Source organism: Aquarana catesbeiana, linkage group LG13 (assembly GCF_042186555.1).
Source record: "Aquarana catesbeiana isolate 2022-GZ linkage group LG13, ASM4218655v1, whole genome shotgun sequence".
NCBI lineage: Eukaryota > Metazoa > Chordata > Amphibia > Anura > Ranidae > Aquarana > Aquarana catesbeiana.
In genome coordinates, this window is record NC_133336.1 from 223491028 (window position 1) to 223563116 (window position 72089).

At 46.5% G+C, this 72089-nt stretch overlaps 1 protein-coding gene across 2 annotated transcripts; it reads right to left on the bottom strand.

The window, feature by feature from the left end:
* Positions 1 to 18278: 18278 nt before the first annotated feature.
* On the bottom strand, positions 18279 to 38074 carry CHRNB2 (cholinergic receptor nicotinic beta 2 subunit). 2 transcript variants are annotated; one of them, XM_073609234.1, is made up of 5 exons: positions 37925 to 38074; positions 33028 to 33072; positions 31424 to 31533; positions 25555 to 26527; positions 18279 to 19059 (listed from the first exon to the last, which is right to left on the bottom strand). In XM_073609234.1, exons 1-5 carry the CDS (start codon positions 37952 to 37954, stop codon positions 18889 to 18891), a joined length of 1329 nt encoding a protein of 442 aa, XP_073465335.1. In that variant the 5' UTR covers positions 37955 to 38074; the 3' UTR covers positions 18279 to 18888. The 2 variants fall into 2 exon arrangements, with proteins under 2 accessions (XP_073465335.1, XP_073465334.1); XM_073609233.1 differs by lacking the exon at positions 33028 to 33072 and having other exon boundaries at positions 37925 to 38065.
* Positions 38075 to 72089: the final 34015 nt, after the last annotated feature.

A 72089-nucleotide genomic window follows, 5' to 3' on the forward strand; every position in this document is an offset into this window, starting at 1 on the left:
TTGGCTTACCTGTTGGTAAAAGTGGGGTAACGGGGCTTTCAACCACTTTGAGACCACTACAGGGCGACCATTCTGCTCAGGATTGTGTGTGTGTGTGTGTGTATATCTATATATAGATAGATAGATAGATAGATAGATAGATAGATAGATAGATAGATAGATAGATATCTATATAGATATATATATAGATAGATATCTATCTATATCTATATCTATATCTATATATATATATATATATCTATATATATATATATATCTATATATATATATAGATATATATATATATATATATATATATATAGATATATATATATATACGCTTCTGTTGTGATTTTGTCGCAGCAGAAGCTGATCAGTGGGTGCCGACCATTGGATGTCCGCAGGAAGACTCAGGACTTGCCTAAACAATGCAGATCTCCATTCTGCAAAACGTGAACTAAAATCCATCACATCCCTTAGTAAAAAAACAAAAAAAACGGTATACAAAGTACACACAAACACTTGTTGGGCACACGGTTAACCCTTTGATCACCCCCTGATGTTTAACCACTTCCCAGCCAGTGTCATTATTACTAACCGCTGTATTGGTGTCACTGGTGTCCGCCGCAATATCGCTATAAGTTGCTGATTGCCGCCGTTGCCAATCAATATATACACTCATTGGGATTTTTTTTTTTTTTTTTTTACCAAAAAAATGGAGCAGTTTCAAGTTCAACATGTCAGGGGCTGCACTTGAGGCCCCCTGCATCAAGAAAATTAATGTAGCAGAATACATATTGGCCTAAATTCATGCAAAAACTGTGGTGTTTGTTTTTTATTTTTTGCGCTATAAACAAAAAAAAAAAAAAAAAAACGCAGAGGTGATCAAATACCACCAAAAGAAAGCTCTATTTGTGGGAAAAAAAATTCTATAAAGTAAATTTGGGTACAGTGTTGCACGACCGCGCAATTGTCTGTTACAAAAAACGCAGTGCCGTATAGCAAAAAAATAGCCTGGTCATGGGGGGTTATTAAATCTTCTGGAGGGTAGTTGGCTAACCACTTAAGTACCGTTGTCATAGCCAGAAGACGGCTGCCGTGTGGCTTTATTTCTGGGAGGGCGTCCATAGACATCCTAGAAAGCGCACATCGGGCTCTTGTTGGTTATCTGCAGTCTTTTCCTCACACTGTCTGTGAGGAAAGGCCTCCATGGGGCTCGGTGACCCGTGGACTGGGCAGCCTCCAGGGGGCTTAGTGACCTGGGAGCCACATTCTGCGTGTAGACGGTCTGTTCATTCCTATGGGATGAAGCTCTCATATGGTTTCTAGCAGCAGTCTTTGGAGGCTTTCACAGGTAAGTGACCAGCATAAAATGGTAAATGCTCGTATGGTCTTGCAGGATAATTTGTTGAAATTGAATTGTCTGGTGACGGGGTCTCTTTAAGACATTTCTTCTTTCCCAGAATTCCCTGTTGTCTAAGGTTGTCAGTGTTTGCATTTCTGGTAGCATCTAAGGCCTCATTCACATGGGGGTGTGTGATGGTGTGTGCGCAGGCCATGTTTACCTGCAGGCAGTTTCATGCAAGTCAATTGGGACACTGTCGCTGTTCTATGTGACATTGGTGCGGTTGCAAGGCCATGAGCGCAGGGAGTGTGCATTGAGGGGGGCTGTGCACTTGCATGGCTGTCCAATTAGTAGCAGTGTCTGTGTCCAAATTTACTTCAACAGGGATGTGCAGAACGCCTGTGCATCCTTTTTTTTTTTTTTTTTAATATTATTTTGGTAAACACGGCCCATGCATGGGGCATATTCTACAGAGTGATCCTATAGACAAGCCGGCATTCATGGAGACCAGTACATGAAAGGCTAATGCGTTTCAGAAGAGTTTCACAGCCATGACTAAGGCCTAGTGGCCAAAATATGTTAGCCTTCTCTGTATTTTATATACTGTTCTCCATTAATAAAGGCCAACATGTTTCGGCCACTAGGCCTTAGTTCATGGCTGGGTAACATGTCTGTCTGAAATGCGTTGTCCTGTGTGGATTTTCTGGTACTGTTCTCCATGAATAAAGGATATCTGTGGATTGTACAAAGTTGCCGACTTTACTATAGGATCGTTCATGCGTTGGGCTTACGGTGGCCATCAGCCTGGCCATCCAAGTGTTGGGAGGTTAGGCTGATGGCCACTTTAAGCCCATGTGTTGGGCTTACAGTGGTTATCCGCCTGACCATACGTGTGTTGAGCTTACGGTGGCCATCGGCCTGTTCTTCCAAGTGTTGGGAGATCATTTTGATGGCCACTGTAAGCCCCACACCAGTATGGTCAAGCTGATGGCCACTGCAAGCCCCCCCACCTGTATGGTCAGGCTGATGGCCACTGTAAGCCCCGCACCAGTATGGTCAGGCTGGGGGCCACTGTTAGCCCCACACCTCCCATGTGTTGGGCTTACGGTGGCCACCAGCCCGACCTCCCATGTGTTGGGCTTACGGTGGCCACCAGCCCGACCACAAACGCATGCTATTTCGCACATTGCGGAGTGGAGCTAGGAGTGCTGTCTGTTTGCCTCAGTATGCTATAGAGTCCTTTTAATGGGCCCCCACCATGGGACTGCTGCCATTTTTTTTTTTTTTAACCCGTCTCCTTTCTGCAGGGGGAAACTGGACGTCTCCCGAGTCTCCAAACACCACATGTTCACCCTGTTCCAAAAACTTTGCTCGGCGCGCGACCGCCAAGACCTCCTAGAGTTCACCACCTACAGCGACGTCAAGGCCGCCGCTTCCTCCTACCAGTTGGTCAAGGGACTGTTCTTCAGAGCCCTGCGAGACATGGGCTACGGGAACTGGATCAGCAAACCGCAAGAAGAGAAGAGTTTTAACTTGAGCGCGATGTAACGTCCCGGCAAAACCCGTTCTCGGTTTATTTTTATTTTTTGTTTGTTTTTTGTAATGGAATGTCACAAGTCTGCACTGAAACAAGGGGGGGGGGGGGAGGGGGTGATTGGATTCTGCCAGGCTCCCCTAGGGAAAAAAAAAACCAGCATCAACTTCCATATCCCCGACTGACCGCCCATCCCCCCCGAGTCTTAGTTTTTTGTTTTAATAACGTCTGTTAAATGTTTCTTCACGCACAAAGCCATTTTCATTAACTTGTTGTAATGTAGTTGTAGTTTGGATCGAATTGATTTGTTTGTGCGACAATTTTTTTTTTTTTTTCCTTTTAACTGACTTCTGCATCATCGATTTTGATCTTTGACCCCTGTCCATAAAAAAATAAAGCGGTTCTTGGGCTGCGAATCACACGGGGGTGCTTTGTGTTTTATTTTTCTGATTTTGCAGCTCTAGTACCCTGCTGCTGAGACAAGGCATTGACAGTCAGAGCTCATATAGATGGGATATGTTTTAAAGCTGAGCTCTAGGAATCCAGCTCCTTAGTAAAGAGTGAAGGCATGCTATGAGTTAAGTCTATTGAGGTGTAGGACACCTCTTGACTTACCTTGTAGTATTTACATCTGACAGGTTTATAGAGATATTGCTGTAGATCCGGGAGCCCCGCGCTGGACTTTCTGTCCTCGGCATCTTCCACCATAGTTGACATTGCTGCTATGCACCCCCCTCCCGCCCATTCACAGAGGTCTTTGTATTATGTCACTCACAAAATACAAAGGCTTCTCTGAATGGGCAGCAGCGGGGAGAGCGGTGGGTATAGTTGCTGTGTGTTTGCGAGCCCCAGGCTGGACTTTCTGGTCCAGCAGTAGCCTATGCCGCTGCTATGCTTTCTCGCCCAATCACAGAAGCCTTTGTATTATAATAAAATACAAAGACTTCTGTGAATAGGCAGCAGGTAAACCGTGGGTAGAATTGCTGTTTGTGTGTGGTTCCGGGAGCCCCGCGCTGGACTTTCTGGTCTCTGCATCATCCCAACAGTAGAGTCGATGCCACTGCTATGCATTCCCGTCCAATCACAGAAGCCTTTGTATTCTGTGAACTCATTCACAGAATACAAAGGCTCCTGTGAATTGGCAGCAGAGAGGAGCGGTGGGTATAGCTGCTCTGTGTCCTCCTTCTCTTGTCTTGCAGCCCCTAGGTAAGACCTGGCAGAGCCATAAACCTGTCAGGATAAGACCAGGAGGTGGCATGCACCTTGTTGGACTTGACTCCTAGTATGCCTGCAATTTACAAAGTGTCTCAATTCCTGAAATTTGGCTTTAAAATGATACTAAAGCCTGCTTTTATTTTTAAAAAAAAGTTATAATTGCCTGCTCTGTACAAAGCTACTGCACAGAGGTCACTTTCCACCTCCTCTGGCTGGCCCCCAAACCGGTGTGGTCACCTTTTACCCTCCCTCTTCCGGGTGCTTCCTTGGCAAGCAGGATGCGTTCCCAAGCTGGGCTGCGTGCATCCATAGAGCGTCACACTCATTTTGCCCCTTTCCTGTGAGCCTGGCCTGTCGTTTACACCCCCCACCCCCCAGGTGGCGAGCGATCACACAGGCTGGGCTTGTGGTAGTTCTGGTACAGTGCCCCACCCCCTGCCACTGGATGATGGTAATGAAGTCATCAGGTGTGGGAACCCCACACTACATATCTCATAGAGCCCATGCTGACGTGAGGCCATGTCAGGGTGACAACGCCATGGAGAATTAGTACTGCTGCATTCAGCGTTGTCCACCCTTTTTTTTACAGGAAGCCTGGTCTCCCTCATTTCAGGAGTGGGCGGGGCTACTTTTAAAAGCTTCAATCTCGTCTATCATTTTTTGTTTTCAAAATTGTTCCTGTGCACAGCCTAGGCAGGAGAAAAGGCCAGCCGCATAAAGTTCAAACACTGGCAACTTTATTATTCTGGACAATCTCCTCTATGATTTAAGCCCAGCGCTGTGGGTGGAAATCCTCAGCAAAGGAGGTCACAGGTGAGCACTAGTGTCTGGAACAATAAAGTTGCCAGCTTTTGTATGTTTCCAAAAGTGCAGGTGGCTTTTTCTCTTTTCTGGACTCTATAAATTGGAGGGCAAACACACTCCCCCCCCCCCCCCCCCTGGCACCCGATTCTTTTGTGTGTGAGAGACCTGATCATTTATTGTGTTAGTCACAGCCACATGCATGGCTGCTGTATACACATCATGTACACAGATCAGTGCAATTCAACCTGTGCTTTCTCCACGTTGTCTCATCTGACATTGAACCCAAAGAGAACCTGTCGGGGGGGGGGGGGGGGGGTTATTGGCTGCGAGGTGTCATTGGCTGCCAGGGGGGGGGGGTCGTGGGGCGGTCATTGGCTGCCAGGGGGGGTCGTGGGGTGTTTCTGGGGCAGTCATTTGCTGTGAGGTGTCATTGGTTGCCAGGGGGTTTTGTGTTGGATTATTGGTTTTCAGGTGGTCGTGAGGCTGCCATTGGCTGCCAGGCAGTTGTGGGGCAGTCATTGGCTGTCAGGAGGTTTGTGGGGTGGTCACGGTCATTGGCTGCCAGGCGGTCATGGGTTGGTCATTGGCTGCCAGCAGGTTCGTGGGGTGGTCACGGTCATTGGCTGCCAGGCAGTTGTGGGGTGGTCATTGGCTGCCAGGAGGGTCATGGGGCGGTCGCGGTCATTGGATGCCAGGCGGTCATGGGTTGGTCATTGGCTGCCAGGCAGTTGTCGGTTGGTCATTGGCTGCCAGGTGGTTGTGAGGTGGTCATTGGCTGCCAGGAGGGTTGTGGGGTGGTCGCGGTCATTGGCAGCCAGGCGGTCATGGGTTGGTTATTGGCAGCCAGGTGGTAGTGGGTTGGTCATTGGTTGCCAGGCGGTCGTGGGTTGGTCATGGGCAGCCATGCGGTCTTGGGTTGGTCGTTGGCTGCCAGGCGGTCGTGGATTGTTCGTTGGCAGCCAGGCGGTCTTGGGTTGGTCGTTGGCAGCCAGGCGGTCGTGAGTTGGTCATTGGCAGCCAGGCGGTCGTGGGTTGGTCGTTGGCAGCCAGGCGGTCGTGGGTTGGCCGTTGGCAGCCCAGGCGGTCGTGGGTTGGCCGTTGGCAGCCAGGCGGTCGTGGGTTGGTCGTTGGCAGCCAGGCGGTCGTGGGTTGGTCGTTGGCAGCCAGGCGGTCGTGGGTTGGTCGTTGGCAGCCAGGCGGTCGTGGGTTGGTCGTTGGCAGCCAGGCGGTCGTGGGTTGGTCGTTGGCAGCCAGGCGGTCGTGGGTTGGCCGTTGGCAGCCAGGCGGTCGTGGGTTGGCCGTTGGAAGCCATGCGGTCGTGGGTTGGTCGTTGGCTGCCAGGCGGTCGTGGTTTGGTCGTTGGCTGCCAGGTGGTCATTCAACAGTTTTATAAATGTCTCTGATCATTCGCAGCCCTTACCTCGTCACCCCGCTCCCTCATCTCCCTTCTCCATGTGGTCCTTGTAAAAAAAAAAATGAATAAATAAAAAAAAAAAATTTTATATAATTTTTTTTTTGTTTATTTTGGAAGAGACGAGGGCCCCGCTGTACTCTTCCTAATCCCGCTACGCCAGTCTCGACTCCATGAGTCTTTTAATGGTTTTACGATAATTGATAAAGGCGGCATTTAAGTAATCCCCCTTTTTTTAAAGGGACTGTCACAAAGCAAAATGCCTGTGTGGCAAGGCTCCGACGGAAGCAGCAGTCCTCTAAAAATACACAACAGTATAAGTCGGGGGTACAACTGCTTCCGTCACAGCCTGTTCACACAGAGTCTCGCTTTGTGAGCCTCTTTAAAGCAATAGAAAACCACAGGCCGAGCGTGCCTTAACCGTACCCAATCCCTGGCGGCAGAGTCCTCCTTTTAGCTACGGGCTCAAAAATGGCCGCTCCTTCTCCAACCTTCCCCTCCTTTCCTCTGGTGCCGGCTCATTGGTCTTTTTTTTTTCCGGGAGGCTCTTGGCAGATTCTGGTTTGCTGCAAGTCATGAGGCAGACTCGGCTTTTATGTTAGTGCAAGACTTTTTTTTTTTTTTTTTTTTTTTTATATATATATATAGTAGGGTTTTATTTTATTTCTTTTTAATTTTTGCATTTTTGATGTTTGTGGTTTAGAAATCCCTTTTTTATTTGTAGCCAGTGCATGTCTGACCGCTCCCCCCCTCCCCCACCCCCCCTGTAAATGCTGATTTCATTTCTGCTGTAGAAAACGTTATTTTAAGGTCAGACGACAGACAGACATCGACAGGCAGTGTGATTTAGATCTTTTTTTTTTTTTTTTAACATTCCATAATAAATTTTGAGAGATTTACATTTTGTCGTTTTTGAAAATCAGAAAAAAAATGTGTTATTTCTTCCTTTGGTTTTTCTAAAGAAACAAAAAAAAAATCACTTTAACGGTATCGCAGTTCAGCTGTCACAGCCGCTTTGCCTATCGACTTTAATCTCGTGTTGTAGACTATGGAGTGCATGACCATTTTTTTTTTTTTTTTTTTTTCCCCCTATGTTATATTTTTTTTTTTTTTTTCCCCTCTGGGGGGCGCCCTACCTGATTGTGGCTCTTTTAGTGACGACCCCAAACCTGCACTGTGTCTGATCTCTGTACAGTGTGTGACGATGAAGGTCTGTGCTGGTATATAAGTTAAAGTGACAGAATAAAGAAACTTTCATCTACTTCCAAGTCTTTTGTGGTCCTTTTTTTTTTTTTTTTTTTAAGCTCAAGTTTAATCTGCTTATGTTTTTGCCTTTTTCCAAGTTGCTCCCTCCCCCTCTCATCAACAGGCACATTTTAATTGGGGGGGGAGTGGAGCATTCCTAGGTAAGACTGCATTTGCAAGATCAGATCAGATCATGGCTGGTGGGAGGGGGCTGGCAGAGTGCTGTACAATGTCAGCGGTCCCCAACCTCCCCGGCACCAGGGCCGGCCGCTCGGAGAGTCGACCCCTACACAGACCGGGTGGTTTGTGTATGGTGGTTGCAGTGTGTCACCAGGGGGGTGGAGCCTGTCATCTGGGGGGCGTGGGGGTGTGCAGGTTGGGTCTCACCAGTGCTATTGGATCTTGTCCCTGGGTTTCTGCCCTTCCCTTCTGCATGACCATGAGAGGGAAGGATAGCGTGTGCCCTCTAGGGGTCAGAGGGTGAGAGTGCGGGTTGGGCGGTTGCAGCCTGGGTCTCACCAGGGCTATTAGATCCTGTCCCCAGCCCGGCTTTCTGCCCTTCCGCCCCTCCCCTTCTGCGTGACCACAAGGGGGAAGGGGGGCGTGTGCCCCTCTAGGGGTCAGAGGGTGGGAGTGCAGGTTGGAGGGTTTGCAGCCTGGGTCTCACCAGTGCTATTAGAGCCTGTCCCCGGTCTGGCTTTCCTCCCTCCCTCCCTTTCTCCTCCTTTGTGACCACAGAGAGGGAAGGGAGTAGTGGTGCTAGAGGGGGGAGCGTGTGCCCTCTGGTGGTCGAAGGGTGGCAGTGCAGGTTGGGGGTGCTATCAGATCCTGTCCCCGGCCTGGATTTCCACCCTCCCCTTCTGCATGACCATGAGAAGGAAGGGAGAAGGTGAGCGTGTGCCCTCTCGTGGTCGAAGGGTGGCAGTGCAGGTTGGAGGGTTTGTAGTCTGGTTCTCACCAGTGCTATCAGATCCCTGTCCCCGGCACGGCTTTCCTCCCTCCCCTTTCTCCTCCTTTGTGACCATGAGAGGGAGAGGAGGAGGAGTAGTGGTGCTGGGAGAAGGTTAGCCGGTGCCATCAGGTGGTCAAAAGGTGGCAGTGCAGGTTGGGGGTTTGCAGTCTGGGTCCCACCAGTGCTATTAGATCCTGTTCCCGGCCTGGCTTTCCTTCATCTTTCTTCTCCTCCCTCCCGACCATGAGAGGGAAAGGAGTGGTGCTAGGAGAAGGGGAGCGTGTGCCTTCTGGTGGTTGGAGGGTGGCAGGGGTTCTCACCAGTGCTATCAGATCCTGTCCCTGTCCCCTGGCCCAGTACTCCTCTCAAGAGCCTTCATGCCCTGATGCAGAGGCGGCAGGGACGAGGGGTGCCTCTCTGCAGGTTACACTTCCTCCTCCAGATGATATGAGATGCTTTTACGTGTTCTTCAAGTCCAGTTTTCAATGCAGAGACAAGTCTGAGCAACATACCAACTGCTCAGTTATCCGGATGAAACTGACTCCGTGGAATTTATGTGCACCACAGAGAGCTCCTTGGGGTGAGGGGCATATCTGATGCTCATCTGGCTTACTGCAAGACTAAAGTAGGCTGTAGATTTATGTGACTTTCTTTCCTGCTCGATTCTTCCATCAACACAGTCAGTGTTGATGGGGGAATCTCTCCCGTGGAGCTATTGTGCCCCCCAGATGAGGGGGGGGGGTTTCCAGCTGAGAGAACACTAATGGCAATAATTGCATCCTAAAAATTTGACATGCTCGTCGTACCAAAATCAGTAGACTTGGGTACAATCACCCTGCCCATGCATGGTTTGAATCTCAGCCGGTCCTACTGAACTGGCTGAGATTTGAACTATCTATGACAGGAAGTGTACCTGCTGCAAAGAAAATTCTGAGGCATACAGTGGGGAAGGGAAAGAAATTAAAGAGCAGCAAATGGGCTAGAGAGATGGAGTTCTGCCAGGAGAAAAGTATTGGGCTACCATTGCTGGGCACCATTTAAAAAAAAAAAAAAAACAAACAAATACCTGATGCCTGGCTTCAGTACTTTATCTCATCCATCTAACTCCAGGGGAACCTTTTGAAATAATTTTCAGGTCTTGGGAAACCCCTGCTAAAACCAATTCATTGCTGGGCCAGTGGGAAGAATGCCCCTTACACTGGAGGGCAATGGAAAGAATGCTCCTTACATTGGTGGCCAGTGGGATGAATGCTCCTTAGAATGCCAGCTGACAAGATATCTGGTGTCATCATGCCGATGGCTCTGCCAAGTGGTGTTGGCCTTGGAACTCTGCAGGCACCATCAAATGAGAGGATGATTGGCCACATCTCAAGGAACACTGTTTGAAAATGGCTGCTTTAAAGAGTTGTGTTAAGTGTATCACTCAAAAGTATTGGAGAAAGCCAAGCAGCCAACATTTTCCTGGCTGTGGACCATGAGTGTCCCTTGTTACCTTTAAAGTATTGAGAACAAAAACTGCCCAAAATCTCCTTCCAGTACACGATGTACGTAGGAAGGGTTCCAGCATGCTCAATTACCAAACCTTACTTGGTTCTGAACTTTTAAACATATTCAAGCACTTTCTGAAACCATTCAAAATGAATGCCAAGGATGTTGCCTGCATTGTTCTGATGTCCTCCATCCCTCTGGAGAACAGCATGGGACATGGAGCCTATACAAAAAGACCACTAAACTGCTGAAATTGTCATTAGGAAAGCCCATTCGAAGGATCAACGATGGAGCCGCTATTCCTTCTGCAGACTGCTGATTATGGGGCATACTGGTTTACATGCTGCACCCAAAGTTCTTGGTGCACTGGCCAAGCCCTCCATAGAAGCTTCTAGTAGGCTTACACTTAACTTGGCCCATGTCCTTAATGTCTCCAATTAGTGAATGAAGGGCTAAAAAGAATACTTGCCCTTTGTGTTAACGTAAACTTGTCCTTTGATCCATAATGTAGGACTATGTTATGGGGTTGCGCCAGAGGCGTAATAGAATTTTCAGGGCCCCGGTGCAAGAAACCATGAAGGGCCCCCACCAGGGGCGTTGCTAGGTCTACAAAAGATCTCGGGCTAGAGCCCATAGCAGTGAAGTAAAGAAAGCCATACGGTTGTGTCGGGCATACACATGTATATAATATACATGTGTGTGTATGTATGTATTTATATATAAAATATTGTTACATATCTGAGTGCGGATCCCCCTTACATCAGAGCCCCCCTCATTACATCAGGGTTCTCAGAGAGCCTCCCTACTTACATTAGGATCCCCAAAGCCCCCCTCATTACATCGGGGTCCCCAGAGAGCCCCCCCTTACATCATGGTCCCCAGAGAGCCCCTCCTTACATCAGGGTCCCCAGACAACCCCTTTCTTACACCAGGGTCCCCAGAAAGCCCCTTCCTTACATCAGGGTCCCCAGAAAGCCCCTTCCTTACATCAGGGTCCCCAGAGAGCCCCTTCCTTACATCAGGGTCCCCAGAGAGCCCCTCCTTACATCAGGGTCCCCAAAGAGCCCCTTCCTTACATCAGGGTCCCCAGAGAGCCCCTCCTTACATCAGTGTCCCCAGAGAGCCCCTCCTTACATCAGTGTCCCCAGAGAGCCCCTCCTTACATCAGTGTCCCCAGAGGGCCCCTCATTACATCAGGTTCCCCAGAAAAGCCCCCCTTACATCAGGGTTCCCAGAGAGCCCCCCTCACTTCAGGGTCCCCAGAGAGCCTCCCCCTTACATCAGGGTCCCCAGACAGCTCCTTCCTTACATCAGGGTCCCCAGACAGCTCCTTCCTTACATCAGGGTCCCCAGACAGCCCCTTCCATACACCAGGGTACCCAGAGAGCCCCCCCCCTTAATACAGGGTCCCCAGAGAACCCCCCCTTTAATACATCAGGGACCCCAGAGAACCCCCCCTTTACATCAGGGTCCCCAGAGAACCCCCCCCCCTTTACATCAGGGTCCCCAAACAGCTCCTCCTTATATCAGGGTCCCCGAGAGCCCTCCTTACATCAGGGTCCCCAGAGAGCCCCCCACCTAACATCAGGGTCCCCAGAAAGCCCTCCCCTTACATCAGGGTCCCCAGAGGGCCCCCCTTCAGGGTCCCTAGAGGGCCTCCCCCTTACATCAGGGTCCCCAGGGAGGCCCCCCCTTACTTCAGGGTCCCCAGACAGCCCCTTCCTTACATCAGGGGCCCCCCTTTACATCAGGGTCCCCAGAGAGCCCCCCTTACATCAGGGTCCCCAGGCAGCCCCTTTTTTACATCGGGATCCCCAGAGAGGCCCACCTCCTTACATCAGGGTCCCCAGAGAGCCCCCCCTTATTTCAGGGTCCCCAGAGAGCCCTTTCCTTACATCAGGGTCCCCAGAGAGCCCCCCTTACTTCAGAGTCCCCAGACAGCCCCTTCCTTACTTCAGGGTCCCCAGACAGCCACCCCCCTTCAAGCGGTTCCCCTGTACCTCGCTGGTTTCCGCTGTCTGTGCACCTCCAATCCCCAGCACATCTCTGTACCCCCCACCTGGGGGAAGGCGACGATCGGCATCTTTATTGTGTCCGCGGGCGGCAGGATCTCCCTGGGGCTTGTTGTTCTCTCTCCGAATGTATACAGTGGAGAGGGGAGGGGCCTCTGACCCGGCCATGTATTGGCAGGAGTGTAGAAGCGACTCACTGAAGAGTGAAGCCGATACAATTTCCACATGCTGTTATATATATATATATATATATATATATATATATGACACTTCATTTGTGCACATGGAGGTGCCATGTAGTGTACACGTCTGGTATGTATCCTGTATACAGCCACAGGGTCAAATAGGTGCCAGTCTATAAAAGCACCCAGCCAGCTTTCTTTAGATCAACTGTGCTGGTTTTGGCACCTTGGACCACATGTGGGCTTCTTGAGGCCTCCAAGCAACTGAAGAACCTTTAAGAGAATTCCCAGCTCAACCAACTGCCGTTCCACCCTGCTCCATATAGTGAATAACGGGAAAACCTCCACCAGAAGAGTGACACGTGTGTTATGTGTATATGTGGGCGGGGACACAATCCACTATAGGAAAAAAGACTCAGAATGATCCGATCTGCTTGGTGCCCCTCCGAATCCGGGAGCTGGCTTCCAACAAAACGAGCAAAGCCTCCGGTGATGTGTTTTCTCTACAACAGGGCTGTAAAAACTCAACTTCATTGCAGGCTGCATCAGCATTATGGTTGCCCTCAAAGGACCAGTTGTAAGACATATACACCATGGCACCCAGTGCCCCCCTTGATCAGAAGTCAAGAGTCCCCCCCCAGCCCTTCTCTGGTCCTCCTCCAGTCCCTGCACTTTCCCAGCTTCTTCCCAGCAACAACACAAGGTAAGAGAGTTGCAATGTGATTTAAGTGAGATTGGAGGGACTCTTGACAATTGATGTAAGGGGGAATGAGGTGCTCTTACAGCTACAGCCAGCCCTTTGAGAGCAACCATAATGCTGATGCGGTCTGCGATCAAATGGAGTTCGACACCCCCTGCCTTTGAGGAACCCATGAAATTTTCAGGTCTCAGGGGGAACCCCTGCTATAACTGATTCATTGGGGGTCTGTGGGAAGAATGCCCCCTAACATATTTAAAAAGATCATTGGTGTCATGCCATTGATAATGCCAAGTGGCGTTGGCCCTGGAACTATGCAAGCACCATCAATTACTCAGCTCCAGGAACCCCCATCAACCTCTGGAGGAACCCAAGATTTCCAGTGAAGTGATTTCACCAATCCAGCCATAGACAATCGGACTCCGCCAACAAACACCCTCTCCTCAAATTTACGGAGGCGATTGGTTGCTTTTCTTGATCTTTGCCCTCTACAGTGGGGAAAATAATGATTTGATGCCCTGCAGCTTTTGTAGGTTTGCCCACTTACAAAGAAATGAAGGGTCTATCATTTTTTTTAACATTGGTGTATTTTATAGAGACAGAATATCAACCAAAAATCCAGAAAAAACACATGATACGAATGTTATAAATTAAGTTGCAGTTCAGTGAGTAAAATAAGTATTTGATCCCCTACCAACCAACAATAATTCTGCCCCCCACAGACTGGTAGATTCTCATGTGGTACACAGATTGGTCCTGTCAATGTAAGAAGGTGCTCCTAATGATAACTCGTTATGTGTATAAAAGACACCTGTCCACAGAATCTTTCTTCCATTCACACCTCACCATCATGAGCAAGACCAAACAGCTGTCAGAGGACATCAGGGACAAGATTGCACAAGGCTGGAATGGGCTACAAGACCATCAGCAAGAAGCTTGGTGAGAAGGAGACAAGTGTTGGAGCTGTTATTTGCAAATGGAAGAAATACAAAATGGCCAATCGCCCTTGATCTGGAGCTCCAAGCAAGATTTCACCTCATGGGGTGAGGATGATCATGAGAAAAGTGAGGGATCAGCCCAGAACTACACAGGAGGAGCTTATGAATGATCTCAAGGCAATTGGGACCACCTTCACCAAACAAACCATTGGTATCACAATACGCCACCATGAATTGAAACCCTGCAGCACCCTGCAAGGTCCCCCTCCTCAGGAAGACAAATGTACAGTCCCATGTGAAGTTTGCCAATGAACAGCTAAATGATTCAAAGGATCCTACGAACCTTGTTAGAAGGCATAAATTGGGATAAAATCTTAGGAACAAAGAACACGGAGGAGAGATGGGTTTGCTTTAAGAGCATATAAAATAAGGGCATTAGCCAATGCATCCCATTGGGAAATAAATTTAAAAGAGCTAACAAAAGTCCTGGATGGCCTAACTCCAATTTAAAAATGCATATAAAAGCAAAGGAGAAGGCCTTCAAAAAATACAAGGCCGAGAGATCATCATCAGCATTCACACTTTATAAAGAATGCAACAAGAAATGTAAGGGTGCAATTAGGACGGCTAAGATAGAACATGAAAGACACATAGCGGAGGAGAGCAAAAAAAAATCCCAAAAAATTATTTAGGTATCTAAACAGTAAAAAAGGGAGGACAGACCATATTGGCCCCATAAAGAATGAGGAAGGACATCTGGTTACAAAGGATGGGGAGATGGCGAAGGTATTGAATTTATTCTTCTCCTCAGTTTTCACAAGTGAATCGAGGGGCTTCAGTAAACAAAACTGCAGTGTTAATCCTCATGACACAACACAGGAAGCACCTCCATGGTTAACAGAGGACAGAATTAAAATTAGACTTGGGAAACTTAAAGGGGTTGTAAAGGTAAAAATTTTTTCACCTTAATGCATTCTATGCATTAAGGTGAAAAAACTTCTGACAGAACCGCCGCCCCCAGGCCCCCCGTTTTACTTACCTGACGCCTCGAAAGTCAGCTTCGCGTTCCCGACATCTGTTCCTCCGCTCACCCTGGCCGCTGATTGGCTGCAGTGGATGGATTGAAAGCAGCGCAGCCATTGGCTCGCGCTGCTGTCAATCACATCCGATGACGCGGCGCGCCGGGGGGCGGGGCCGAGTGATACAGCGAGCGGCTATAGCCGCCGGCTGTATCACGGGAGCGCGCCCGCAAGCACTCACCACCGTGCGAGGGAGCTCGCATTAAGGTGGTGAATGCTTGCGGGGAGGAGCTGAAACAGCCGCCGAGGGACCCCAGAAGACGAGGTTCGGGGCCACTCTGTGCAGAACGAGCTGCACAGTGAAGGTAAGTATAACATGTTTGTTATTTTTAAAAAAAAAAAAAAACACCTTTACAAACGCTTTAACACTAATAAATCACCAGTACCAGATGGCTTGCACCCAAGGGTACTTCGGGAACTCAGTCAAGTAATTGCCAGACCATTGTTCCTAATTTTTACTGACAGTCTACTGACTGGAATGGTACCAGCTGATTGGAGAAAAGCCAATGTAGCACCGATATTTAAAAAGGGCCCAAAATACATCCCTGGGAATTACAGACCAGTTAGCCTAACATCAATAGTATGCAAGCTCTTGGAGGGGATAAGGGACTATATAGAAGATTCTAGTAAAGAGAACGGTATCATTAGCAGTAATCAGCATGGATTCATGAAGAATCGTTCTTGCCAAACCAATCTATTAACCTTCTATGAGGAGGTGAGTTGCCATCTAGATAAAGGAAGGCCCGTAGACGTGGTGTATCTGGATTTTGCAAAAAGCATTTGACACAGTTCTCCATAAACGTTTACTGTACAAAATAAGGTCCGTTGGCATGGACCATAGGGTGAGTACATGGATTGAAAACTGGCTACAAGGGCGAGTTCAGAGGGTGGTGATAAATGTGGAGAATGGTCAGAGGTGGGTAGTGGGGTCCCCCAGGGTTCTGTGCTGGGACCAATCCTGTTTATTCTGTTCATAAACGATCTGGAGGATGGGGGAAACAGTTCAATCTCTGTATTTGCGGACGATACTAAGCCAAGCAGGGCAATAACTTCTCCGCAGGATGTGGAAACCTTGCAAAAGATCTGAACAAAAATTAAGTGGGTGGGCAACTACATGGCAAATGCGGTTTAATGTAGAAAAATGCAAAATAATGCATTTGGGTGGCAAAAATCTGAATACAATCTATACACTGGGGGGAGAACCTCTGGGGGAATCTAGGATGGAAAAGGACCAGGGGGTCCTAGTAGATGATAGGCTCAGCAATGGCATGCAATGCCAAGCTGCTGCTAACAAAGCAAACAGAATATTGGCATTAAAAAGGGGATCAACTCCAGAGATAAAACGATAATTCTCCCGCTCTACAAGACTCTGGTCCGGCCGCACCTGGAGTATGCTGTCCAGTTCTGGGCACCAGTCCTCAGGAAGGATGTACTGGAAATGGAGCGAGAACAAAGAAGGGCAAAAAAGTTAATAAAGGGTCTGGAGGATCTTAGTTATGAGGAAAGGTTGCGAGCACTGAACTTATTCTCTCTGGAGAAGAGATGCTTGAGAGGGGATATGATTTCAATTTATAAATACCGTACTGGTGACCCCGCAATAGGGATAAAACTTTTTCACGGAAGGGAGTTTAACAAGAGTCGTGGTCACTTATTAAAATTAGAAGAAAAGAGGTTTAACCTTAAACTATGTAGAGGGTTCTTTACTGTAAGAGCGGCAAGGATGTGGAATTCCCTTCCACAGGCAGTGGACCCAGCGGGGGGCATTGATTGTTTCAAGAAACTATTAGATAAGCACCCGAACAACCGCAACATACAGGGATATACAATGTAATACTGACATATAATCACACACATAGGTTGGACTTGATGGACTTGGGTCTTTTTTCAACCTCACCTACTATGTTACATAGAGTTACATAGTAGGTGAGGTTGAAAAAAGACACAAGTCCGTCAAGTCCAACCTATGGAACTATGTAACTATGATTGGGAGAAAGATGAGACCAAAATTGAGCTCTTTGGCATTAATGCGACTCACCATGTTTGGAGGAAATAAAATGCTGACTATGACCCTAAGAACACCATCCCTGCAATCAAGCACGGGAGGTGGAAACATGATGACTATGACCCTAAGAACACCATCCCTACAGTCACACACGGAGGTGGAAACATGATGCTTTGGGGCGGTTTCTCTGCTAAAGGTACAGGCCGACTTTGCTGCATTGAAGGGCCAATGGACGGGGGCCATGTATTGTAAGATCTTGGATGAGAACCTTCTTCCATCAGCCAAAACACTGAAGATGGGTCATGGATGGGTCTTCCAGCATGACAATGACCCAAAACATACCGCCAAGGCAACAAAGGAGTGACTCAAGAAGAAGCACATTAAGGTCATGGAGTGACCTAGCCATTCTCCGGACTTTAACCCTTTAAAAAATTTAAGGAGGGAGCTGAAACTTCAAGTTGCCAAGAGACAGCCAAGAAACCTTAAGGATTTAGAGAAGATCTGTAAAGAAGAGTGGATCAAAATCCCTCCTGAGATGTGTGCAAACCTGGTCACCAACTACAAGAAACGTCTGACCTCTGTGATCGCCAACAAGGGTTTCTCCACCAACTACTAAGTCATGTTTTGCTTGGGGGATCAAATACTTATTTTTACTCACTGAACTGCAACTCCACTTATAACATTTGTGTTTTTTCTGGATTTTTGGTTGATCTTCTGTCTCTATCATATAAAATACACCTATGATAAAATAGATAGACCCTTCATCATTTCTTTGTAAAGTGGGCTAACTTACACAATCTGCAGGGGAGACAATCATTATTCCCCCCCCCCCCCACTGTATGCCGCATATACGATCCACCATCATACATTTGTACCCGTTTTATTGTTTTTGTAAATTTCGGTCAATGAGTAACAAAAGAAACGTCTCGTGACAAGTTTTTTTTTTTTTGATACAAATCTTTTTTTTTTTTTTTTATGAGAACCAGCAGTGAACAGTGTATGCCCGACCCCTGAGAGTTGGTGCTAGGAGAGACAGTAGGCGTCGATTCATAAAGGAGTGTAAGACAGTTAAATAGGGCACAGCGTTGTGCTTCTCGTCTAAAAAAAAAAAAAAAAAAAATTAATCTTAAAAATAAAATTTTACAGTCCTTGGAATACAGCTACAATTCGACCCCCCCAGTCCTGGCATTCCCGGTGGCATGACATGCCAAAATAATGAGGTTGGGCGGGATATATCGCGTGGGTGAGAGTTGGGCCAGCCTGCAAGCACACTTTTTTTTTATAGATATATATATTTTTTTTTTATGACCTTTTTATCTTAAAATACAATTGGTGCAAAAATATTCCTAATCGCAACCGTGAAGGTGGACACAAATAAAACTGGGGGGGGGGGAGGAGAGAAAAGGGGGGGGGCGGGGAATAGAAGCTCAAGTAAATAATAAAATCTGCATAATAAATCTTTTACAGGACACATTCCTATATAGTTCAGTGCATATTAATAAATACTTTGTGTTCACGGTCATAACACAAGTCGCCATTGGGTGAGGCCTGCGCTCTCTACACCGCCCAGAGGGGGGCGATATTTCGATGGAGATGGTAATTTGCGGCCCCCTGTTGTACGGATGGAGACCTCATGGCTTTGGATACAGCTATTCTGTCGTGCTTTTATTGCTTGGAGAAAAAAAAAAAAAAAAAGTGGTGATTTTCCCCCTTTTAAGATGACCTCTTGCACTTTCCGAAGCCGCCGCTTTTTGCCGTGAAGGAAAGTTGAAAACGCGCAAGGATCTGTTCTCAAGATCTTGGCAGGGTCTCGATCATTGCGTGGTGGCTTTTGGGTGGGTGGGTGGCGAGGATCTCTTGCCCAATCCCGGGTTCCGTAAAAGTTATCCCAATAGAGTTTTGGCTGGAAGGGCATCCATGTTTTTTCTTTCTTTCGTCCTACTAAAGTTTGGTAACGTTAAGGTTGCAGCATGGTGTGTGTGCATGGCCCCGCGCCAGCCAAGCCTTAGTTGGTGGTGGGGGCAGCGTGATTCAGTTGTAGTAAAGTGTTTGTGGTGTAGTTCTGGAAGAGGGGCTGCAGGAACATGCCGATCGTCCCAAAAACGCAGACGAATATGAAGATCCAGAGGAAAAGGCGGTCGATCACCATGGCAACATATTTCCAGTCCTCGCTTACCTGCAAGGTGCAAAAAAAAAAAAAAAAAGTCAGAAGTTGTAAACGAATTGTCCATTTTTATATTCCCCTGAAGTTTTGATCTGCATTATTTGTCACAAATGGCTATTTTTAGAATTACATTACTGCGTCAAAGCCGACCTCCAAGCCAAAACAGCAATAAGCTGCATTTTTATGGTTTGGAGTGGAGCGCTAACTCTAACCCTAAAGACGTAGCTCTAAACCTAAAATCCTAAGTTTGTCGCTAAAACCCCAAACTCTGGCCCTAAAACCCTGACTTTTGACTCTAAAGCGTCATATTTTGACCCTAAAACCCTAACTCTGATCCTAAAGCCCTAATTCTGACTCTAAAACCCTAACTCTAATCCTAAAGCCCTAATTCTGACTCTAAAACCCCAAACTCTGGCCCTAAAACCCTAGTTCTGACCTAAAGCCCCTTTCTCTGATCCTAAAGCCCCATACTCTGATTGTAAAACACTAACTCTGTCTCTAAAACTCTACCTCTGGTCCTAAAGCCCTAACTCTAAAACCCAAAACTCTGGGCCTAAAACCCTGGCTTTTGACTCTAAAGAGTCATATTTTGACCCTAAAGCCCTAACTCTGATTCTAAAACCCTAAAATGCCAACTCCAATTCTAAAACCCTAAAATGCTAACTCTGATTCTAAAGCCCTAATTCTGACTCTAAAACCCTAAATCTTGCCCTAAAACCCTAATTCTGACTCTAGAGCCCCAATTCTGATCCTAAAACCCTAATGCCCTGTACATACGGTCAGACTTTCCGACGGAAAATGTGCATTTGGAGCTTGTTGTCGGAAATTCTGACCGTGTGTGGGCTCCATCGGACATTTTCCATCGGATTTTCCGACACACAAAGTTTGAGAGCAGGCTATAAAAATTTTCCGACAACAAAATCCGTTGTTGGAAATTCCGATCGTGTGTACACAAATCCGACGCACAAAGTGCCACGCACGCTCAGAATAAATTAAGAGACGAAAGCTATTGGCTACTGCCCCATTTATAGTCACGATGTACGTGTTTTACGTCACCGCGTTTAGAACGATCGGATTTTCCGACAACTTTGTGTGACCGTGTGTATGCAAGACAAGTTTGAGCCAACATCCGTCGGAAAAAATCCATGGATTTTGTTGTCGGAATGTCCGATCAATGTCTGACCGTGTGTACGGGGCATAACGCTAATCCTAAAGCCCTAATTCGGACTCTAAAACCCCAAACTCTGGCCCTAAAACCCTAATTCTGACTCTAAAGCCCTAACTCTGACCCTAAAGCCTCATACTATGACCCTAAAATCTTAACTCGGTCTCTAAAACCTTAACTCTGACCCTAAAGCCCCATACTCAGATTGTAAGACCCTTACTCTGTCTTTAAAACCCTGACTCTGACCCTAGAGCTTCATATTTTGACCCTAAAGTCGTAACTCTGATCCTTAAACCCTGTCTCAAAAATAATAACTCTGATCCTAAAGCTCTAATTCTGATCCTAAAACCCCAAACTCTGGCTCTAAAACCCTAATTCTGACTCTAGAGCCCCAATTCTGATCCTAAAACCCTAACTCTAGTCCTAAAGCCCTAATTCGGACTCTAAAACCCCAAACTCTGGCCCTAAAACCCTGATTCTGACTCTAAAGCCCCAAACTCTGGCCCTAAAAGCCTAATTCGGACTCTAAAGCCCTAGCTCTAATCCTAAAGCCCTAATTCGGACTCTAAAACCCAAAACTCTGGCCCTAAAACCCTAATTCTGACTCTAGAGCCCCAATTCTGATCCTAAAACCCTAACTCTAATCCTAAAGTCCTAATTCGGACTCTAAAACCCCAAACTCTGGCCCTAAAACCCTGATTCTGACTCTAAAGCCCCAATTCTGATCCTAAAGCCCCTTTCTCTGATCCGAAAGCCTCATACTATGACTCTAAAAACCCTAACTCTGACCCTAAAGCCCCATACTCTGATTGTAAAACCTTAACTTTGTCTCTAAAACTCTACCTCTGGTCTTAAAGCCCTAACTCTAAAACCCAAAACTCTGACCCTAAAACCCTGGCTTTTGACTCTAAAGCGCCATATTTTGACTCTAAAGCCCTAACTCTGATTCTCAAACTCTAAAATGCTAACTCTCATCCTAAAGCCCTAATTCTGACTCTAAAACCCCAAATCAGGCCCTAAAACCCTAATTCTGACTCTAGAGCCCTAACTCCGACCCTAAAGCCTCGTACTGTGACCCTAAAATCCTAACTCGGTCTCTAAAACCCTAACTCTGGCCCTAAAGCCCCATACTCTGATTCTAAAACCCTAACTCTGTCTCTAAAACTCTACCTCTGGTCCTAAAGCCCTAACTCTAAAAACCCAAACTCTGGCCTAAAACCATAATTCTGATTATAGAGCACTAACGCTGATCCTAATGCCCCTTTTTCTGACCTTAACCACTTAAGGACCGAGCCTCGTTTTGAGATTTGGTGTTTACAAGTTAAAATCAGGTTTGTTTTTTTTTGCTAGAAAATTACTTAGAACCCCCAAACATTATATATATATATATATTTTTTTCAGACACACTAGAGAATAAAATGGAGGTCGTTGCAATTCTTCATGTCACACTGTATTTGCGCAGCCGTTTTACAAGCGCAAATTTTTTGTTAAAAATACACTTTTTTAAATAAAACAATAAGACAACAGTACATTTTTTTTTTATATTGTGAAAGATAATGTTACACCGAGTAAATTGATACCCAACATGTCAGGCTTGAAAACTGCGCCCGCTCGTGGAATGGCGACAAACTTTCACCCTTAAAAATCTCCATAGGCAACGTTTAAACATTTCTACAGGTTACCAATTTTGAGTTACAGAGGAGGTCTAGTGCTAGAATTATTGCTCTCGCTCTAACGATTGTGGCAATACCTCACATATGTGGTTTAAACACCATTTTCATATGCGGGCGCGACTTAACGTATGCGTTCACTTCTGTCTGCGAGCTCAGCGTGACGCAATTTTTTTTTTTCTTATTTATTTTACTTTTTATTTTTACACTGTCTTTTAATTAAAAAAAAATGGGTCACTTTTATTTCTATCACAAGGAATGCAAACATCCCTTGTAATTGAAAAAAAAGCATGACAGGACCTCCTAAATGTGCGATCTGGGGGGTCAAAAAGACCTCACATCTCATATTTACACTAAAATGCAATAAAAAAAAAAAAAAAAAAAAAAAGCAAAATGTCATTTTCTTTTACAAAAAAAAATAATTACCCCTTTAAGACTGGAGGATGGAAGTGGCGTTTCACATTGCTTCCGCCCTTCATGTTATGGAGCTGAGTGGGGGCCATTTTTCCCTCACTTGGCATCCAGCCTGTGAGGAAAAAGGACCTGATCGTTTCCGCCGCTACCGGTAAGCGGCAGGGATGAGGGAGCATGGGGGGGGGGGCTCTCCCGCCCCCGATAAAAATGATCTTGTGGCGAATCCGCCGCTGAGACCACTTTTATCTGAAAGCCGACAGCCCGCTGAAGAAGAGGATACCGGGGCTATGGCAGCTAACTGCTGCCATAACAAGAGTATTCCTCTTCAAACGGCCGACGTATAAAGACCACGGCGGGTGGTCTGCAAGTGGTTAAAGCCCCGAATTTGATCCTAAAGCCCTACTTCTGACCTAAAGCCCTAACTCTGATCCTAAGACCCCAAACTCTCAACCTAAAACTGTAATTCTGATTATAGAGCACCAACTCTGATCATAAAGCCCTAACTCTGACTCTAGAGCCCCAAATCTGGATCTAAAGCCCTAACTCTGATCCTAAAATCCCAACTCTGATCATAAAGCCCTAACTCTGATCATAAAGCCCTAACTCTGATCCTAAAACCCTAACTCTGGTCCTAAAGCCCTAACTCTGGTCCTAAAGCCCTAACTCTGGTCCTAAAGCCCTAACTCTGGTTCTAAAGCCCTAACTCTGGTTCTAAAGCCCTAACTCTGGTCCTAAAGCCCTAACTCTGGTCCTAAAGCCCTAACTCTGGTCATAAAACCCTAACTCTGGTCCTAAAGCCCTAACTCTGGTCCTAAAACCCTAACTCTGGTCCTAAAGCCCTAACTCTGGTTCTAAAGCCCTAATTCTGGTCCTAAAGCCCTAACTCTGGTCCTAAAGCCCTAACTCTGATCCTAAAGCTGGTCTTAAAGCCCTAACTTTGATCCTAAAACCCTAACTCTAATCCTAAAGCCCCAGTTCTGACTCTAAAACCCAAAATCTGTCCCTAAAACCCAAATTCTGTCTCTAGAACTCTAACTCTGACCCTAAAGCCCCATACTCTGATTGTAAAACCCTAATGCCCCGTACACACGGTCGTAATTTCCGACAGAAAAAGTTCGACGGGAGCTTTTCATCGTATATTCCGACCGTGTGTATGCCCCATCAGACTTTTTTACGTCAAAAATTCAGACGGACTTAGACAGAGAACATGTTCTATATTTTTCCGACGGAACAAATTCCTATCAGGAAAACCACTCGTCTGTATGCTGTTCCGACGTACAAAAATGACGCATGCTCTGAAGTAAGTACGAGACGTCGTACGTGTTGTCCCGTCGTCCGTGTTGTACGTCACCGCGTTCTTGACGGTCGGAATTTGGTGTGACTGTGTGTATGCAAGACAGCTTGAACTGGATTCCGTCAGAACGTTCAGAGTTTATTCCGACGGCAAAACCGGTTGTGTGTACAAGGCATAACTCTGTCTCTAGAATCCTAATTCCACGTACACACGACCGGACTTTCTGGCAGAAAAGCTCCGACGAAATCATTCCTTCGTACATTCCGATCGTGTGTGGGCTTCATCTGACTTTTTCTTTCTAAAATTCTGACGGAGGAAATAGAACATGTTTCAAATCTTTCCGACTGAATCAGTTCCTATCGGGAAAATCGTTCATCTGTATGCTATTCCGACGGACCAAAAACGACGCAAGGGCAGCTATTGGCTACTGGCTATTGAACTTCCTTTTTCTAGTCCCGTCATACGTTATCACGTTCTAAACAATCGGACTTTGGTGTGATCGTGTGTAGGCAAGTCCATTGCAGCAGAACTGAGTCGGAAAGACCGTTGGCGTATATTCTGGCGGAAAGTCCGGTCGTGTGTACGTGGCATAACTCTGATCCTAAAGTCCTAATTCTGATTTTAAAACCCTAACTCTAAAACCCCAAGCTCTGACCCTAAAACCCTGACTCTGACCCTAAAGCTTCATATTTTGACCCTAAAGCCCTAACTCTGATCCTAAAACCCCAAACTCTGACCCTAAAACATTAATTCTGACTCTAGAGCCCGATTTCTAAACCTAAAACCCTAAATCTAATCTGAAAGCCCTAATTATGACTCTAGAACCCTAAATCTGGCTCTAAAACCCTAACTCAGACCCTCTAACCCCAACTCCCTGTCAATCAGCTCCAGGTGTCTAATCTAATTCTGGTCCTAAAACTTCAAACTGTAATCCTAAAGCCCTAACTCTGACTCTAGAGCCCTACTTCTGATCCTCAAACCCTAACTCTAATCCTAAAGCCCCAATTCTGACTCTAGAGCCCTAACTCTGGCCCCAAAGCCCTAGCTCAGACCCTAAAACCTAAACTCAGACACAGAGATCCCCAACTCTGACCCTAAGTCTGCCACTAAAATTCTAGAACTGTAATTCTAAAGCCCTAACTTTGACCCTAAAACCGTAACTCTGACCCTAAAGCCATAACTCTCACCTTAAAACCCTAACTCTGATCCTTCAACCCCAACTTTCTGTTAGTCAGCTCCAGGTGTCTAATTTAGGGGCTGGTACGCATGTCTCAGGAAGGACATGATGATCAGCGACCTGAACTGAGCATGCAGTTTCTTCTGCTGTGAATATTAAGATATTTACAAAGCCTCTCCTTCTCCCCAAAAAAATCTCTGACCGTTGGGCTTTATAGTCACACCAAAAAAAAAAAAAATCTGGTTCTATGCTGTTGGAGAGCTATCCTTACTTGCGGTCTAGTAAAACATTGTCAGCAAGACAGGAAGTAAGGGTAAATCTCTTTATAATCTCCCAGATATCAGTAAAAACTTGCCAGGGGTTCTAATCTTTCCCCACTCCATCGGAAAAAAAAATTGGATTACCATACACAATAAAAAAGAGCATTACAGAAGCTGTTTGCTTTCAGGCTATCTGTGTTTAATCAAGATCACCCTATGATTGCTGGGTGGAGCCTTCAAAAGACCCCATACATCCTGTGGAAAATCCACTAGGGGGCAGTGACAGTGTACTTACAGGATCATCTTAAAGGGGGTAATCTGTCCCTAGTGGATTTTCCTTAGGTTTATAGAGATAATGCACTCTAGAGAAAGGAAACAAGAAGTCCAGGCCACAGCAGAGGACAAGGCTTGAGGGAGATTATCATGTTCATGTCATGGAACACAGTAACGTCCCCATTGCGGGGAATAAACCACTCCTCATTGCACCAAAATATAAAAAAACAGTGCCACCATAAGGATCTACTTACGCTCTGATCATCGTCCTCGCTTTTCATGTGATCAGCGATGAAGCGCACCCCTTCCACCGCCTCCTCCAGGCCACAGAGACACTGTCGCACTTTCCCCTGCCGATCCCTGAAGCCGTTGACCCCCTCGGGTACATCGGGGAGCTGCCCCCCGTATTTCTTCACCGTGGCCTGGTTGACATAGCAGGTGCAAGATTTGGCGCTGTCTCGGAGGAAGAAGCTCCCCGTGGCTCTCTCTTGGTTCTGCCTCTGTTTGCGCAGCCTCTGGCGGGCACAGTTCTGCCGGGGCTGCTTCATGAACAGCAAAGTGGGCAGTTTGTCTAAGAACACCACCTTGACCCACGGTGGCATGGTATGCGTAGTGGGGGATCGGTGGTGTACGTTTAACACACAGACGCTGGTCACGATGGAGAAGGTCACCAGAACCATGGTGAACATCAAGTACTTGCCGACTAGCGGCACATCCAGTGAGGTGGGTGGCACAATCTTGGAAATCAGCAGCAAGAAGACAGTGAGAGCCAGCAAGACAGAGATGCACAAAGTCATCTTCTCTCCGCAGTCCGAGGGCAGATAGAAGACGAGGATAGCCAGTGATGTGATCAGAATACACGGGATGATGAGATTGATGGTGTAGAACAGAGGTTTGCGTCGGATGATAAAGTCATAAGTAATATCTACATAGGAAGGGTCGTCTGGATTCTCATTCCTCCTCCCTGGGAGTGCGATAATATCCCATTCACCACTAGGTGTGAAGTCGTCTAGACTAGCCACATCACTCTTTAACACGAGGTCGATCTCAGTCCGGTCGTAAGTCCACGAGCGAAATTTCATGGTGCAATTCTGCTGGTCGAAAGGGAAGTGCTTGACTTCTATTTTGCAGGCGCTCTTGTAGATGGCTGGAGGCAACCAAAAGATGCTTCCATCATATGACACAACCGCGTTGGAGTAGAAGGACACCTCATACATGCCATCGGCACTGCAGAGAAAAAAAAGTTAGAGCAGTAGTTCTCAACCCTGTCCTCAAGTACCCCCCAACAGGCCATGTTTGCAGGTTTTCCTTTATCTTGCACAGGTGCTTTAAATTAGAGTCAATGGCTTGGTATTTTAGACAGCTATTTTATCTAAGAGAAATTAAAAAAACACTGGCCTGTTGGGGGTACTTGAGGACAGGGTTGAGAAGCACTGGGCTAGAGCAATAGTTGGTTACATGCAAAGAGCAATGAACAGTATGCCAACTCAGCCAACCAAAACTCCGATCATACTATCCTAAATTGCTTTCTCACGGAATTGCTCTTTCACGTTAAAACCATTCCAACTATTATTGTAATCCTTTCAAAAATTATTTAGCTTAATTCTAGACATTGTGAAGATCCTCATGTCAGGCAGAAGCATCATTATCCTGCTGGTATACCAAGGACAAATATTCATGGTCATACAGTTTGCATACCTTGGAGAAACATTTATGGTCATACAGCTGCCATACCATGGATAAACATTCATGGTCATACAACTGGCATACCATAGAGAAACATTTATGGTCATACAAGCTGGCATACCATGGGAAGACATTCGTGGTCATACAGATGGCATACCATGGAGAAACATCCATGGCCATACAGCTGACATACCATGGACAAACATTAATGGTCATACAACTGGCATACCATAGAGAAACATTCATGGTCACACAACTGGCATACCATGGAGAAACATTCATGGTCATACAAGCTGGTATACCATGGAGAAACATTCATGGTGATATAGCTAAGCTGGCATACCATAGAGAAACATTCATGGTCATACAGCTGTGATACCATGGAGAAACAATCATGGTCATACAACTGGCATACCATGGAGAAACATTCATGGTCATACAGCTGGCAAACCATGGGAAGACATTAGTGGTCATACAGATAGCATACCATGGAGAAACATCCATGGCCATACAGCTGACATACCATGGACAAACATTAATGGTCATACAACTGGCATACCATAGAGAAACATTCATGGTCACACAACTGGCATACCATGGAGAAACATTCATGGTCATACAAGCTGGTATACCAAGGAGAAACATTCATGGTGATATAGCTAAGCTGGCATACCATAGAGAAACATTCATGGTCATACAGGCTGGCATACCATGGAGAAACATTCATGGTCATACAGCTGGGATACCATGGAGAAACATTCATGGTCATACAACTGGCATACCATGGAGAAACATTCATGGTCATACAGGCTGGCATACCATGGAGAAACATTCATGGTCATACAAGCTGGTATACCATGGAGAAACATTCATGGTCATATAGCTAAGCTGGCATACCATAGAGAAACATTCAAAGTCATACAACTGGCATACCATGGACAAATATTAATGGTCAACTGGCATACTGTAGAGAAAGATTTATGATCATACAACTGGCATACAATGGATAAACATTCATGGTCATACAGCTGGCATACCATGGAGAAATATACATGGACATACAGCTGGCATACCATGGAGAAACATTTATGGTGATACAGCTGGCAAAACATGAGGAGACATTCATGGTCATACAGATTGCATACCACGGTAAAACATTCATGGCCATACAGCTGGCATACCATGGAGAAACATTCTTGGTCATACAACTGGAATACCATGGACAACCATTCATGGTCATACAGCTGGCATAACATGGGAAGACATTCATGGTCATACAGATGGCATACCATGGGGAAACATTCATGGTCATACAGCTGGCAAACCATGGGGAGACATTCATGGTCATACAGATGGCATACCATGGAGAAACATTCATGGTCATACAGCTGGCATACCATGGATAAACATTCATGGTCACACAGCTGGCATAACATGGGGAGACATTCATGGTCATACAGATGACATACCATGGAGAAACATTCATGGTCATACAGCTGGTAAACCATGGGGAGACATTCATGGTCATACAGATGGCTTACCATGGAGAAACATTCAAGGTCATACAGCTTGCACATCATGGACAAACATTTATTGTCATACAGCTGGCATATGATGGAGAAACATTCATCGTCATACAGTTGACATACCATGGAGAAATATTCATGATCATACAGCTGGCAAACCATGGGAAGACATTCGTGGTCATACAGATGGCATACCATGGAGACACATCCATTGCCATACAGCTGACATACCATGGAAAAACACTAATGGTCATACAACTGGCATACCATAGAGAAACATTCATGGTCATACAAGCTGGTATACCATGGAGAAACATTCATGGTGATATAGCTAAGCTGGCATACCATAGAGAAACATTCATGGTCATACAGCTGGGATACCATGGAGAAACATTCATGGTTATACAACTGGCATACCATGGAGAAACATTCATGGTCATACAGGCTGGCATACCATGGATAAACATTCATGGTAATAAAGCTGGCATACCATGGGCAAACATTCATGGTCATACAGCTGGCATACCATGGAGAAATATACATGGACATACAGCTGGCATACCATGGAGAAACATTTATGGTGATACAGCTGGCATAACATGAGGAGACATTCATGGTCATACAGATTGCATACCATGGTGAAACATTCATGGCCATACAGCTGGCATACCATGGAGAAACATTCTTGGTCATACAACTGGCATACCATGGTGAAACCTTCATGGTCATACAACTGGCATAACATGGGGAGACATTCATGGTCATACAGATGGCATACCATGGAGAAACATTCATGGTCATACAGCTGGCAAACCATGGGGAGACATTCATGGTCATACAGATGGCAACCATGGAGAAACATTCATGGTCATACAGCTGGCAAACCATGGACACATATTCATGGTCACACAGCTGGCATAACATGGGGAGACATTCATGGTCATACAGATGACATACCATGGAGAAACAATAATGGTCATACAGCTGGCAAACCATGGGGAGACATTCATAGTCATACAGATGGCATTATTTTAGGCAGGAAGAAGAAGGGCAGCCATTACCATGTGCTGACAGGTCGGACGGCCTTGGAGACAGAACAGTGGGCCGTGAGTGTGCGACTGCCACCTTGGTGGTGTTTCGAGCTGGTGAAGGAGCTTTGCAGGTACTACCCCCCCCGGTAGATGTTATCCCCGAGGCTCGCTTAAACTTAGTGATTTACTACCTTTGGCAAGATGATGTACAAGAAGCTTTTAACTTGATTAAAGACCTATAACCATCTACTCCGCAGGAGTATATCCTCAAGGGTGTTGTGAATGCCGCTCTTGGACAAGAACTGGGCTCGAGAGATCACCTCAAAACTGCTCAGCAATTCTTTCCACTCGGTGGCTAAGCCAGTGAATGTGATACAATACCAGGAAGACGGTGTATGGCCTCTTGCTTTTTTCTTCTGCGGCATTTTGATGATGTCTTGATCTATCTTAACTCTATTAAGAGTTATTTCTACAATGATGATACTTTCAACTTTAACTATGCCCAAGCCAAAGCTGCAGATGGAAACTACAAAGAGGCTGAGGAGGTGTTCTTATTAATTCAGAGCGAGAAGATAAAAAATGATTATGCTTACCTGAGCTGGCTTGCCCGATGTTATTGTCTTATGCTGCCTAGTGCTCGTCCTTGTCCTGCTATCTGACCGATCCGGATCTATGGTGAATCATCCACATGTGACCCGTAAGGGAAAGCGCATTTGACCCTCTATAATTAAAGGGTCCCTGCCCTAAGGTGAGAAGCCATCCTTTATATTGGTGGAGGGATCACATAAAGTCACTGAGATGCCAGCATGATGTCACATCACTCATGATCGATCGGATTGATTGATTCATGGACTTTATATTGCTGTTTTTTATTTTAGCGCTGCATCATCTGCTTTTTATTGTTTTATAGGGATTTGATTTTTGACCCTGGTGTTCAGCTGCTGTTATTTTCATTTACATATTTGCGCTGATTTGTTTTCTTTTCTATACAGATGGCACACCATGGACAAACATTTATGGTCATACAAGCTGGCATACCATGAACAAACATTTATCATCATACAGCTGGCATATGATGGAGAAACATTCATCGTCATACAGCTGACATATCATGGGCAAATATTAATGGTCATACAAGCTGGTATACCATGGAGAAACATTCATGGTCATATAGCTGGCATACCATGGAGAAACCTTCATGGTCATACATCTGGCATATCTTGCAGAAACATAAATATTCATGGTCATACAACGGGCATACCATGGACAAACATTTATGGTCATACAGCTGGCATACCATGAAGAAACATTCATGGTCATACAGCTGGCATACCATGGAGAAGCATTCATGGTCATATAGTTAGCATACCTTGGAGAAACATTCATGGTCATACAGCTGGCATACCTTGGAGAAACATCCATGGTCATACAGCTGGCATACCTTGGAGAAACATTCATGTTCATACAGCTGGCATACCATGGAGAAACATTCATGTTCATACAGCTGGCATACCATGGAGAAACATTCATGGACATACTGCTGGCATACCATGGGGAAGCATTCATGGTCATACAGTTGGCATACCTTGGATAAACATTCATGGTCATACAGCTGGCATACATTGGAGAAACATCCATGGTCATACAGCTGACATACCTTGGAAAAACATCCATGGTCATACAACTGGCATACCTTGGAGAAACATTCATGGTCATACAGCTGGCATACCATGTTGAAACATCCATGGTCATACAGCTAGCATAACCTGGAGAAACATTCATGGTCATACAGTTGGCATACCTTGGAGAAATGTCTATGGCCAGCTTAATGTATGACTCTACAGGGGCGGAAGCATGACTCTATGGGGGGGCGCACTTACTTGTTGTAGAGGACAACATCCGGTAACCAGATGTGCTTGGAGGGTAAACGCACTTTCTTCATGTTGTCAAACTCGGCAGGGTTCCACGTCAACCGGTAGTCCTCCCATTCCTGAAGTGAAAAAAAAACATCAGTTCAATATCACTGTCTTGAGGAACTTTGTCAAGTCTGTATGAACAGGGCAGTTATTATGGACCGCTGTTCTGGACATTTCAAACCTACTAAGCCATCTTAGATAATAGTCATTTTTTGGAGCATGTGTGGGCTTGGAAATTGGTATACACGATGATGGAAAAGAGACCTTCAGAAGGGCAATGTCAGTGTCAAGAGGATAAATTGAGCATCGCCAAGACCGTAGAGGTGTCCACCTTTTCTAAGGTAGCAATCTCAAGAGTCACTACTTACACGTCACAAAACACCTAATTGAAACCTCTGCTATGTGTGAACAATGAATGAGTTATGGAACATCAGCACCATAGTGAGTACAAAATTGTCTTCCAACCAACAGATTTTGGTTCCAACAGTACCATCATGATTTAGACCAGTGGTCCCTAAACTGCGGCCCAGGGGCGAGATGCGGCCCTTTGCTTGCCTTTATCTGGCCCCTGGGGTACTATTCCTCCTACTGACACCAATGATGGGGCACTATTCCTCGTATTGACACCAATGATGGGGCACTATTCCTTGCATTGACACCAATGGCGGGGCACTATTCCTCACAATGACACCAATGACGGGGCACTATTCCTCCCACTGGCACCAAAGATGGGGCACTATTCCTCGCAATGACACCAATGATGGGGCACTATTCCTCCCACTGACACCAAAGATGGGGCACTATTCCTCCCACTGACACCAATGATGGGGCACTATTCCTCCCACTGACACCAATGATGGGGCACTATTCCTCCCACTGACACCAATGATGGGGCACTATTCCTCCCACTGAACCCCTAAAGTTTGAAGGACAGTAAACTGGCCCCTGGTTTAGATTTTTGGCCACGTTTTTACTCCAGCCTGGGTACCCTCACTTTCTGTCTTAGTGACACCATAGTCACTGCTGTGAATTGAATCTCCTCTCTGGAGCCAAATGTCCATTTATCCTTTGGAGGAGAAGAAGCTGGTTAGAGGAATTTTAGATCTCGGAATAAGTCCTAATCCTCCACATCACAGACTTTCGCCGCCCACCCACCACTATTAAGATGAGTGATAACATGAAAACCTCTATCTTTTTAAACATTACGAAGTACAAAGGGGATTACAAATCCTCTTAAATCAGATTACTAAGGAATTGTCTGCGGCGCTGGAAAAAAGACCAGAGAGATAAAACGCATCGAGCGATGCTGCCTTCATCGCAGCGCTGGGAGAATTACCAGCCGCACAGAGGACGGTTCTCCTTGCAGCGTTGAAGGGCAATTATATAACCGATACAAAGCAAGAGACGGGTTGTCCTCAGGGAGCCGCAGCACAGGTGACTATCCTCGCTGCATCCTGCGGTCACCTTTTCTGGGACGCAGAGACGACCGTTAAAAACGGCGGGCATCTGCGGAGACGGCCAAAGGAAATGTTATAATAATTCATAATGATTTACAATGAGAGGTTTACCTGAGTCAGCCACACGTTGGTCGTCATTATCTGTTCCCGCTCGTGCTGGAAGGAAAAGGGAATCCGATTACGTAAATTCATCCACATCATTATATATATAAAAAAAAAAAAACATCAGGACCAACTAAGTATCACATTTCCCAGTATCTGGCTTTGGGGGCTTCATGGAGAAATGGGTACAGTCAGGGCCGGTGCCAGCACTAAGCAAACTAGGCAGCTAGGGGGCGCACTGCTGCCTAGGGCACCCGGCCACTGGTTTTCCTACTCTCTTCTCTCTGCAGCAAGCAACTAAGTTTCAGCATCTGCAGGCAGCCGCCACTCCGTTCGCACATAGTGTCAGAGGCGCATGAATGAATGGAGGCAAGCAAACATTCATTGATGGGCACTGGTAGGCTGTATTGATGGGCACTGGTGAGGCTGCATATGATGGGCGCTGGTGAGGCTGAATTTGGTGGACGCTTCATTAAAAAGGTGGAGTATACATGGGCAAGGCAAATGGGGTGGAGTCAGGGGTGGAGCCGGGGGGGCGTCAAAATTAGGTTTTGCCCAGGGTGTCAAAAATCCTTGCACCAGCCCTGGGTACAGTGACAGGTCTTATCCTTTTTAAATCAACCCATTCGTGACCAGAAGATTGGGATTCCCAAGAAAGTTAACCTGACAACTTATAAGTCATTTTGACTATGGGGGTTCGAGAACTACGTACATGCACAGGTGCACATTCCACTGTGCTGCAGTGTTAGGACAGCTCCACCCTCTTTAATTTTCTTGAACTTCCCAGTTACGTCCTCAGAGCTCGTAATTGGCAGCCACTCAGTGAAATGCCCAGGAGATCCTTTTACTGGTTTGAAAGGAGGTCATGGGGCTCATAGGCCATCCACAGCAAACTTTCTTTGCCCCAGATTTGTTAGAGTTGAAAGAAATCAATTGGCTCATCTTTACCAGTATATTACCATCACCCAAAGAGGGCCATAAAGCTTCTCCAACCAAGGTTGGCTTGAACCAGTTGGCTTATCTCTACCATTATATCACCAAAGGCCCAAAGAGGGCCAAGAAGTTTCTAATCAAGGATGGCTTGAACCAACTGGCTCCTCTCTACCAGTATATTGTCAAAGACCCAAAGAGGGCTTCTCCTACCAAAACTCGCTTGAACCAATTGTCTCACCTCTTTTAGTTTATCGTCAAAGGCCTGAAGAGGGCCAAGAAGCTTTTCCAATCAAGGTTGGATTGAAGCAATTACCTCAACTCTACCAGTATATCACCATCACTCAAAGAGGACCAAGAAGTTTCTCCAACTAAGACTGGCTTGAACCAGTTGGCTTATCTCTACCAGTAGATAACCATTGCCCAAAGGAGGACCAATAAGCTTCTCCAACCAAGGCTGGCTTGAACCAATTGGCTCATCTCTACCAGTATATCACCATCACCCAAAGAGGGACAAGAAGCTTCTCCAACCAAGGCTAGCTTGAACCAATTTACTCATCTCTACCAGTATATCCTCAAAGACCCAAAAAGGCTTCTCCAGCCAAGACTGGCTTTAACCAATTTTCTCACCTCTACCAGTATATTGTCAAAGGCCCAAGGATGGCCAAGAATCTTTTCCAATCAATGTTGACTTGAATCAATTGGCCCATCTCAAATACATCCAAGTAGCCTTTCTACCAAGGCTGGCTTGAACCAGTTGGCTTATCTCTACCAGTGTATCACTAAAGGCCCGAAGATAACCAAGAAGCATTTCCAATCAAGGTTGGCTTGAGCCAATTGGCTCATTTCTACCAGTATATTGCCAAAGGCCTGAAGAGGGCCAAGAAGCTTCTCCAACCTAGACTGACTTGACCTGATTTGCTAACCTCTACCAGTATATCCCCAAATGCGCAAAGACGGCCAAGAAGTTTTCCCACACTACTGGTAGTCTTGGAGCTGCTCAGCTTCTAAGCCCTGACCATCCCCTGTATTATGCGCTTAGTCTTTGGCTATATCTATTGTGTGTTTGCTGTCTGGCACTGAATATTTACTGCATTTTATGTGCGGCCCTTGGGTGATGTCGGGGGGCGCACTTGAGCTTCCCCAAATCAAGAAAGTTGACCACCACTGTTCTAAGGTATAATAACCATCTGGCAGGAATTCGAAGGAAATCTGCTGATCACATGGTGGTATGAGGCAAGGGGACATCCAGATTTTTGTTTTTGTTTTTGATGGAGCAAGGAGGGGTCAGAACATCTGTATAGTTTTTGTTGCTGCTCCTGTATTAGCTGGGGGATTTCCGCCCACTTTCCAGGCCTGGTGACACCATGGCACACCCTAATGTACGGGGTGTCACCGAAACAAGAGATGTCTTCCCAGAGGAGATGCAAGCAGCAAAAAAATCCTGTGGGAAAATACAGTGCTTTCAGCACTACATGGAAAGAGTAAAAGGGGCTTCATCCCAACTCCTCCCATATCATGTCCCCAACATGTTTTGTCCTGCCCACAGGGCTTAGTCATTGGGTCTAGCTGACCTCTATGACTAAGCTCTGTACATGTGGCAAAATGCATCAGTGATGTGTTTTGGGGCTGCGCCTAAAATCCATATGCTTTTCGACACCAGATATGAGATGGGAACCCATGGAAAAAGGGTGTCCTACTCATTCATAGGGTGCCAGAGTCTTTTATATGGTGCTCTCCACCTATATAGGGTGTCAGACTCCTTCATAACGTGCCAGAGTCTTTTATAGGGTGCCCTACTCCTTTATAGGGTGTCAGACTCTTTTATAATGTACCCTACTCTTATATAGGGTGACCTAGTACTTTTATAGGGTGCCCTACTCTTTTATAGGGTTCCAGGCTCTTTTATAGGATGCCCTCCTCCTTTTTATGGTGCCAGACTCTTTTATAGGGTGCTCTACTCCTTTATAGGGCGCCAGACTCTTTTATAGTGTACCCTACTCTTATATAGGGTGAACTAGTACTTTTATAGGATGCTCTCCTCCTTTTTATGGTGCCAGACTCTTTTATAGGGCGTTTTACTCCTTTAAAGGGTGCCCTATAAAAGAGTCTGGCACACCATAATGGATTAGGGCACCCTATAAAAGGAGTAAGTCTGGCATCCAATAAAGACTCTTTTATAGGGTTCCCTACTCCTTTATAGGGTGTCAGACTCCTTCATAGGGTGCCAGAGTCTTTTATAGGGTGACCTAGTACATTTATAGTGTGCCCTACTCTTTTGTAGGGTGTGAGGCTCTTTTATAGGATGCCCTCCTCCTTTGTAATGTGCCAGACACTTTTATAGGGTGCACTACTCCTTTATACGGTGCCAGACTCCTTTATAGGGTGCCAAACTCTTTTATAGGGTTCCAGACTCTTTTATAGGGTGCTCTACTTCTTTATAGGGTGCCGGACTCTTTTATAGGGTGCCCTAATGCTTTATAGAGTGCCCTACTTCGTTTTATGGTGCCAGACACTTTTACAGGGTGCTCTACTCCTTTATAGGGTGCCAGACTCCTTTACAGGGTGCCAGACTCCTTTATAGGGTGCCAAACTCCTCTATAGAGTTCCAGACTCTTTTATAGGGTGCTCTTCTTCTTTATAGGGTGTGAGACTCTTTTATAGGATGTTTTACTCCTTTAAAGGGTGCCCCATAAAAGAGTCTGGCACACTATAAAGGAGTAGGACACCCTTTAAAAGAGTCTGGCACATCATAATGAATTAGGGCACCCTATAAAGGAGTAAGCCACCCGATAAAGGGTCTGGCACCCAATAAAGACTCTTTTATTGGGTGCCCTACTCCTTTATAGAGTGTCAGATTATTTTATAGTGTTCCCTACTCTTACATAGGATGACCTAGTACTTTTATAGCGTGCCCTACTCCTTTATAGTGTTCCCTACTCTCACATAGGATGACCTAGTACTTTTATAGGGTGCCCTACTCCTTTATAGTGTTCCCTACTCTCACATAGGATGACCTAGTACTTTTATAGGGTGCCCTACTCCTTTATAGTGTTCCCTACTCTCACATAGGATGACCTAGTACTTTTATAGGGTGCCCTACTCCTTTATAGTGTTCCCTACTCTCACATAGGATGACCTAGTACTTTTATAGGGTGCCCTACTCCTTTATAGTGTTCCCTACTCTTACGTAGGGTGACCTAGTACTTTTATAGGGTGCCCTACTTCTTTATAGTGTACCCTACTCTTATATAGGGTGACCTAGTAGTTTTATAGGGTTCCCTACTCCTTTATAGTGTTCCCTACTCTTATATAGGATGACCTAGTACTTTTATAGGGTACCCTACTCTTTTATAGGGTGCTCTACTCTTACATAGGGTGATCTAGTACTTTTATAGGGTGCCCTACTCCTTTATAGTGTTCCCTACTCTTACATAGGGTGACCTAGTACTTTTATAGGGTGCCCTACTCCTTTATAGCGTTCCCTACTCTTATATAGAGTGACCCAGTACTTTTATAGGGTACCCTACTCTTTTATAGGATACCCTACCCTTACATAGTGTGACCTAGTACTTTTATAGGGTACCCTACTCTTTTATAGGATGCCCTACCCTTACATAGTGTGACCTAGTACTTTTATAGGGTACCCTACTCTTTTATAGGATGCCCTACCCTTACATAGGGTGACCTAGTACTTTTATAGGGTACCCTACTCTTTTATAGGGTGCCCTACTCTTACACAGTGTGACCTAGTACTTTTATAGGGTGCCCTACTCCTTTATAGTGTTCCCTACTCTTATATAGAGTGCCCCAGTACTTTTATAGGGTACCCTACTCTTTTATAATGTTCCCTACTCTTACATAGTGTGACCTAGTACTTTTATGGGATGCCCTACTCCTTTATAGAGTGACCTAGTTTGCTAACTTCCCTTAATGCCATCCAACCCGTAAAACCCATCCCGTGGATCTGACTTACCACACTGATGAGCTGGGCCAGGGACACCATCAGCTGCACCGTGACCTGTTCGGAACCATTGGTGGCGGGCCGGATCAGCTTGTTGTAGCGGCCTGAACTGAGCAGGTACTCCACCAGACGTTCCTCTGTGTCTGTGCCAAGGCATCCTGTAAGACATAAAAGGTTTGATGGTCAGCTCTGTGACCACCGGCACTGGGGAGGGTTTGATGTTTGGCCTACATGAGTGGCAGGCAGAGGGCACGACAAACATTCCGCAGACACAGCTGGATCACTGAGAAGAGGCGTGGAAAGGGCATTGTGCCGCCAAATCAAATCAGCCTTTCCTCCGCACAGCAAGAGCTCCATATTATCGACACCAGAATCCGGCACTCAGCACTCGGTTACATCTATTGCTATCGGTAGAACCACAGGAGCTTTCCCAAGTCCCACTCTGATCATCCAATTACCAGCAGGAGCAACAAGTTCATTAAAATGGAGCTCCACCCAATTTTTTTATTGTACGTTATATGGCGATGGAACGCTCAGAGGGCAGATGTAAAGCTGAACCCCCAAACATTATATATATTTTTTTAGCAGACGCCCTAGGGGAAAAAATGGCGATTGTTGCAATTTTTTTTATGTCACACGGTATCTGCGCAGCAGTTTTTCAAACGCAAATTTTTGGGAAAAAAATATTATTAAAAAAAAAAAAGATAAGAAAGATGATGTTACGCCGTTTACATATTTATGTAAGCATTCACTTCTGCGCATGAGCACAGAGGGTGGGGGTCACTTTAATCCCCTATTTATTTAGTTTTTTATTTTTACACTGTCCCTTTAATTTTGTTTGAGATCACCGGGTCCCTGTTCTTCTCTATGCAACGCAGGCAGATCATGGCTGGTGGGAGGGGCTGTACGTTGCTTCCTGATAACATCACAGCCCCTCGCCCTCAGTACTTCTCTCAAGAGCCCTCAGCCCAGATGCAAGCAGTGGGAGGAGTTATGCAAATATCAAACTGGGTGGGTGTTACTCTGGAGGAGTGGGCGTTCCTAGTCAGGCTGTATTTGCATAGGTAACGTCCACATGTAACGCTGAGCCCCCATGATTGAAAGGACCGCAATCCAATGAATGAAAGGGGTGGGTCAGGGAGCAGTCATGCAAATATAAAACTGGGCGGGTGACAGTCTGGAGGAGTGGGCGTTCCTAGGTAGGCTGTATTTGCATAGGCAACGCCCACATGTAATGCGGAGCCTCCATGAATGAAAGAATTACAATCCAAAGAATGAAAGGGGTGGGGCCAGTGAGCAGCGGGAGGAGTTATGCAAATATCATACTGGGCGAGTGACAGTCTGGAGGAGTGGGCTTTCTAGGCAGGCTGTATTTGCATAGGCAACGCCCACATGTGATGCTGAGCCCCCATGATTGAAAGAACTGAAGGCTAATAAATTAAAGGGGCGGGGTCAGGGAGAAATGGGAGGAGTTATGCAATTATCAATATGCCTTGGTGGGTGGGTGTCAGTCTGGAGGAGAGGGCGTTCCTAGCCAGGCTTCATTTGCATAGTTAACACCCACATGTGATGCTGAGGCTCCATGATTGTCCAATAAATGAAAGGGGTGGGGCCCAGGGACAGTCATGGTGCTAAGGAAAGCGCTAGATGATGGTGGACGTCCTCTAGCCAGGAAAAAAAAAAGGCGGGGCTCTATCTGACTTGCTGCAGCTTCTAAAGCACATTGTGCGGTGACATCAGAGTAGTCCAGGGGGAGGAGCCTGGACACCTGTGCAAGACTGAAGGAGAGTCCGGAGTCCTCCCACAATGATCGGGAAATAAATGATTTATGGAGAATTCCTCATCCTGCAGATTCTCTGCGTCTTCTTCCCTGAGTCATCGCTGTGTGTTTGGGGTTCCCGGGGGCCCTTCCAGCCACTGACAGCGGCGCGGCCTCTTTGCAGGTTGGCGATGTGACACGGAGGCTCTTAATGGTGTCACGTTCCTGGGAGAGATCAAGGAAGATGTCAGTGCCCCCCAACCCCCCCCCCCCCATCAGATAAACCTGGGAGGGGCCGGAGTGCGAAACCATCATAGATTCTCGCAGATAAAGGGAACCTGTCCCCACCACGCCGCCTCAGCCATCGGGTGCCCAGACTTTTCTTAAAGGGATCTTCCACTATGTACAAGCCATTGTGTAAATTAATATTAAAAGTGGACCTGTCATTACTTTACATTTTTCACATTAAAAGTCCATGCATTGCTCAGAGATCACAGAACTCCCCCCCCCACCTCCTTCACTGACTTCTCTCTCCAAAGGACGGCGCCATCTTTGTTCAGACATCATCCAGGGTCACCCTCTACTTCCTAGACTGAGATTTCGGCACAGAGAAGACGCAATCATGTAAATCTCTGCGCCGGTGTTCATATTACTGTGTGCTGCAGTTTGGTGCGGCGCGTTTTTGGAAAAGGAGTCCCGACAAGCACTGAAAGGAGTCCCAACAAGCACTAAAAGGAGTCCCAACCAGCCCTGAAAGGGAGTCCCATCAAGCACTGAAAAAGAATCCCGACGAGCACCGGAAGGAGCCCTGACCAGCACTAAAAGGTGTCCCAACCAGCACTGAAAGGGAGTCCCAGCAAGCACTGAAAAAGAATCCCGACGAGCACCGGAAGGAGTCCCGACCAGCACTGAAAAGGAGTCCCGACCAGCACTGAAAGGAGTCCCGACAAGCACTGAAAGGGAGTCCCAACAAGCACTGAAAAAGAATCCCGACGAGCACCGGAAGGAGTCCCGACCAGCACTGAAAGGGAGTCCTGACCAGCACTGAAAGGAGTCCCGACAAACACTGAATAGAGTCCCGACCAGCACTGAAAGGAGTCCCGACAAGTACTGAAAAGAAGTCCAGACAAGCACTGAAAAGGAGTCCCGATCGGCACTGAAAGGAGTCCTGACAAACACAGAAAAGGAGTCCGAACCAGCACTAAAAGGAGTCCCGACAAGCACTGAAAGGAGTCCCGACAAGTACTGGAAGTAGTCCTGACCAGCACTGAAAGGATTTCCGACAAGAACTGAAAGGAGTCCCGACAAGCACTGGAAGGAGTCCCGACAAGCACTGAAAGGAGCCCCGACAAGCACTGAAAGGAGCCCTGACAAGCACTGAAAGGAGTCCCAACAAGCACTGAAAGGAGCCCCGACAAGCACTGAAAGGGAGTCCCAACAAGCATTGAAAAGGAGTCCCGACGAGCACCGGAAGGAGACCCGACCAGCACTGAAAAGGAGTCCTGATCAGCACTGAAAGGAGTCCCGACAAGCACTGAAAGGAGTCCTGACAAGAACTGAAAGTAGTCCTGACCAGCACTGAAAGGATTTCCGACAAGAACTGAAAGGAGTCCCGACAAGCACTGGAAGGAGTCCCGACAAGCACTGAAAGGAGCCCCGACAAGCACTGAAAGGAGCCCTGACAAGCACTGAAAGGAGTCCCAACAAGCACTGAAAGGAGCCCCGACAAGCACTGAAAGGGAGTCCCAACAAGCATTGAAAAGGAGTCCCGACGAGCACCGGAAGGAGACCCGACCAGCACTGAAAAGGAGTCCTGATCAGCACTGAAAGGAGTCCCGACAAGCACTGAAAGGAGTCCCGACCAGCACTAAAAGGAGTCCCGACAAGTACTGAAAAGAAGTCCAGACAAGCACTAAAAGGAGTCCCGATGAGCACTGAAAAGGAGTCCCGATCTGCACTGAAAGAAGTTCCAACAAACACTGAAAAGGAGTCCGAACCAGCACTGAAAGGAGTCCTGACCAGCACTAAAATGAGTTCCGACAAGAACTGAAAGGAGTCCCGACAAGCACTGGAAGGAGTTCTGACGAGCACTGGATATAGCCCCGACAAGCACTGAAAGGAGTCCCGACAAGAACTGAAAGGAGTCCTGACCAGCACTGAAAGGAGTCCCGACAAGTACTGAAATAAAGTCAAGACAAGCACTAAAAGGAGTCCCAACCAGCACTGACAGGAGTCCCGATGGGCACTGGAATGAGTCCCAACGAGCACTGAAAAGGAGTCCCGACAAGCACTGAAAGGGAGTCCCAACAAGCATTGAAAAGGAGTCCCGACGAGCACCGGAAGGAGTCCCGACCAGCACTGAAAAGGAGTCCTGACCAGCACTGAATAGAGTCCCGACCAGCACTGAAAGGAGTCCCGACCAGCACTGAAAGGAGTCCCGACCAGCACTGAAAGGAGTCCCGACAAACACTGAATAGAGTCCCAACCAGCACTGAAAGGAGTCCCGACAAGTACTGAAAAGAAGTCCAGACAAGCACTGAAAAGGAGTCCCGATCGGCACTGAAAGGAGTCCTGACAAACACTGAAAAGGAGTCCGAACCAGCACTAAAAGGAGTCCCGACAAGCACTGAAAGGAGTCCTGACTAGCACTAAAAGGAGTTCCGACAAGAACTGAAAGGAATCCCGACAAGCACTGGAAGGAGTTCTGACGAGCACTGGATATAGCCCCGACAAGCACTGAAAGGAGTCCCGACAAGAACTGAAAGGAGTCCTGACCAGCACTGAAAGGGGTCCCGACAAGTACTGAAATAAAGTCAAGACAAGCACTAAAAGGAGTCCCAACCAGCACTGACAGGAGTCCCGATGTGCACTGGAATGAGTCCCGACAAGCACTGAAAGGGAGTCCCAACAAGCACTGGAAAGGAGTCCAGACGAGCACCGGAAGGAGTCCCGACCAGCACTGAAAAGGAGTCCTGACCAGCACTGAAAGGAGTCCCGACAAGCACTGAAAGGAGTCCAGACTAGCACTGAAAGGAGTCCCGACAAGTACTGAAAAGAAGTCCAGACAAGCACTAAAAGAGTCCCAATGAGCACTGAAAAGGAGTCCCGATCGGCACTGAAAGGAGCCCCAACAAACACTGAAAAGGAGTCCGAACCAGCACTGAAAGGAGTCCCAACCAGCACTGAAAGGAGTCCCGACAAGCACTGAAAGGCGTTCCGACAAGCACTGGAAGGAGTTCAGACAAGCACTGGAAGGAGCCCCGACCAGCACTGAAAGGAGTCCCGACAAGAACTGAAAGGAGTCCTGACCAGCACTGAAAGGAGTCCCGACAAGTACTGAAAAGAAGTCCAGACAAGCACTAAAAGGAGTCTCAACAAACACTGAAAGGAGTCCCGATGGGCACTGGAATGAGTCCCGACGAGCACTGAAAAGGAGTCCCGATCGGCACTGAAAAGAGTCCCGACAAGTACTGAAAAGAAGTCCCAACAAGCACTGGAAGGAGTCCCAACAAGCACTGGAAGGAGTCCAGACGAGCACTGAAAAGGAGTCCGAACCAGCACTGAAAGGAGTCCCGACCAGCACTGAAAAGGAGTCCCGACCAGCACTGAATGGAGTCCCGACCAGCACTGAAAGGAGTCCCGACCAGCACTAAAAGGAGTCCCGACCAGCACTGAAAGGAGTCCCGACCAGCACCGAAAAGGAGTCCCGACCAGCACTAAAAGGAGTCCCGACAAGCACTAAAAGGAGTCCCCACCAGCACTAAAAGGAGTCCCGACAAGCACTAAAAGGAGTCCCGATGAGCACTGAAAGGAGTCCCGACAAGCACTGCCCTTTAGCAGACGCACGGCAGCGACATTAATTATCAATGCCACTCCCTTTCAGAAAAGAGTCAGGTTGGGTTCACATTAATGCATTACACACACTTCAAAACCATGAAACGCGTTGTTCTTTAGCTGACGTACGGCGGTGTAATTAACTGTCAATGGCATCACCGCTCACCTGCAAACCAAATCGCATGGTGCAGTTTTTCAGAAAAAAGGGTGAGGCTGGGTTCATATTAATGCATATCACACACTTAAAAACCATGAAACGCGTTGTTCTTTAGCAGACGCATGGCGGTGCCATTGATTGTCAAAGGCACCCCCACGCAACTGCAAACCAAACTGCATGGTGCCATATTTGAAAAACAGTGAGGCTAGGTTGACATCACTGCACATCAGGTAGGTGCACAAAATCACACACTTTCCCTGACAAGCACTGAAACGCATTGCCCTTTAGCAGGCGCACAGCAATGCCATTGTCAATGACATCCCCACTCATCTGCAAACCAAACCGCACTGTGCCGTTTTCGGAAAAAAAAGTGAGGCTAGGATCACATTAATGCATATCAGAAATGCGCACAAAATCACACAACTTCAAAACTCGTGAAACGCGTTGTTCGTTAGCAGATGCACGGCAGTGCCAATAAGTGTCAATGGCCCCCCCCACGCAACTGCAAAGCACACCGCATGGTGCTGTTTTTCGGGAAAACATCAGGCTAGGTTCGCATCACTGCACATTGACAAGCACTGAAATGCCTTGTCATTCAGCAGACACAGGACGGTGCCATTAATGTCAATGACCACCCCCACGCATCTGCAAACCAAATCGCATGGTGCAGTTTTTCTGAAAAAAGAGTGAGGCTAGGTTTACATTTCTGCATGTCAGGAACGCACACAAAATTGCACACTTTCCCGACAAGCACTGAAACGCATTGTCATTTATTAGACACACAGGGTGGTGCCATTAATTATCAATGGCACCCCCCACCAATCTGTAAACCAAATCATATGGTGCCGTTTTTGGAAAAGGGTGAGGCTAGGTTTACATTACTACATATCAGGAACGCGCGCAAAATCATGAACTCCAAAATTGTGAAACGCGTTGCCCTTTAGCACAAGGGTCAATGGCACCCCCACACATCTACAAACCAAACCGCATGGTGCCGCTTTTAGAAAAGAGTCAAGGGCTTCTTTTTGTGCATTTCCATGCATTGTGTGTAGGACAGCCCTACACGCGAGAACACGCCGGCGCTTGGGGGCACCTGTAGGTGTGAAGCCTCAGGGGCTTCTTTTACGCGTTTCTGCTCATACTGCAGCCCATTTGAATGAATGGCTGTTTAATCAGATAGCCCGCTTTATCTCTTCACTGAAGGTGGTCTCCGACTTATCTGCAGTGAGGGAAAAAAGTATTTGATTCCCTATCAATCAGCAACATTTCTGACTCCCAGGTGTCTTCTATACAGGTAATGAGCTGACATTAGGAGAACTCTCGTAAAGGGAGTGCTCCTAATCTCAGCTTGTTAACTGTATAAAAGGCACCTGTCCACAGAAGCAATCAATCAGATTCCAATCTCTTCACCATGGCCAAGACCAAAGAGCTGTCCAAGGATGTCAGGGATAAGATTGTAGACCTACAGAAGGCTGGAATGGGCTACAAGACCATCGCCAAGCAGCTTGGTGAGAGGGTGACAACAGTTGGTGCGATTATTCCCAAATGGAAGGAACACAAAATAACTGTCACTCTCCCTCGGTCTGGGGCTCCATGCAAGATCTCACCTCGTGGAGTTTCAATGATCATGAGAACGGTGAGGAATCAGCCCAAAACTACACGGGAGAATCTTCTCAATGATCTCAGCTGGGACCATAGTCATCAAGAAAACAATTGGTAACACACTACACCGCGAAGGACTGAAATCCTGCAGCGCCCGCAAGGTCCTCCTGCTGAAGAAATCACATGTACAGGCCCATCTGAAGTTTGCTAATGAACATCTGAACGATTCAGAGGAGAACTGGGTGAAAGTGTTGTGGTCAGATGAGACCAAAATCGAGCTCTTTGGCATCAACTCAACTCGCTGTGTTTGGAGGAGGAGGAATGCTGCCTATGACCCCAAGAACACCATCCCCAATATCATACATGGTGGTGGAAATGTTATGCTTTGAGGTTGTTTTTCTGCTAAGGGGACAGAACAACTTCACCGCATCAAAGGGACGATGGACGGGGCCATGTACCGTCAAATCTTGGGTGAGAACCTCCTCCCCTCAGCCAGGGCATTGAAAATGGGTAATGGATGGGTATTCCAGCATGACAATGACCAAAAACACACGGCCAAGGCAAAAAAGGAGTGGCTCAAGAAGAAGCACATTAAGGTCCTGGAGTGGCCTAGCCAGTCTCCAGACCTTAATCCCATAGAAAATATGTGGAGGGAGCTGAAGGTTCAAGTTACCAAACATCAGCCTGGAAACCTTAATGACTTGGAGAAGATCTGCAAAGAGGACAAAATCCCTCCTGAGATGTGTGCAAACCTGGTGGCCAACGACAAAAATACGTCTGACCTCTGATTATAACTTTTTTGAAATGCGTTTTTCTGGATTTTCTTGTTATTCTGTCTCTCACTGTTTAAATAAACCGACCATTAAAATTATAGACTGATAATTTCTTTGTCAGTGGGCAAACGTACAAAATCAGCAGGGGATCAAATACTTATTTCCCTCACTGTACAACAATGCCAATAGAATATCTGTGTAAACGCATTGACACCTGTTGGGGGTGTATATCTAAGGTTTACAGCATTCTGACCTCCACAGATGACAAACCCTAACACTAACCCTAATGGTAACCCTAACACTAACCCTAATGGTAACCCTAACATAAACCCTAACTCTAACCATAATGGTAACCCTAACTCTAACCCTAGTGGTATCCCTAACACTAACCCTTATGGTAACCCTAATAGCAACCCCCAAAACTAACCCTAATGGTAACCCTAATAGCAACCCCCAACACTAACCCTAATGGTAACCCTAACAGCAACCCCCAGCACTAACCCTAATGGTAACCCTAACACTAATCCTAATGGTAACCCTAACACTAACCCTAACGGTAACCCTAACACTAACGCTAATGGTAACCCTAACACTAACCCTAATGGTAACCCTAACACTAACCCTAACACTAACCCTAATGGTAACCCTAACATAAACCCTAACTCTAACCATAATGGTAACCCTAACTCTAACCCTAGTGGTATCCCTAACACTAACCCTTATGGTAACCCTAATAGCAACCCCCAAAACTAACCTTAATGGTAACCCTAATAGCAACCCCCAACACTAACCCTAATGGTAACCCTAACACTAACCCTAATGGTAACCCTAACAGCAACCCCCAACACTAACCCTAATGGTAACCCTAACACTAACCCTAATGGTAACCCTAACAGCAACCCCCAACACTAACCCTAATGGTAACCCTAACACTAACCCTAACGGTAACCCTAACACTAACGCTAATGGTAACCCTAACACTAACGCTAATGGTAACCCTATGGAAAAATGGGAACAGGATGTAGAGGAGGTCTGCAGAGTGGCATATACTGGCACAAGGGGCTGCAAAATCAATTATAAACACATCCCTAATAAAGGCCAACTAATGTGATGGTACATGGTCCCCACTAGAATTGCCCAATGGGTGTGGCCAAGAGGGAACGGCGTATCACATATGGTGATACAAATCTACAATTTTATCTATTCCCTCACAAGGAACCAATCTGACTAAGTCCCTGTAACGGGCACTCCTCGTACACTCTGTTTGGGGGAGCCCCGAGACTCACCCAACACCTAATTTCTTTAATTTTTTACAGCATCCAGAATAACGATGGATAAGATCCTGGAAATCCCCGGTGCTATCTACCTCTTAAAGAATAAGTTGTCCTGGATAATGTTAAAATGAACGCCTCTCTGCCATCCTGCAGGACAAGGTTCCCCCAGTTTGACAAAATCTGGGACCCCTGGATCACTTACCTGGCAGGGTCAACCTCGTCAGGTCTGAGGCCAACTTCTTAGTGCCCCAGGAGAGGCTCGCTGTCTCTTTCCCCTTTCTTCCTCTTTTATCCCTTTCTCTTTCTTCTCCTTATCCTCTTTCCTACTTATTAAACCCTTTTGATAGTTTGGGGAGTGATCTAGGACCACTGGTAGACCGCCATTGGTCTCACTCCCAGTTTGCGGGCTGTGTGGTCCAACATAATGACTAGCTACTGTGAACAATTCAAGGCTGAGATGACCCCTTGTCTTAGATGTGACCAATTCATGGCTGTGATTACCCCTAGTCTTAGATGTGACCAATTCATGGCTGAGGTGACCCCTTGTCTTAGATGTGACCAATTCAAGGCTGAGGTGACCCCTTGTCTTAGATGTGACCAATTCATGGCTGTGATTACCCCTAGTCTTAGATGTGACCAATTCATGGCTGAGGTGACCCCTTGTCTTAGATGTGACCAATTCATGGCTGAGATGACCCCCTGGGGTTGCCTCTGGTCATACAGTTCCTCTTCGAAGGATGCATCTTCTGTCCTTCAGAATTATAATCATAGCCCAAAATTAGCATTATACCAGTTCTTTAACAACCAATGTTGTAGGCCAATCATGTTGTCATGTACTCGTACTTCTCTATACTGTATTGTACGGTTTTAGATCTGTATGGTTTATAACCTTGATAAAAACGACTGGAAAAAGAAATTAATGGGCTGCCCTACACGTAAAGCACAAGAACGAGCGTTAAACAATCGGAGACGTGCCAGCGACTGGTCGCATCTGTAGGTGTGCACCAAACCTCAGAGACTTCTTTTACGTGTTTTCTGCTCATACTGCATCCCATTTAAATGAATAAGCTGCCCCTACATGCAAAATGCGAGAATGAGCGATAAACCCGAGTCGACGCGCCAGTGCTTCGTCGTATCTGAAGATGTGAACCAAGCCTCAGAGACTTCTTTTACCTGTTTTCTGCTCTTACTGCAGCCCATTTAAATGAATAAGCCGCCCCTACACGCAAAACGCGAGGACGCACGCAGACGCGCCAGTGCTTCGCCGCATCTGTAGGTGTGATCCAAGCCTCAGGGACTTCTTTTTTTGGGTTTCTGCACATACTGCAGCCCATTGAATAAATGGGCTACCCCTACATCCAAAACGTGTTCATGAACGAAAAGCTGGTGGAGACACCTGTAGGTGTGAAGGAAGCCTCAGGGGACTTATTTTATATGTAATTGCTCCTACTGCAGCCCATTGAAATGTATGGGCTGCCCCACACGCAAAACGCGGGAACTAACGATAAACGTGCAGGAACAAGCGATAAACGTGCAAAAACGCGCGGCGACGCGCCATCGCTTGGTGGCACCTGTAGGCGTGAAGCAAGCCTCAGGGGACTTCTTTTACATGTTTCTGCTCCTACTGCAGCCCACTGAAATGTATGGGCTGCCCCACATGCAAAACGCGAAAATGAGCGATAAACGCGCATAGACGCGCCAGTGCTTAGTCGCATCTGTAAGTGTGAACCAAGCCTCAGGAGACTTCTTTTATGGGTTTCTGCTCATACTGCAGCCCATTGAAATTAATAAGCTGTCCCTACACGCAACACGCAGAAACAAGCGCTAAAAATTAAAATAAAGGAGCGGGGAGACGCGCCCGCACTTTGTCGCACTTGTAGGTGTAAACCAAGCCTCAGGGACTTCTTTTACATGTTGTCTGCTCTTACTGCAGCCCATTTAAATGAACAAGCTGCCCCTACACGCAAAACGCGATAAACCCGCGTTGACGCGCCAGTGCTTCGTCGCACCTGTAGGTGTGAACCAAGCCCTCAGGGACTTCTTTTACGGGTTTCTGCTCATATTGCAGCCCATTGAATTGAATGGGCTGCCCCTACATGCAAAGCGTGGGAACGAGCGATAAACGCGCAGGAACGAGCGATAAACGCGCGGAAACGAGCGGAAAAAAACGTGCGGTGACGTGCCATCACTTGGTGGCATCTGTAGGTGCGAAGCAAGCCTCAGGGATGTCCTTTACGTGTTTCTGCTCTTACTACAGCCCATTTAGATGAATAAGCTGGCCCTACACGTAAAACGCAAGAACGAGCGATATACCCGCGTCGACGCGCCAGTGCTTCGTCGCATCTGTAGGTGTGAACCAAGCCTCAGGGACTTCTTTTACGGGTTTCTGCTCATACTGCATCCCACTGAAATTAATGGGCTGCACCTACACGCAAAACGTGGGAATGAGCGCTAAACGCGCGGGAATGAGCAATAAACGTCGGAAACAAGCAAAAAAATGCGCAGCGATGTGCCATCACTGGTGGCATCTGTAGGTGCGAAGCAAGCCTCAGGAACCTCTTTTACGTGTTTCTGCTCTTACTGCAGCCCATTTAAATGAACAAGCTGCCCCTACACGTAAAACGCGAGAACGAGCGAAAAACCCACGTCGACGCGTCAGTGCTTCGTCGCACCTGCAGGTGTGAACCAAGCCACAGAGGACTTCTGTTATGGGTTTCTGCTCATAATGCAGCTCATTGAAATGAATGGGCTGCCCCTACACGAAAAATGCGGGAACGAACGATAAACGCGCGGAGACGCGCCATCACTTGGTGGCATCTGTAGCCGCAAAGCAAGCCTCAGGGGCGTCTTTTACGTGTTTCTGCTCTTACTGCAGCCCATTTAGATGAATAAGCTGGCCCTACGCGCAAAACGCGAGAATGAGCGATAAACGCGCGTAGACGCGCCAGTGCTTCGTCACATCTGTAAGTTTGAACCAAGCCTTAGGGGACTTCTGTTATGGGTTTCTGTTCATAATGCAGCCCATTGAAATGAATAGGCTGCCCCTACATGCAAAATGCGGGAACGAGCGATAAACGCGTGGAGGCGCGCCATCACTTGGTGGCATCTGTAGGCGTGAAGCAAGCCTCGGGGGCTTCTTTTACGTGTTTCTGCTCCTACTGCAGCCCATTGAAATGAATAAGCTGCCCCTATATGCAACGCGTGGAGGCGCGCCAGTGCCTGGTTACACTTGTAGGCGTGAGCCAATCCTCAGTCCTCGCTTGCCTTTTTCTCTCGGGGGCCCCTAGAAACTGAAAAAAAAAAAAATTGTCTAACGCAGCTTTATAAATAGGTAACAAAATAATCAATACGCCTTTGTCAGCGCATTTCTCGGCTCATCTAAGCGTTGCGTGCTAATCCAATTCCGCTCTCCCTCGAGGATCCCCCCCTCCAGTAATTATGGAAATTCGGGTGGAAAAACGTTTTGTTACAATGTATCTATATTGTATTATATGTATTTTTTTCCCCGTCTCCCGGCCCTGATTAGGTTTTCATATGCCGACGCCATCGTTCTGTACACAGGAGCAACGCATGCCCTTGTCACGTGACTAGCCCCCCCCCCCCCCCCCCCCCCCGTGACATGGACGACGTCAGGCAGTAAGACGCCAGAGCCCGTGTGTGGCGGGGGTAAGTATAATACAGACAGATAATGCACATGATACGTAGAGGCCATAAATTATACACATGCTGCAGCTCCTTCTACAAGGCTGATCTAAGCCAGTGTGACAGTGCCAGCCAATCAACGCGCTAAAGTGCTTCTCCGAGGCCTGTGGATTTTTTTCAACCTCTCAACCTCCCAATTTCCTGAAGGCCCTTCGCTCCTCTCTCCGCTCGCCCTCCTCTCCCTGCTCATTACTCTCTAGGGCTTTCAATTACATCATTGACCTCCACCTCCCCCCCCCACCCCGAACAACCTGCTGCAATTTGCCCGTCACGTTTGCTGGTGATAACAACTTGGCCCTGTTAATGGAATCGGCATGTGAGATCTACGGCTTCTCCACGCTTTCCAGTAATTGTGCGATTAGGACGTGTCAAATGGCCGTTAGTGACCCAGCGCTAAAGCGGTGGAGCTGGTAAAAATAAATAAATCCTGGTTTGCTATTTTACCAAGAATGCTTTCCACTCCTTGGATGCAAACGTTGGACTAAAAGGTCAGATAAAGTCTAAATTATGAATATACCGTTGGTGATTTCTCTTAAAGAAGACCGACTTGCAATGGCTATGGTCTGAGGCCGCTGGTCATGGTGGTCAGGTCAGGCCTGTTGGTGGGTCAGGGAATAGGAGCGTACAGTAAAAAAGGAGCTCAATGATTCGTTGAAAATATTTATACAGCCAACACGTTTCGGGGGAAAAACACCCTTCTTCAAGGCACTGGGGAGACAGCCAGCCACTCCCATGAGGAGCTGAACAAAAATAAACCTTCTATTTATTGGTGTCCATTCTCACAAAGTCACATAAAATCTATTTTCTGAATATCCTATGGGTGATTGTCCCTTAAGAAGACCGACCTACAATGGTGGACTGGCTATGTCCATTCTCATAAAGTCTATATTATGAATATACCGTGGGTGATTCCCCTTAAAGAAGACCGACTTGCAATGGTGGACTGGCTATGGTCTGAGGCAGCTGGTCATGGTGGTCAGGTCAGGCCTGTTGGTGGATCTGGGAATAGGAGCGCACAGTAAAAATGGAACTCAATGAGTCATAGAAAATATTTATATAGCCAACACGTTTCGGGAGAAAAACACCCTTCTTCAAGGCACTGGCAAACAGCCAGCCACTCCCATGAGGAGCTCAACAAAAATAAACCTACTATTCATTGGTGTCCATTCCCACAAAGTCAGATAAAATCTATATTATGAATATACTGTGGGTGATTGTCCTTTAAGAAGACCAACCTACAATGGTGGACTGGCTATGCCCATTCTCATAAAGTCTGTATTATGAATATATACTGTGGGTGATTCTCCTTCAAGAAGACCGACCAGAAATGGCAGACTGGCTATGGTCTGAGGCCACTGGTCATGGTGGTCAGGTCAGGCCTGTTGGTGGGTCTGGGAGCGCACAGTATAAATGGAGCTCAATGATTCATTGAAAATATTTATACAGCTAACACGTTTCGGCGGAAAAACAACCTTCTTCAAGGCACTGGGGAAACAGCCAGCCACTCCCATGAGGAGCTCAACAAAAATAAACCTTCTATTCATTGGTGTCCTTTTTAATAAAGTAAGATAAAGTCTATATTATGAATATACTGGGAGTGATTGTCCTTTAGGAAGACCGACCTACAATTGTGGACTGGCTATGGTCTAAGGCTGCTGGCCATGGTGGTGAGATCAGGTCTGTTGGTGGGTCTGCAAATAGAAGCGCCTAGTAAAAATTGAGCTCAACGATTCATAAAAAATATTTATACAGCCAACACATTTTGGGGGAAAGCCCCCTTCTTCAAGGCACTGGGGAAACAGCCAGTCACTCCAATGAGGAGCTCAACAAAAATGAACCTTCTATTCATTGGTGTCCATTCTCACAAAGTCAGATAAAATCTATATTATGAATATACGGTGGGTGATTGTCCTTTAAGGAGACCGACCTGCAATGGTGGACTAGCTATGGGCCGAGACCGCTGGCTACGGTGGCCAAATCAGGTCTGTTGGTGGGTCTGGGAATAGGAGCCCCTAATAAAAATGAGGCTTAATGATTTATATGAAATATTTACACAACCAACACGTTTCGGAGAAAAAGTCCCCTTCTTCAGGGCATTGAAGAACCAGCCAGCCACTGCCATGAGGAGCACAACAAAAATAAAACTTCTATTTATTGGTGTCCAATCTCAAAGTCTGTATTATGAAAATACAGTGGGTGATTCCCCTTTAAGAAGACGAACCGGAAAGGGAGGACTGGCTATGGGCCGAGGGCGCTGGCCACGGTGGTCAGATCAGGTCTGTTGGTGGGTCTGCGAATAGGAATGCCTAGTAAAAATGGAGCTCAATGATTCAATATAAAATATTTATACAGCCAACACGTTTCGGGGGAAAAGCCCTGAAGAACCAGCCAGCCACTCCCACGGGGAGATCAACAAAAATAAACCTTATATTAATTGGTGTCCATTCTCACAAAGTTAGATGAAGTCTATATTATGAAAGATTCTCCTTTAGGCAGACGGCCCTGCAATGGCGGCCTGGTTATGGTCTAAGGCCCATGGCCACGGTGGACGAAACCTTGATCAGATCAGGCCTGTTGGTGGGTCTGAGAATAGGAACGCCTAGTAAAATAAAATATTTATACAACCAACACGTTTCGGTGAGAACGCCCCCTTCTTCAGGGCTTTGGGGAACCAGCCAGGCACTCCCATGAGGAGCTCAACAAAAACAAACCTTCTATTCATTGGTGTCCATTCTCATAAAGCTAGATAAAGTCTATATTATGAATATACAATGGGTGATTCTCCTTCAGGAAGACTGATCCTGCAATGGCGGATGGGCTATGGTCTTAGGCTGCTGACCATGGTGGACAAACCTTTGATCAGATCAGGCCTGCTGGTGGGTCTGGGAATAGGAGTGCCTAGTAAAAATGGAGGAGCGCAATGATTCATAGAAAATATTTCTACAGCCAACACATTTCAGGGGGAAAGCCCCCTTCTTCAGGGCACTGGGGAACCAGCCAGCCACTCCCATGAGGAGCTCAACAAAAATAAACCTATTCATTGGTGTCCATTCTCATAACTTTAGATAAAGTCTAAATTATGAATATACTGTGGTTGATTCTCCCTTAAGAAGACCGCCCTGTAATGGCAGCCTGTCTATGGTCTAAGGTTCCTGAACACGGTGGACGAAACCTTGATCAGATCAGGTCTGCTGGTGGGTCTGGGAACAGGAGCGCCTAGTAAAAGTAAAAATGGACATTGAGCTTTAATGATTAACATAAAATAATTATACAGCCATCACGTTTTGGGGGGGAAAGCCCCCTTCTTCAGGGCACTGGGGTCCAGCTGGTCACTCTCATTAGGGAGATCAACAAAAATAAAGCTTCTATTCTTTGGTGTCCATTCTCACAAAGTCAGATAAAATCTATATTATGAATATACTGTGGGCAATTGTCCTTTAAGAAGACCGACCTATGGTCCGAGGCTGCTGGCCATGGTGGTCAGATCAGGTCTGTTGTTGGCAGCCAACACATTTCGGGGGAAAGCCCCCTTCTTCAAGGCACTTGGGAAACAGCCAGCCACTCCCATGAGGTGCTCAACAAAAATAAACCTTCTAGTCATTGGTGTCCATTTTAATAAAGTAAGATAAAGTCTACATTATGAATATACTGTGGGTGATTCCCCTTAAGGAAACCAACCAGAAATGGTGGTCTGGCTATGGGCCGAGAACGCTGGCTACGGTGGTCAAATCAGGTTTGCTTGTGGGTCTGGGAATAGGAGCGCCTAGTAAAAATGGAGCTCAATGATTCATATAAAATATTTATACAGCCAACACGTTTCAGGGAAAAAGCCCCCTTCTTCAGGGCATTGGGGAACCAACCAGCCACTCCTATGAGGAGCTCAACAAAAACAAACCTTTTATTCATTGGTGTATTATAGTTACATAGTTACATAGTAGGTGAGGCCGAAAAAAGACACAAGTCCATCAAGTCCAACCTATGTGTGTGATTATGTGTCAGTATTACATTACATATCCCTGTATATTGCAGTCATTCAGGTGATTATCTAATAGTTTCTTGAAGCTATCAATGCTCCCCGCTGAGACCACCGCCTGTGGAAGGGAATTTCACATCCTTGCCGCTCTTACAGTAAAGAACCCTCTACGTAGTTTAAGGTTAAACCTCTTTTCTTCTAATTGTAATGAGTGGCCACGAGTCTTATTAAACTCTCTTCTGCGAAAAAGTTTTATCCCTATTGTGGGGTCACCAGTACAGTATTTATAAATTGAAATCATATCCCCTCTCAAGCGTCTCTTCTCCAGAGAGAATAAGTTCAGTGCTCGCAACCTTTCCTCATAACTAAGATCCTCCAGACCCTTTATTAGCTTTGTTGCCCTTCTTTGTACTCGCTCCATTTCCAGTACGTACCTCCTGAGGACTGGTGCCCAGAACTGGACAGCATACTCCAGGTGCGGGCGGACCAGAGTCTTGTAAACCATTCCGTGTCCATTCTCATAAAGTCACACATGGGCGGGTCTGTTTTCTAAAGCCAATCCACTTCAGACTTTACAAAGCAGGTATGAATCTGATTGGTGGCTTTGAGGGACTTCTTATTTCTGATCTTTTTTAATCAGGATTTCTGTATGTGTGATCCAACATGGATCCTGAAGGGGGCGTGTCTGGGATTTTCTCTTCTACATCACATGCTGGTGTCCCCGAAACACGGTTTTATAAAAAAACAGGATATTAGTTGACTGGGGCATACCAGCGATATCTAGATCAGTGGTGGTCAATGTGAAAAATAGAGTCTCAAATGTGCCCCCCCCCCCCCCCAATTCCAAACTGAAGTGTATTGTGTCAAGTTATGCAGCCCATTCGCAATGCACCTCGACTGCCAAAAATTTGGTCCCAGTGCAATTACAGGTTTGAATTTTGAGTGTTGAGTCAAGGAGAATAGTGTTGCCCATAGAAGTCACTATTTCTGAGACAGCTCTTTTCTGACTGGTTGCGGTGGGCGGCCATGCTTCCCCCCCCAGACCTGACTCCCCCCCCCCCGTTCTTCCGAGAAGCGAGCGCAGCCATAAAAAAAACTGAGGTCTGCCGGCTGGAAACGAGGGCAGATAGTCGAGATATCGGTAATTAGAAAAATAATTTGAGGTTGAGAAACCTCCGCCTCAACTGGAGCAACGCGTTTTATTCTGTCACTCCAGAGAAGATTGAAAAAAAAAATGGATGAGATCTCCTAGAAAAGGAAAGAAAACGTCTGACAAATGAAATCAGAAATTGTATCTCTTAGCATTTCTGGATCAATAGATATTCAATAAGAGAAGAAAAAGACCTTCAACAACGTGCAATGATGGCCACAGGAGAATGAAAAATCACCGAGATAATGATGAGATGATATTTAGCAATTATTGTATAAAGCTGAGCAGATCTGGGATGGAAGTATATTTACATAATTACATAGTTACATAGTTATATAGTTATATAGTTATATAGTAGGTGAGGTTGAAAAAAGACACAAGTCCATCAAGTCCAACCTATGTGTGTGATTATGTGTCAGTATTACATTGTATATCCTGTATGTTGCGGTCGTTCAGGTGCTTATCTAATAGTTTCTTGAAACGATCGATGCCCCCCGCTGAGACCACCGCCAGTGGAAGGGAATTCCACATCCTTGCCGCTCTTACAGTAAAGAACCCTCTACATAGTTTAAGGTTGAACCTCTTTTCTTCTAATTTTAATGAGTGGCCATGTGTTTTGTTAAACTCCCTTCCGCGAAAAAGTTTTCTCCCTATTGTGGGGTCACCAGTCTGGGATTTATACATTGAAATCATATCCCCTCTCAAGCGTCTCCTCTCCAGAGAGAATAAGTTCAGTACTCGCAACCTTTCCTCATAACTAAGATCCTCCAGACCCTTTATTAGCTTTGTTGCCCTTCTTTGTACTCGCTCCATTTCCAGTACATCTTTCCTGAGAACTGGTGCCCAGAACTGGACAGCATACTCTAGGTGCGGCCGGACCAGAGTCTTGTAGAGTGGCAGAAATATCATTTTATCTCTGGAGTTGATCCTCTTTTTAATGCCAATATTCTGTTTGCTTTATTAGCAGCAGCTTGGCATTGCATGCCATTGCTGAGCCTATCATCTACTAGGACCCCCAGGTCCTTTTCCATCCTAGATTCCCCCAGAGGTTCTCCCCCCAGTCTATAAATTTCATTCATATTTTTGCCACCCAAATGCATTATTTTACATTTTTCTACATTGAACCTCATTTGCCATGTAGTCGCCCACCCCATTCGTTTGTTCAGATCTTCTTGCAAGGTTTCCACATCCTGCGGAGAAGTTATTGCTCTGCTTAGCTTAGTATCGTCTGCAAATACAGAGATTGAACTGTTTATCCCATCCTCCAGGTCGTTTATAAACAAATTAAATAGGATTGGTCCCAGCACAGAACCCTGGGGGACCCCACTACCCACCCCTGACCATTCTGAGTACTCCCCATTTATCACCACCCTCTGAACTCGCCCTTGTAGGCAGTTTTCAATCCATATAAAAATCAAAAAGTCGCGCTAAGAACTAAACGTGACAGCAGGCTAATGCCAAAAAAACTCATAAAAATAAGGGGGTGACGAGTGGACAATAAGTGAATAAAATATAAAAAAGTGCTGAGTAATGAAAACATGCACTATACAAACACAACAAAGCTAGAAGTGAAAAAAAGCTATGTCCGTATGTAAAAATAAATATTGGATGACACAATTATCAGGACAATATCTCAAATAATGATATAATAATAATATAACAGATTTGTGGCTGTGAAAACTAAACCAAAATAAATATAAAGAAAAGGTAAACCCAAAAAAAGTCCATGGCTAAAAAATTATATTAATTAAAGTCCATCCGTGTAAATTAACATGCATGAATTATGGCTTGTCTCCAGGTGCTCTGTGAATAATTGTAACAGAATCTTGCTGTGATGAAACTAGAGTGTGTAGATAGACCTCCACCTCTTAGAAAATAGCTGCCTCTTACCAGATAAAATTGGTCTCTTAATTACAGGAGACCTAAGGGGGCGGATGGCTGCAACCCCAGCCAGGGGTCTTTGAACAGGGCACTCAGCGTCCAACTCCAGGGACTCTCTCCAACCAGCATCAGCAGATATGGGAATATCACCATGCAAAAAACAAAGTGCTCCACATAGCATAAAATCCAGCGATTTATTGTATAAAAAATATGAGTTGCACTTACAGACAGGTTGCAGTTTAAAAGCGTGTAGAAAAAAGCCGGCCGGCTCCGAAGTAACCCGTGTCTTCCGGGTATGAGAATCGCGGTGTCGTCGGGACGTAGCTCCTCCTCCCTACGTCGTTTCGTCACAACCGGACGTGGCCACGTCCGGTTGTGACGAAACGACGTAGGGAGGAGGAGCTACGTCCCGACGACACCGCGATTCTCATACCCGGAAGACACGGGTTACTTCGGAGCCGGCCGGCTTTTTTCTACACGCTTTTAAACTGCAACCTGTCTGTAAGTGCAACTCATATTTTTTATACAATAAATCGCTGGATTTTATGCTATGTGGAGCACTTTGTTTTTTGCATGGTGATATTCCCATATCTGCTGATGCTGGTTGGAGAGAGTCCCTGGAGTTGGACGCTGAGTGCCCTGTTCAAAGACCCCTGGCTGGGGTTGCAGCCATCCGCCCCCTTAGGTCTCCTGTAATTAAGAGACCAATTTTATCTGGTAAGAGGCAGCTATTTTTTAAGAGGTGGAGGTCTATCTACACACTCTAGTTTCATCACAGCAAGATTCTGTTACAATTATTCACAGAGCACCTGGAGACAAGCCATAATTCATGCATGTTAATTTACACGGATGGACTTTAATTAATATAATTTTTTAGCCATGGACTTTTTTTGGGTTTACCTTTTCTTTATATTTATTTTGGTTTAGTTTTCACAGCCACAAATCTGTTATATTATTATTATATCATTATTTGAGATATTGTCCTGATAATTGTGTCATCCAATATTTATTTTTACATACGGACATAGCTTTTTTTCACTTCTAGCTTTGTTGTGTTTGTATAGTGCATGTTTTCATTACTCAGCACTTTTTTATATTTTATTCACTTATTGTCCACTCGTCACCCCCTTATTTTTATGAGTTTTTTTGGCATTAGCCTGCTGTCACGTTTAGTTCTTAGCGCGACTTTTTGATTTTTATAAGGTTTATGGTTTACTACTTTTTAGTCGCAGCTCATACCAATTAGTGTAAGCGCAATTTCTGCTTTTTAGTTTTCAATCCATGTACTCACCCTATGGTCCATGCCAACGGACCTTATTTTGTACAGTAAACGTTTATGGGGAACTGTGTCAAACGCTTTTGCAAAATCCAGATCCACCACGTCTACGGGCCTTCCTTTATCTAGATGGCAACTCACCTCTTTATAGAAGGTTCATAGATTGGTTTGGCAAGAAGGATTCTTCATGAATCCATGCTGATTACTGCTAATGATACTTAATCATTACTAAAATCTTGTATATAGTCCCTTATCATTCTCTCCAAGAGTTTACATACTATTGATGTTAGGCTAACTGGTCTGTAATTCCCAGGGATGTATTTTGGGCCCTTTTTAAATATTGGCGCTACATTGTATGATCACCATCAGTACGCAGCTCAGTATTACAGCCTCTCTTTTTAGAAAATGAGTTGAAATTGAAGCGCCACACCCAACTGCTAAGAGGTCCAGATACAACTTTATTCCATTAAAGGTCAGGGGTACAATTCAAAGAGTAGTCAACGCATTTTGAGGTTACTAAGTACAGACACTTAGATCCCTGAAACGCGTTGGACACTCTTTGAAATGGTACCCCTGACCTTTCACCAACTGCCGACCGTCCCACAGTAAAAGTACTTCATTATTTTGACATTGAATACCGGGGTTATGGCAGCAGCTGGCTGCCATAACCCAGTATTCTTTTATACTATGGCCGCTTCTCTGTGGTGGGATCACTTGTAGAAGCGGTAGGAGGTCCCCCCCTCCGCTACTGCCCATATTACCTAATGGATCGGTAAAGCCCGATCGTTAGAGCGAGAGCGATAATTCTAGTGCTAAACCTCCTCTGTAACTCTAAACTGGTATCCTGTAAAAAAATTTAAAGCATCGCCTATGGAGATTTTTGTTGTAGTTTGTCGCCATTCCACGGGTGTGTGCAATTTTAAAGTGTGACATGTTAGGTATCTATTTACTCGGCGTAATATTATACAAAAAATTGGTTAAATTAGTGTTTTTTTTTATTTTTATTTATTAACCACTTACGGACCGTCTGCCATTGTTATATGTCGGCACATTTGAAGAGGAATATCGTTGTTATGGCAGCAGCTAGCTGCCATAACCCCGGTATCCTCTTCTTCAGCAGGCAGTCCGCTTTCAGGTAAAAGTGGCCTCTGCGGCGGATTCGCCATGAGATCACTTTTATCAGTGGTGAAGGAGGTGCAATCCCCCCTCCCTCCTGCGGCGCACCGGGGGTCTCCTCCACTTACCGGACCCGGATTGCGTCTGCTCCCGTGGTGGCCTGGATGCTGAGTGAGGGGAAGATGGCCCCCCACTTGGCTCCATAGCAGTGACTGGGGGAAGCTATTACAAGGGATGTTTACATTCCTTGTAATAGGAATAAAAGTGACCCAAAATTTCTTTTTTAAAAGGACAGCGTTAAAAAAAAAAAAAAGTAAAATAAATAAGAAACAAATTAATAAATTTAAAGCACCCGTCCCGCCGAGCTTGCGTGCAGAAGCGAACACATGCGCACGTAGCGCCCGCATATAAACCACACACGTGAGGTGAGTAGTGAGTGTACAGCTTGTATAACAGTGTAAATTTGCTGTCTCCTCAAAATAACTCAACACACAGCCATTAATGTCTAAACCGCTGGCAACAAAAGTCAGTACACCCCTAAGTGAAAATGTCCAAATTGGGCCCAATTAGCCATTTTCCCTCCCCGGTGTCATGTGACTGGTTAGTGTTACAAGATCTCAGGTGTGAATGGGGAGCAGGTGTGTTAAATTTGGTGTTATCGCTCTCACTCTCTCATACTGGTCACTGGAAGTTCAACATGGCACCTCATGGCAAAGAACTCTCTGAGGAGCTGTAAAAAAGAATTGTTGCTCTACATAAAGATGGCCTAGGCTACAAGAAGATTGCCAAGACCCTGAAACTGAGCTGCAGCACGGTGGCCAAGACCATACAGCGGTATAACAGGACAGGTTCCTCTCAGAACAGACCTCACCATGGTCCACCAAAGAAGTTGAGGTCACGTGCTCAGCGTCATATCCAGAGGTTGTCTTTGGGAAATAGACGTATGAGTGCTGCCAGCATTGCTGCAGAGGTTGTAGGGGTGGGGGGTCAGCTTGTCAGTGCTCAGACCATACGCTGCACACTGCATCAAATTGGTCTGCATGGCTGTCGTCCCAGAAGGAAGCCTCTTCTAAAGATGATGCACAAGAAAGCCCCCAAACAGTTTGCTGAAGACAAGCAGACTAAGGACATGGATTACTGGAACCATGTCCTGTGGTCTGATGAGACCAAGATAAACTTATTTGGTTCAGATGGTGACAAGCGTGTGTGGGGGCAACCAGGTGAGGAGGACAAAGACAAGTGTGTCTTGTCTACAGTCAAGCATGGTGGAGGGAGTGTCATGGTCTGGGGCTGCATGAGTGCTGCCGGCACTGGGGGGCTACAGATCATTGAGGGAACCATGAATGCCAACATGTACTGTGACATACTGAAGAAGAGCATGATCCCCTCCCTTCAGAGACTGGACCGCAGGGCAGTATTCCAACATGATAACGACCCCAAACACACCTCCAAGACAACCACTGCCTTGCTAAAGAAGCTGAGGGTAAAAGTGATGGACTGGCCAAGCATGTCTCCAGACCTAAACCCTATTGATCATCTGTGGGACATCCTCAAACGGAAGGTGGAGGAGTGCAAGGTCTCTAACATCCACCAGCTCTGTGATGTCGTCATGGAGGAGGGGAAGAGGACTCCAGTGACAACCTGTGAAGCTCTAGTGACCTCCATGTCCAAGAGGGTTAAGGCAGTGCTGGAAAATAATGGTGGCCACACAAAATATTGACACTGTGGGCCCAATTTGGACATTTTCACTTAGGGTGTACTGACTTTTGTTGCCAGCGGTTTAGACATTAATGGCTGTGTGTTGAGTTATTTTGAGGGGACAGCAAATTTACACTGTTATACAAGCTGTACACTCACTACTTTACATTGTAGAAAAGTGTCATTTCTTCAGTGTTGTCACATGAAAAGATAGAAGAAAAGATTTACAAAAATGTGAGGGGTGTACTTACTTTTGTGAGATAATGTATTTATTTTACTTTGTTTTTTTGTCAAGGGGTGTCAGGCTGGTGTGGCAGTGTGGATGTAACTTCATTTTCTGTTAAATTTGGCGAGCCAGTTTGGAGAAAGACTCCAGTCAACAAAACGAAGCTATAACCCGCCGCCACTATTCAGGCAACGCAAGAGCTGTCATGTGGCCAGGAAGTTTACTATGTTTATTTTTTTAAATTTTTTGTTACATTTTAGTTATTTTTTGTGTCAAGGGGTGTCGGGCTGAGACGTGTGGCAGTACGGACGTAATTTCATTTTTCGTAAAAATTTTGGCGAGCCAGCCGAGCCAGTTTGGAGACCGACTCCAGTCAACCAATGTACTTTCTCCAAAGTCCCTGCGTGCTTTGTAAGCGTAGCTACAATCTTGCACAAGGTGCTCCTCCCTCCCACCGAAGTTGGACAACAACGTAGCTAGCAAGGAGACAGCTGCTGAAGGGAAGCTGACACGCCCCCAAGAGCTTAGAGCCGAGACAAGTGCTGGTTAGAAAGAAGCTAGCTCCTTGCTAGCTATGTTCTTGGGTGGCCGCAGGCGAGGGGGGGGTCTATCTGGCCTTGAAGATAGGCTTTAAAAGCACATATGGACATCAGTCAAAGAACTGCATGTACTTTGTCCCTCGGGGGACAGAGCACTGAAAAAAAAAACTTGGCAAAAAAAACCAAAAATGTAACAAAAAATAAACATAGTAAATTTCCGATCTGCATGACAGCTGTTGCGTTACCTGAATAGCGCAGGCAGGTTAAAGCTTAGTTTTGTTGAAAGTCTCCGAGCAGGCCTGGCTGGCTCGCCAAAATTTAAACGGAAAATGAAATTGCACGCATACTGCCACACGTCTCCGCCTGACACCCCATCAGAGACCGACAAGACTATACAGGTGCCACCAATCATTCCATGGTTTGATGATCTTCTAACAAGCTGACCATATGGACCGCTAAGGGAAAACTATGAGCCACACCTGGTCGTAATTAGTGAGCTGGAAACTCCTACCGGCCTCTCGCCAACACTGCAAAATAGAACATAAAGAGGGCAAAGTGATATTATGGGGGGGGGGGGGGGATTTCCTCATTGTGGGAGGGGCAGAGACACAAACTATTGGAGGAAATCTCCCCATTGTGGGAGGGGCAGAGACACAAACTACAGCAGGAAATCTCCCCATTGTGGGAGGGGCAGAGACACAAACTACTGCAGGGAAATCTCACCATTGTGGGAGTGGTAGAGACACAAACTACTGGAGGAAATCTCACCATTGTGGGAGGGGCAGAGACACAAACTACTGGGGGAAATCTCACCATTGTGGGAGGGGCAGAGACACAAACTACTGGAGGAAATCTCTCCATTGTGGGAGGGGCAGAGACACAAACTACTGCAGGAAATCTCACCATTGTGGGAGGGGCAGAGACACAAACTACTGGGGGAAATCTCACCATTGTGGGAGGGGCAGAGACACAAACTACTGAGGGAAATCTCACCATTGTGGGAGGGGCAGAGACACAAACTACTGAGGGAAATCTCACCATTGTGGGAGGGGCAGAGACACAAACTACTGGGGGAAATCTCACCATTGTGGGAGGGGCAGAGACACAAACTACTGGGGGAAATCTCACTATTGTGGGAGGGGCAGAGACACAAACTACTATAGGGAAATCTCTACATTGAGGGAGGGGCAGAGACAAACTACTGGAGGAAATCTCACCATTGTGGGAGGAGCAGAGAAACAAACTATTGGGGGAAAATATCACTATTATAGGGAGGGGCTGAGACACAAACTACTGGAGGAAAGCTCATGATTGTGGGAGGGGCAGAGACACAAACTACTGGAGGAAAGCTCATGATTGTGGGAGGGGCAGAGACACAAACTACTGGAGGAAAGCTCATGATTGTGGGAGGGGCAGAGATACAAACTACTGGAAGAAATCTCATGACAAACTACTGCAGGGAAATCTCACCATTGTAGGAGTGGAAAAGACATAAACCACTGGGGGGGGGGGGGAATCTCACCATTGTAGGAGGGGCAGAGACACAAACCATTGGGGGCAAATCTCCCCTTCGAGGGAGGAGTAGAGACACAAACCACTGGGGAGGAATCTCCTTATTGTAGGAGGGGCAGAGACACAAAGTACTGGAGAAAATCTCCCCATTGTGGGAGGGGCAGAAAAACAAACCACTGGGGAGAAATCTCACCATTGTGGGAGGGGCAGAGACACAAACTACTGGGGGGAAATCTCCCCATTGTGGGAGGGGCAGAGACACAAACTACTGGAGGAAAGCTCATGATTGTAGGAGGGGCAGAGATACGAACTACTGCAGGGAAATCTCACCATTGTAGGAGTGGAAAAGACATAAACCACTGGGGGGGGGGACACAAACTATTGGGGGCAAATCTCCCCTTTGTGGGAGGAGTAGAGACACAAACCACTGGGGAGGAATCTCTTTATTGTAGGAGGGACAGAGACACGAAGTACTGGAGAAAATCTCCCCATTGTGGGAGGAGCAGAGACACAAACCACTGGGGAGAAATCTCACCATTGTGGGAGGGGCAGAGACACAAACCACTGGGGAGAAATCTCCTTATTGTAGGAGGGGCAGAGACACAAAGTACTGGAGAAAATCTCCCCATTGTGGGAGGGGCAGAGACACAAACCACTGGGGAGAAATCTCACCATTGTGGGAGGGGCAGAGACACGAACCACTGGGGAGAAATCTCCTCATTGTGGGAGGGACAGAGACACAAATCACTGGGGGGAAATCTCCCCATTGTGAGAGGGGCAGAGACTATTACAGGTGGTGTTTGTCACCAGTCGTTCAATGGTTTGATAAGTTTCTAACAGGCTGACCATATGGATCGCTAAGATATTATACTATGATAACTATGAACCACATCTGCAAATAATAAGTGAGCTGGAAATGCCTACCGGCCTCTCACCAAGACTGCAAAATAGAACATAAAGAGGGTGAAGGGACATGGTGGAGGTCCTGAGTCAAACCTCTAAGAAACCAAGGCCAGGGGATGCAACTGGAGGATCCATTGGCTGTACCAATATGGAAATTTTGGGCAATTTGGCTAGGGGCTGTGCCCACAACCTTTGGTCCTCACAACACATTTTCAGTATTGGGGAAAGTAGGATCTCTGCCAACTCCCGCTATGGATGGTTCCTTTTAGGTCTATTGAAGGTCCAATCCAATTGTGTTTCTTTAACTATTACTTGGGTTGTTACATTATGTCCTCAAATTGGCCGCCATTTTTTAGCCATGAGCCACAGAATATTAACGGGTGGTGGTAAGATTGATCTGTAATTTGAAAGTCATTCCCTAAGACTAAGCCTTTTTATCTATGGAGCCGTCCCGGAACTCAGAGACCGATGTTCCGCCTCTACGTGTTCCTTGATGTCCATTTCCTTCACTGTAGAGGAATATCTGAAATATGTCACAGCACTCAGCATTTTTCCAAGTCCCCGAGGTCCCCCTGCAGTCTTTTTACAGGGACCCGGTGTGAAATGAACCATGGGTGTTGCAACACAACCTGTTCTTTACATACTGATACAAGGTGATGGGAATATTAAGGGGCCACCTTGAACGGGAAAGGTCTTTACTGCACTACCAAGACGCTACATACTCTGTAAGTTGTACTGCAGAGGGAGGGGCGGAGACACAAACTACTGGGAGGAATCTCACCATTGTGGGAGGGGCAGAGACACAAACTACTGGGAGGAATCTCACCATTGTGGGAGGGGCAGAGACACAAACTACTGGGAGGAATCTCACCATTGTGGGAGGGGCAGAGACACAAACTACTGGGAGGAATCCCACAATTGTGGGAGGGGCAAAGACACAAACTACTGGGGGAAATTTCACCATTGTGGGAGGGGCAGAGATACAAACTACTGGGAGGAATCTCACCATTGTGGGAGGGGCAGAGACACAAACTACTGGGAGGAATCCCACAATTGTGGGAGGGGCAGAGACACAAACTACTGGGAGGAATCTCACCATTGTGGGAGGGGCAGAGACACAAACTACTGGGAGGAATCCCACAATTGTGGGAGGGGCAAAGACACAAACTACTGGGGGAAATTTCACCATTGTGGGAGGGGCAGAGATACAAACTACTGGGAGGAATCCCACAATTGTGGGAGGGGCAAAGACACAAACTACTGGGGGAAATTTCACCATTGTGGGAGGGGCAGAGACACAAACTACTGGGAGGAATCTCACCATTGTGGGAGGGGCAGAGATGCAAACTACTGGGGTAAATCTTATCATTATGGGAGGGGCAGAGACACAAACTACTGGAGGAAATCTCACAATTGTGGGAGGGGCAGAGACGCAAACTACTTCAGGGAAATCTCACCATTGTGGGAGGGGCAGAGACATAAACTACTGGGAGGAATCTCACCATTGTGGGAGGGGCAGAGACACAAACTACTTCAGGGAAATCCCCCCATTGTGGGAGGGGCAGAGACACAAACTACTTCAGGGAAATCTCCCCATTGTGGGAGGGGCAGAGACACAAACTACTGCAGGGAAATCTCACCATTGTGGGAGGGGCAGAGACACAAACTACTGCAGGGAAATCTCACCATTGTGGGAGTGGTAGAGACACAAACTACTGGAGGAAATCTCACCATTGTGGGAGGGGCCGAGACACAAACTACTGCAGGAAATCTCACCATTGTGGGAGGGGCAGAGACACAAACTACTGGGGGAAATCTCACCATTGTGGGAGGGGCAGAGACACAAACTACTGAGGGAAATCTCACCATTGTGGGAGGGGCAGAGACACAAACTACTGGGGGAAATCTCACCATTGTGGGAGGGGCAGAGACACAAACTACTGGAGGAAATCTCACTATTGTGGGAGGGGCAGAGACACAAACTACTATAGGGAAATCTCTACATTGAGGGAGGGGCAGAGACAAACTACTGGAGGAAATCTCACCATTGTGGGAGGGGCAGAGACACAAACTACTGGAGGAAAGCTCATGATTGTGGGAGGGGCAGAGATATGATCTATTGCAGGGAAATCTCACCATTGTAGGAGTGGAAAAGACATAAACCACTGGGGGGGGGGATCTCACTATTGTGGGAGGGGCAGAGACACAAACTATTGGGGGCAAATCTCCCCTTTGTGGGAGGAGTAGAGACACAAACCACTGGGGAGGAATCTCCTTATTGTAGGAGGGACAGAGACACAAAGTACTGGAGAAAATCTCCCCATTGTGGGAGGAGCAGAGACACAAACCACTGGGGAGAAATCTCACCATTGTGGGAGGGGCAGAGACACAAACCACTGGGGAGAAATCTCCTTATTGTAGGAGGGGCAGAGACACAAAGTACTGGAGAAAATCTCCCCATTGTGGGAGGGGCAGAGACACAAACCACTGGGGAGAAATCTCACCATTGTGGGAGGGGCAGAGACACGAACCACTGGGGAGAAATCTCCTCATTGTGGGAGGGACAGAGACACAAATCACTGGGGGGAAATCTCCCCATTGTGAGAGGGGCAGAGACTATTACAGGTGGTGTTTGTCACCAGTCGTTCAATGGTTTGATAAGTTTCTAACAGGCTGACCATATGGATCGCTAAGATACTATACTATGATAACTATGAACCACATCTGCAAATAATAAGTGAGCTGGAAATGCCTACCGGCCTCTCACCAAGACTGCAAAATAGAACATAAAGAGGGTGAAGGGACATGGTGGAGGTCCTGAGTCAAACCTCTAAGAAACCAAGGCCAGGGGATGCAACTGGAGGATCCATTGGCTGTACCAATATGGAAATTTTGGGCAATTTGGCTAGGGGCTGTGCCCACAACCTTTGGTCCTCACAACACATTTTCAGTATTGGGGAAAGTAGGATCTCTGCCAACTCCCGCTATGGATGGTTCCTTTTAGGTCTATTGAAGGTCCAATCCGATTGTGTTTCTTTAACTATTACTTGGGTTGTTACATTATGTCCTCAAATTGGCCGCCATTTTTTAGCCATGAGCCACAGAATATTAACGGGTGGTGGTAAGATTGATCTGTAATTTGATAGTCATTCCCTAAGACTAAGCCTTTTTATCTATGGAGCCGTCCCGGAACTCAGAGACCGATGTTCCGCCTCTACGTGTTCCTTGATGTCCTTTTCCTTCACTGTAGAGGAATATCTGAAATATGTCACAGCACTCAGCATTTTTCCAAGTCCCCGAGGTCCCCCTGCAGTCTTTTTACAGGGACCCGGTGTGAAATGAACCATGGGTGTTGCAACACAACCTGTTCTTTACATACTGATACAAGGTGATGGGAATATTAAGGGGCCACCTTAAACGGGAAAGGTCTTTACTGCACTACCAAGACGCTACATACTCTGTAAGTTGTACTGCAGAGGGAGGGGCGGAGACACAAACTACTGGGAGGAATCTCACCATTGTGGGAGGGGCAGAGACACAAACTACTGGGAGGAATCTCACCATTGTGGGAGGGGCAGAGACACAAACTACTGGGAGGAATCTCACCATTGTGGGAGGGGCAGAGACACAAACTACTGGGAGGAATCCCACAATTGTGGGAGGGGCAAAGACACAAACTACTGGGGGAAATTTCACCATTGTGGGAGGGGCAGAGATACAAACTACTGGGAGGAATCTCACCATTGTGGGAGGGGCAGAGACACAAACTACTGGGAGGAATCTCACAATTGTGGGAGGGGCAGAGACACAAACTACTGGGAGGAATCTCACCATTGTGGGAGGGGCAGAGACACAAACTACTGGGAGGAATCCCACAATTGTGGGAGGGGCAAAGACACAAACTACTGGGGGAAATTTCACCATTGTGGGAGGGGCAGAGATACAAACTACTGGGAGGAATCCCACAATTGTGGGAGGGGCAAAGACACAAACTACTGGGGGAAATTTCACCATTGTGGGAGGGGCAGAGACACAAACTACTGGGAGGAATCTCACCATTGTGGGAGGGGCAGAGATGCAAACTACTGGGGTAAATCTTATCATTATGGGAGGGGCAGAGACACAAACTACTGGAGGAAATCTCACAATTGTGGGAGGGGCAGAGACGCAAACTACTTCAGGGAAATCTCACCATTGTGGGAGGGGCAGAGACATAAACTACTGGGAGGAATCTCACCATTGTGGGAGGGGCAGAGACACAAACTACTTCAGGGAAATCCCCCCATTGTGGGAGGGGCAGAGACACAAACTACTTCAGGGAAATCTCCCCATTGTGGGAGGGGCAGAGACACAAACTACTGCAGGGAAATCTCACCATTGTGGGAGGGGCAGAGACACAAACTACTGCAGGGAAATCTCACCATTGTGGGAGGGGCAGAGACACAAACTACTGCAGGGAAATCTCACCATTGTGGGAGGGGCAGAGGCACAAACTACTGCAGGGAAATCTCCCCATTGTGGGAGGGGCGGAGACACAAACTACTGCAGGGAAATCTCCCCATTGTGGGAGGGGCAGAGAAACAAACTACTTTAGGGAAATCTCACCACTGTGGGAGGGGCAGAGACACAAACTACTTTAGGGAAATCTCACCACTGTGGGAGGGGCAGAGACACAAACTACTTTAGGGAAATCTCACCATTGTGGGAGGGGCAGAGACACAAACTACTGCAGGGAAATCTCACCATTGTGGGAGGGGCAGAGACACAAACTACTAGGGGAAATCTCCCTATTGTGGGAGGGGCAGAGACACATAAGTACTGGGGGGAAAATGTCAGCATTGTGGGAGGGGCAGAGACACAAAATACTGGGGAAATTTTACTGAATAAAGTCACTAATGGCAACCTGAAACAGAAATATTGTTTCTACGTGGAGATAATCTTTAAATAGGTGTAAACAATGAAACGTCTTCCTTCTCCAGGATTTTCGCTGACTATGAGTTGACTACAAACAATACTCACACCACACAATGCTCAGGATAACAGATCTGACATCCTGAAAGGGAAAATTCCCAGCGTGTGACGCCTCTAGTCCCCTATCTACAATATTCTATGAATTTCTAATTAAAAAATGCAAAATTCTTCCATCACAGTGACACCACCATTCCTGGATTTAATTAAATCTGAGCATAAAATATATCAGTTTACAGCTGCGGAGAGCGATTGCTGTTCAGAGGGTCTTTACATAGTCTACAGATGGCCCCCTATAAGTCGGGCACGGGTCCCGCTCTTTGTTAATGTGATTGTGTCTCACAGTGACATTGTAAGGCTAAACAAATGTCACAAGTCCACGGAGTTCAATTAATAGAAAATAAATAAAAGCATAAACCCTTATATGTGGTTTCCTGTCAGCTAAGGAATATGTGATGGATCAGGGTCACTCTGGGTGCAGAAACCCTATGTAAAGGTAATGAGAGATGTTGGGGATGATAGGTATGAGGGATGATGGGGTAAGGTGTATGAGGGATGATGGGGTAAGGTGTATGAGGGATGATGGGGTAAGATGTATGAGGGATGATGGGGTAAGATGTATGAGGGATGATGGGGTAAGATGTATGAGGGATGATGGGGTAAGGTGTATGAGGGATGATGGGGTAAGGTGTATGAGGGATGATGGGGTAAGGTGTATGAGGGATGATGGGGTAAGATGTATGAGGGATGATGGGGTAAGATGTATGAGGGATGATGGGGTAAGATGTATGAGGGATGATGGGGTAAGGTGTATGAGGGATGATGGGTGTTGGGGTGATGGTTATGAGGAATGATGGCTATGCAGGATGATGGGTATGGGGGATGATGGGGTGATTGCTATGTGGGATGATGGGTATGGGGGATGATGGGGTGATCGCTATGCAGGATGATGGGTATGGGGGATGATGGGGTGATCGCTATGTGGGATGATGGGTATGGGGGATGATGGAGTGATCGCTATGCAGGATGATGGGTATGGGGGATGATGGGGTGATCGCTATGTGGGATGATGGGTATGGGGGATGATGGGGTGATCGCTATGCAGGATGATGGGTATGGGGGATGATGGGGTGATCACTATGCGGGATGATGGGTATGGGGGATGATGGGGTGATGGCTATGCTGGATTATGGGTATGGGGGATGATGGGGTGATCACTATGCGGGATGATGGGTATGGGGGATGATGGGGTGATGGCTATGCAGGATGATGGGTATGGGGGATGATGGGGTGATCGCTATGCAGGATGATGGGTATGGGGGATAATAGGGTGATCGCTATGTGGGATGATGGGTATGGGGGATGATGGGGTGATCGCTATGCAGGATGATGGGTATGGGGGATGATGGGGTGATCACTATGCGGGATGATGGGTATGGGGGATGATGGGGTGATGGCTATGCTGGATTATGGGTATGGGGGATGATGGGGTGATCACTATGCGGGATGATGGGTATGGGGGATAATAGGGTGATCGCTATGTGGGATGATGGGTATGGGGGATGATGGGGTGATCGCTATGCAGGATGATGGGTATGGGGGATGATGGGGTGATGGCTATGGGGGATGATGGGTATTGGGGATGATGGGGTGATCGCTATGCAGGATGATGGGTATGGGGGATAATAGGGTGATCGCTATGTGGGATGATGGGTATGGGGGATGATGGGGTGATCACTATGCGGGATGATGGGTATGGGGGATGATGGGGTGATCACTATGCAGGATGATGGGTATGGGGGATAATAGGGTGATCGCTATGTGGGATGATGGG

Bases quoted from the DNA above. Each gene is read 5' to 3' on its own strand.
- CHRNB2 (XM_073609234.1), bottom strand. From the start codon at position 37,954: ATGGTGTCCCTGGCCCAGCTCATCAGTGTG. The intron at 33,073-37,924 runs GTAAGTCAGATC...TTTTCCTTCCAG, and splicing joins TGGCCCAGCTCATCAGTGTG to CACGAGCGGGAACAGATAAT. The intron at 19,060-25,554 runs GTAAGTAGATCC...TGCACCTTGCAG, and splicing joins GCGAGGACGATGATCAGAGC to GTAAGCGAGGACTGGAAATA.